Below are 58,025 nucleotides of genomic sequence, written 5' to 3' on the forward strand. Positions count from 1 at the left end.
CCTTCACCCTGAATTTGGGCATCTTCAGCTTGGGGAACTTCAGTTTGCCCTCGGGCCCTTGGACGTCCAAATCCGGGGCTTCAACCTCGACTTTGGGGCCTTTGATGTCCAGCCCGGGCGTTTTCAGCTCCCCTTCCAGTTTTGGGGTGGAAACGTCCAAATCCGCCTTGACTTTGGGCCCTTTGAGGTTCAGGTCGATGTCGGGCATGGAGATCTGGGGGGTTTTGATGCTCACCTCGGGCACCTTCACCTTGGGGACCTCGACGGCGACGCCGGGACCCGAAACGTCCACTCTGCCCTTGGGAAGGGTCACCTCGACGTCGGGGCTCTCTCCCTTCACCCCGAATTTGGGCATTTTCAGCTTGGGGAACTTCAGTTTGCCCTCAGGCCCTTGGACGTCCAAATCCGGAGCTTCCACCTCGACTTTGGGGCCTTTGATGTCCAGCCCGGGGCCCCTCAGACCCGGCACGGACACGTCCAGGTCGCCGCCAGCCTTGGCACCGTTCAGGGTCAGGCCGACGTCGGGCATGGAGACTTTGGGGGCCTTGAGGTTTATTTCGGGCCCCTGGACGTCCAAACTCGGCGCCTCAACGTCCACCTTGGGGCCGGACACGTCCAGGTCTGCCTTTGGGAGGTTCACGTCCACCTCGGGGCCTTCTCCCTTCAGCCCAAATTTGGGCATCTTGAATTTGGGCACCTTGAATTTTCCCTCAGGGCCGTGGATGTCGACGTCGGGCGCCTCAATGTCCACTTTGGGGCCCTTGATGTCCACGCTTGGGACGCTGACGTCCACCCTGGGGCCAGAGACGTCCACCCTGGGGCCGGAGACGTCCACGCCCGCTTTGGGAAGGGTCACGTCTACGCTGGGGCTCTCTCCCTTCACCCCAAATTTGGGCATTTTCAGCTTGGGGAACTTCAGTTTGCCCTCGGGCCCCTGGATCTCCATTTCTGGGCTCCCGACCTCGACTTTGGGGCCTTTGATCTCCAGTCCGGGGCTCTTCAGCTCCCCTTCCAGTTTTGGGACAGAAACATCCAGGTTTCCCTTCACCCCGGGCCCTTTGAGGTTCAGGTCGACGTCGGGCGCGGAGATCTGGGGGGTTTTGACGCTCACCTCGGGCACCTTCACCGCAGGGCCCCTGATGTCCACTCCGGGCACCTCCACCCCGGCCTGGGGCCCTTTCAGGTCCAGCTGAGGTCCCCTCAGTTCGCCCCCCACGGTCGGCACGGACACGTCCACGGCTCCTTTTGACCCTTTCACATCAATGTCCATCTCCACGCCCTTCAGGCCACCGCCTGGCCCGGCCACGTCCACCTGGAGCCCCTTGGGGCCGAGTCCTTTGAGCTCCCCTTCCACCCTGGGGCCCTTCAGGTTCAGGTTCACGTCCGACAGTGAAATTTGGGGCGTTTCCACCTTCTTGAAGGTGGGGCCTTTCCATTCTCCTTCCAGGGCCACCTCGGGCACGGCGGCGCCCTTGGGGACCTCGGCGGCGGCGAATTTGGGGAAGGTCAAGTGCGGGATTTTGATTTTCCCCTTGGCGCCATCCGGGGCCGGGGCCTCCACGCCGGGGACGTCCGGAGGAAGGGAGGGGACCTCGGTGGCACCTTTGACCTCCACGTCCACCCGCGGCTCCGGGGCTTTGCCGGACGGGGACGGAATTCCCGGTGCGGGCGAGCAGTTGACGTCCACCCCTGCGCCCACCTGCGGGGCCGGAGCTTCGCCGCCGGCCTGGAACCCGAACTTGGGGATTTTTAAACGCCGGGATCTTGATTTTCCCCACGTCCGCAGCTGGCGAGGAGCCGGCGATTTCTCCCTGTGGCCACGGAGACTCTCCGGACACGTGGAATCGCCCGTCCAGCTCTCCGAACTGTCCGTTGGCCTCGATCCGGGGTGGCCCCGGGAAGGCGCCGGAGCCCTTCCAGCCCGAGAGGGATTTTCCAGTTTCTCCACCAGGAATTTGGCTCAGCCCCTCCGGCGTCCCGGGCAGGACCCCCGGCCCCGCTCGGGCGTCGGCGCCGGACGTCACCCCCCAGCTCCGGCGTGGGGACGCAGATGCTGAAGTCGGGGCCGAGGTCGCCGTCGCGGCCGTTGACGTCCACGGTGTAGGCGGTGACCTTGCGGGTGACCGTGATGGTCCTGCTCTGCGTCCCCCCGGCCTCGGCCTCCGGCCCCTCCTCGGACCTCAGCCGCGGTTTGATTTTGGTGGTGTAGATGCGCCGGTACTCCTCATCATCGCCGCTCTGCGGGGCGGGAGACGGCACCAGTGAGCGCCGGGACGCTGCTTCCTCCCCCTCCTCATCATCACCTTCGTCCCCATCTTCACCTTCAGCCTGACCCTGATCCTCATTCTCATCCTCATCCTCATCCTCATCCTCATCCTCATCCTCATCCTCATCCTCCTCCCTCTCATCCTCATCCTCACCTTCATCCTTGTCCTCATCCTCTTCCCCCTTGTCCTCATCCTCATCCTCATCCTCATCCCCCTCATCCCCATCCTCACCTTCATCCTGATCCTGATCCTGATCCTCATCTTCATCCTCCTCCTCCTCCTCCTCAATCCTACCCTCCATCCTCATCCCCGTTCTCCCTCCCGCTCCCGGCCCCGGCCGCACTCACCAGCACGACCTCGGGGCTGCCGGGGGCCAGCGCCTGCTGCGCGCAGCTGTGCCCGGCCAGCGGCGAGCGGTCGCCGCGGCGCTGCAGCCGCAGTCCCACCGTGTGGTGCCCCATGCTCTGCAGCAGCTGCGCCACCTCCCCCGACTGCAGGTTGTCGAAGTAGACGGTGGCGCTGACGATCTGATCCCCTGGGGATGGGGACGGGGACGGGTCAGGGCTCGGGGGGGCGCCGGGAGGAACCCCCCGTCCCCACCTGAGCGACCGCGGGGTCCCCGCCCACAGGGACGGAGAAATAGAACAGCCCGAGTGCCACCGGGACCCCCAAAATCCAGTGTTAACCCCCGAACCCCTCGGGATGAGCGCCCTGTCCCCACCTGAGCTGGGCAGCACCCACCCGAGATGTCCCCAAAGCCCCCGAGTGTCCCCAAAGCCCCCTGAGTGTCCCCAAAGCCCCCGAGTGTCCCCAAAGCCCCTGAGTGTCCCCAAAACCCCGAGATGTCCCCAAAGCCCCCGAGTGTCCCCAAAGCCCCCGAGTGTCCCCAAAGCCCCCCTGAGTGTCCCCAAAGCCCCCTGGGTGTCCCCAAAGCCCCCAGGTGTCCCCAAAGCCCACTGAGTGTCCCCAAAGCCCCCCGGGTGTCCCCAAAGCCCCCAAGATGTCCCCGAAGACCCCAAGATGTCCCCAAAGCCCCTGGGTGTCCCCGAAGCCCCTGAGTGTCCCCAAAGCCCCCGAGATGTCCCCAAAGCCCCTGAGTGTCCCCAAAGCCCCCAGGTGTCCCCAAAACCCCAAGATGTCCCCGAAGCCCCCAGGGTGTCCCCAAAGCCCCCCGGGTGTCCCCAAAGCCCCTGAGTGTCCCCAAAACCCCCGAGATGTCCCTGAAGCCCCCGAGATGTCCCCAAAGCCCCCGGGGTGTCCCCAGAGTGTCCCCACCTTCCTGGACGACGCCCATGCGCGCGGCGGGCGAGTTCTGCTGCACGCGCCGCACGAAGACGCCGTGGTCGGTCTGGTCGATGGTGATGCCGTGGGAGCCGCTGCCCTGCCAGTTGGGCAGGAGGATCTCCCGCGTGTCCTCCTCGCGCTCCATCTGCGCCGGGACACGGCCGGGGTCAGGGACGGACACGGGACGGACACGGGGTGGACACGGGGTGGACAGGGATGGACACGGGAATGGACAGGGGATGGACACGGGCTGGGGTCAGGAATGGACACAGATGGACACGGGGTGGACACGGGCTGGACATGGGATGGACAGGGGATGGACAGGGGTGGACACCAGGCTGGGGTCAGGGCTGGACATGGACAGACATGGGATGGACACAGGATTTACACACGGAATGGACACGGCCATGGTCAGGGATGGACACGGGAATGGACAGGGGATGGACACGGGCTGGGGTCAGGGGATGGACGCTGGGGTCGGGGTCGGGGCGGGGGCACAGGGGCAGCCCCGGCCCCGCTGACCTTTGTGGGGTCCCGGTCCCAGGAATCCTCGGCCCTCGCTCGGGAACCTCGCGGCGGCTCTGGGGTCACCTCCCAGCCTGGGGGGACACGGGACACGGTGGGACACGGTGGGACAGGGGGACACCCCCTGGGGACAGCCCCGGGGACAGCAGCGACATCCCTGGGGACAGCGGGGACACCCGCCGGGATAGGGGGACACGGTGGGACAGCGGGGACACCCCCGGGACACGGGGACACCCCCGGGACACCGGGAAGCTCCGTCCCCCCGCTCTCCCCACCCCGGGCCCCTGGCCCCGGCTCGGGGACACTTTGGGGACACCCCCGATGTCCCCGGGGCGCCGAGGGCCGGCAGCGACCCCGCGGGTTTTGGGATTTGCGGGAATTCCGAAGCTGGGGCGGGGGGGGGTCGGGAATTCCCTGTCACCTGTCCCTGTCACCTGCGCCACCTCGAGCCCTGATTCCCAGCCCAGATCAGCTTCGGAAGCTCTGAGGGAATTTCTCCGTTTTTAGAGAAATTAGGTGTTTTTTTTTTATTCTTTCCCTGCTCCACACCCCCCCCCCCAAAAAAAACCCCAAAAAACAAACGGGGAGGGGACCCTGAGGTGACAGCGCAGAGCGGGGGGGGGGGACACGGGGGGGGTGACAGCACCGGGATTGTCACAGCCCGGGGACATCCCGGAGCCTCCGAGCGTCCCCGGGGGGGTGGTGTCACCTCGGGGGGGGGGGGGTGGTGGCACCTCGGGGGGGGTGGTGGCACCTCGGGGGGGGTGGTGGTGTCACCTCGGGGGGGTGGTGGTGGCACCCCGGGGTGTCCCCCCCCCGCCGCGGGGGTGTCCCAAGAGCGACAGTAGGGGCTCGGAAGGCTCTGGAAGGCTCCGCTCGGCGGCGGCCAAACTGGTTGGTGACTCAGAGCGGGGCGGGGGGACCGGGGGGGACCCGGGGGGGGCCGGGGGTGACTCAGAGAGGCCCCGAGCGCTGGGAGCGGCCCGGCCCCGCGGGCGCTTCCGAGAGCGAGCCAGAGAAAAAAACGCCTTTTCCAGGATTTCCCACCGCTTTTTCCGCGGTTTTCCCCCTTCCCCTCGCGGCTGGGGGTGGCGGGAGGGGGGTGACACCGGGCCCCCCTCCCCCGTGACACCGGAGACAGCTCGGGTGTCCCCGCGGCAATGTCACCCCCCCCCCCCCCCGCCGCCGCCGCGCTATTTTTGGGGTGAAAACCACGTGCGGCCCCCGCCCGGTATTTTTAGCGGCCTGGGGCCCCCCCGCCCCCAAAAAGCCGCGGAGGGACGGAGGGGACACAGGGATGGGATGTCACCCGTGTCACCCGTGTCACCCGTGTCACCCGTGTCACCCTGCCCGCCGCCGCCGCCCCCGGGGGGGGACAGAGGGGGACCCCAGCCCCGGGGCAGCTCGGGGACCCCCGGGCGCTGCTTTGGGGCCGCTCCCAGCGCCCCGGGGCCACCGAGGGACAAACGGCTGAGGCCACTTTGTCCCTTCATCAGCCAGGGGAGGGGGCGGCCGGCCACCGAGGAGGTGTCACCCCTGTCACCGGTGTCACCCCTGTCACCAGTGCCACCCCTGTCACCCGTGTCACCTCTGTCACCCCCATGTGCTCCCCCCCCCCCCCCCGGTGTCACCCGCTCCGGACCGGGGGGGGCGAGGGGAGGCTTTGACCCCCAATTTGGGGGGCCCGGGTGTTGTGACCCCCCCCCAGGCCGGGGTTCGGGCGGGACCGGTGACGCACGGCCCGGGATCCTCCCAGGAAACGCCAAAATCCCGGAAAACCATCCCAAAAATCGGGGGAAAACGGGAAAAAACAGAGGGAAAACTGGGGGGAAAATGGGAAAAAAAAGGGGGGAAAAAAAAAACCCCAAGAAAAGCAGCCGAGGACCATGAGGAGGAGGAGGAGGAGGAGGAGGAGGAGGAGGAGGAGGAGGAGGAGGAGCGGCAGCGGCGGGCGCGGCCCCGCGGCCGGTACCGGTCGGACCGGCTGGAGCGAGAGTCCCGCGGGCGGCGGGGACCGCGGGGATCCGGGAGGGTCCCGGACCGGTTCCACCGGGTCCTGCCCGGCCGCTGCCCGCGGCCACACGCGGTGGCGCCGCGACACTCCGGGGGTGTCCCCGGCCCCGCCCCGGCCCCCTCCCCGCGCCCCCCCGAGCCCCCCGGGAACGCCCCAAAGCGCTCGGACGGGGCGGGGGGGCGCACACAGGAACCGCCCCCGCCCCGGAGAGAACTGGGGGGTCCCCGGGGTGGGGCGGGGGTGTCCCCGAGGGGGGGCAGAGGGGAAGTGGCGCCCGGGAGCGGCCGCGCCCCAAAAACCGCAGGGGGGGGGCGGGGGGGGGAGGAGGGAAGGGGGGAACCCGCGCCCCCCCAATCCCCAAATCCCCCCCCAAATCGCCCCAAATCCCCCTCCCCAGGGACCCCCCCGCGTGGGGGTGAGGGTGGGGAACCCCGATATTAACGCGCCCCCCCCCAGAAGCGCCGCCCTGGCTGGAACCGGCGCTGCCGAGCGTTAATTACCGAACCTTCATTAACCGAGCGCCCACGCGCGGCCGCGCCCTCGCGGGATCCCGGGGATCCCCCCCAAAAATCGGCTCCGGGACCCCCCCCGAGGGTCCCCCCGGCCCGGGCGGGGCGCGAGCGGCGGGAGGGGCCCGGAGGGGGGGGAGGGGGGGGAACCGCGGCCCCGCCCCCACCGGGGACTCCCCGGGCGCGGCCGGAGGGGGGGGGAAGGGGGGGGCCACGCCCTGAGCGCGGCCGGGACGCCCCGGGACCCCCGGGACCCCCGGGACGGGCCCGGGACCCCCCCCGGGGCTGCCCCGAGCAGTTCGGGAGACCCCGAGACCCCCCCGAGCCCCCCCAGGGCGATCACGGGACACGCGTGGGGCCCCCCCCACACCGGGGAGTTCGCGGCGCTCCCGGAGCCCCCCCGGGACACCCCCGGAGGCACCGGAGCCCCCCGGGACAAACGAACCCCCCCCAACCCCCGGCGGTGCCGAGACGGTCACGGGACCCCCCCCCGCACCCCCACGGCCGTCCCGGGATCACCGGAACCCCCCCGGGACCCCCCCGGGACCCCCGGAACCCCCTCGGGTCGCTCTCGGGACCACGGGGACCGACTCTCGGCTCTCCCGGCGCCCCCCGGGCCCCTCCCGGGACCCCAGGGACCCCCCCCCCGCCCTCCCGGGGCTCCCGGAGCCCCCGGGACGCGCTCGGAACTTCCCGAACCCCCCTCCGGGAACTCCCGGGACCACCGGACCCCCCCCCGAAAACATCCCCGGGACGGTCCCGGGACCCCCGCCCGCCCCTCCCGGCGGTTCCCCGTCCCGGTGCCGGTCCCGGTCCCGTCCCCGCCGGTACCTGCGGGCTGCGGGCTCAGCGGCCGGGCCGGGCCATGCCCGGTGCCGGGTCCTGCGGCGCTGCCGGTGCCGGTGCCGGTGCCCGCGGTCCCGGAGCGGCCCCGGCGGGTCCGTGCGGAGTGGCCGCGCCCGGGCGGGTCCCGGCTCTTGTAGCGCGGCGGAGCCGCCCCCGCCCCGCGGGGAGGGCCCGGCCCGGGCCGGCCCCGGGACAGCGGCGGGACAGCGACAGGGAGCGGCCGGGACAGCCCCGAGCGGCAGCGGCAGCGCGCGGGGACGGAGAGCGCCCGGGCCCGGTTCGGTTCTGGCCCCGGTTCTGGTCCCGGTTCTGGCCCCGGTCCCTGTCCTGATCCCTGTCCCGGTCCCGATCCAGTCCCAGTTCCGAGCCTGGACCCTCTCCGGAGCCGGTTCCGATCCCGGGCCCGTTCCAGTCCCGGTCCCGGTTCCGAGTCGGGGCGGTTCTGATCCAGATGCAGTCCCGGCTTCACTCCCAGTCCCGGTCCCGGTCCCGGTCCTGGTCCCAATCCGTTCCCGGTTCTGATCCCGGTCCAGTTTCAGTCTCACTTCTGCTCCCGTTCCCGAGCTCATCCCGCTCCCGGTCCCGGCCCAGTCCCGGTCCAATTCCAGTCCCGGTCTTGATTGCATCCCGGTTCTGGCCCAGTCGCCGTCCCAGTCCCAGTCCCGGTCCCGGTCCCGGTCCCGGTTCCGGTCCGGGCTCCATTGAACGATTCCGGAACGGCCCCCGCTCCCCTCCCCCCCCCCCCCAGGTGAGTCCCAAGCCCCGCCCCCCCCAGGTAACCCCGAACCCCCCGGGGCAATCCCAAATCCCGGGGGGATCCCGCAGTGTCCCCCCAGTGTTCCCAGTTCCCAGTTCTGGGGGGCTTTGGGGGCCCTCAGAGGGGACAGTGGGGACACTGAGGGCACACTGAGGGGACACTGGGGGGACACTGAGGACCCTCGGCCGCTGCTCCCAGTTTGCCCCAGTCCATACTGGGAGCCACAGCCTTCCCCACCCCTGAACCCCCGAATTCCCCGAATTCCCCGAATTCCCCGAATTCCCCCGTTCCCCTTCCCGGTCGCTTTCCCCACCCGCGGTTCCGGGGCCGGTCCCGGCGGCACCGGGACCATTTTGGGGCCCTTTTGGGGCTTCTTTTGGGCCGTTTTGGAGCCGCTCCCGGTTGGGATCGGGGCCGGACCCGGGGCTGTTTTGGGGCCGATCCCGAGCGGAACCGGGGCGGTTCTGGCTCCGGTCCCGGTTCTGGCTCCGGTCCCGGTTCTGGCTCCGGTCCCGGGGCTGTTTCGGGCCGGTTCTGTCTCAGGTCCCGGTTCTGTCTCCGGTCCCGGTTCTGGCTCCGGTCCCGGGGCTGTTTCGGGCCGGTTCTGGCTCGGGTCCCGGTTCTGGCTCCGGTCCCGGTTCTGGCTCCGGTCCCGGGGCCGTTCCGGGGCCGGTCCCGGGCGCTCCCGGAGCCTCCGGTGCCAAATCCCGGCGCATTCCCGAGCGCTGCCTCATCCCGCGCCCCGCCCCGCCCGGGCCCCGCGCCAGGCGGGGGGACACCGGGGGGGACAGAGGGGGGGACAGAGGGGACAGGGGGGACACCGGGGACAGGGGGGACACCGGGGGACACGGGGGGGGACAGAGGGGACACCGCGGACAGGGGGGACACCGGGGACAGGGGGGACACCGGGGGGACAGGGGGGACAGCGGGGGGACACCGGGGACAGGGGGGGACAGGGGGGACAGCGGGGGGACACCGGGGACAGCGGGGGGACACCGGGGACAGGGGGGACACCGGGGGGACACCGGGGGACACGGGGCGGCGGGAGCGGGAGGGGATGGCTGAGATCTGTGGGATTTGGGATGTTTGGGATCTGGGATGTTTGGGATTTGGGATGTTTGGGATTTGGGATGTTTGGGATCGGGATGTTTGGGATCGGGATGTTTGGGATTTGGGATGTTTGGGATTTGGGATGTTTGGGATCGGGATGTTTGGGATTGGGATGTTTGGGATTTGGGATGTTTGGGATCGGGGATGTTTGGGATTTGGGATGTTTGGGATTCCGCGCGGGGCGGTGCCCGGGGACACGTGGGCGACAGCGGGGGGGCCGCAGGGGGGTGCGGGGGGGGCAGCCCCGGAATTCCCGAATTCCCGGAGAGCCGCGGGACAGGGAGGGGACAGGGAGGGGACGGGGAGGGGACACCGGGACACGGGGACACGGGGACACGGGGACACCGCCCCGGGGCGCCGCGGTGGCACCGGGCGCTGCCGCACCTGGGCCAGGTGTGAGCTCGTGCCCGGCAGCGACACCGGGGGGACACCGGGGGGGGACAATGGGGGGGGGACACCGGGGGACACCGGGCAGCGACACGGGGACAATGGGGGGGACAATGGGGGGCGCTGTCCCCACCCCGGGGTGAGTCAGGAGGGCGCGGCCGCGGAAAGGAGGAAACTGGGAATGAACTGGGGAAAACTGGGAATGAACTGGGGGAAATCTGGGAATGAACTGGGGGAAATCTGGGAATGAACTGGGAAAAACTGGGAATGAACTGGGGAAAAACTGGGAATGAACTGGGGAAAAACTGGGAATGAACTGGGGAAAAACTGGGAATGAACTGGGAAAAACTGGGAATGAACTGGGGGAAACTGGGAATGAACTGGGGAAAAACTGGGAAAGAACTGGGGGAAACTGGGGAAAAACTGGGAATGAACTGGGGGAAATCTGGGAATGAACTGGGGGAAACTGGGAATGAACTGGGGGAAACTGGGGGAAATCTGGAGCCAAACTGGATCCAGATGTGGTGGGGGAGGGGCGGGGCCACATCTGGCAGTCACGGGGTGGGGGAGGGGAAGCCCAGGAAGGAAGTGGGGGGGGCCCAAACTGGTTTTGATGGTGGTTACTGGTTTATACTGGGATGGTCCCCAAAAGTGGGGCGAGGGGCAGATTTTGGGGAGAATTCCCACGAAATTCCAGCCGGGATTTGGGGCTGATGGCACCCTGAATGTGGGAACGAGGCTGGGATCACCCTGGGATCCCCCAAAATTCCAGCTTTTGTTCTGATTGAAGCTTTTGAGGGATTTTAAGGGAAACTCGGGAGTCGGGGTCACGCCGGGATCTCCTGGGACCCTCTGGAATGTCCCAAATCCCCCCCAGAATTCCCCCAAATCCCCAAACCACTCCAAAGTCTCCTCCTGTCAGAAGCTTTTTTATTGGATCTGGACCGGAGAACCAGAACCGCCAGAGGGACCGAAATCCCGGGATTTCAGCCCAAAATTCCAGGACCGGAGCCCAAATTAATTTGAAGATCTTGACCTGGTTGAAGGGCTCTGAAATCCCGGGATTTCAGCTCCAAAATCCTGGGATTTCAGCTCCAAAATCCCGGGATTTCAGCCCAAATTAATTTGAAGACCTTGACCTGGTTGAAGGGCTCTGAAATCCTGGGATTTCAACTCCAAAATCCCGGGATTTCAGCTCCAAAATCCTGGGATTTCAGCTCCTAAATCCCGTGATTTCAGCTCCAAAATCCCGGGATTTCAGCCCCCAGATCCCGGGATATCCGAGCCCCGATTCACTTGAAGATCTTGCCCTGGTTGAAGGGTTTTCCCACGTGCCGGAATTCCCCCTCCCACAGGAAATATTCCGTCACCAGCGTCCGGCACTCGGCGCTGTCGGGGTCCAGCTTGCGCCAGGTGTAGGACTCGTAATCCACCTGCCAGTCCGGGCACAGCTGGGGAAAACCGGGAAAAACGGGAATTAGCGGGAAAAAACCCGGGATTCCTGGTGAAAACCCGGAGAAAATACGGGAATTCAAACGGGTTTTTGGGGAATTTTTGGGAATTTCAGGAGATGTGCAGCAGGTCTGGGTCTGCGCACAGCTGGGAAAAAAAAAATGGGAAAAAAAAGGGTAAAAAATGGGAACAAATGGGGAAAAAAAAGGAAAAAAATGAGAAAAAAAACAGGAAAAAATGGGGAAAAACCGGGAACAAATGGGGAAAAACCCGGGAAAAAATGGGTAAAAAATGGGAACAAACGGGAAAAAAAATGGGTAAAAATGGAGAAAAAAAAGGGGAAAAAAAGGGTAAAAAATTGGAACAAACGGGGGAAAAAATGGGAAAAAATGTGTAAAAATGGATAAAAAATGGGAACAAGTGGGGAAAAAAATGGGAAAAAATGGGGAAAAAAAGGGAATTAGTGAAAAAACCTCCAGGATTCGCAGTGAAAACCCCGAGAAAACATGGGATATCCCCAGGGATTTGGGGGACTGTCGGGGTTTCGCACATCCTTCCGCGCCATTTTCAGGGAATCCTGCGGGGATTTCCGGGATATTCCAGCGGGGGCTGGAGGGATCTCCCCCCGCGGGTTTTCCCGGGGTTCCCGTGTTTTTGGGGACCCCCCTCACCGTGAAGGCCAGCTCCTGCCCCCGCAGCACCCAGACCCCCGAGATGCTGCTGTCGTGGTCGCTGCCGAAGAGCGCCACCGAGGCGAAGGCGTTCTTCCGCAGCTTGTCCAGGCGCTGGAACATCCCTGGGAAAACGGGGGGAGAAATGGCAAAAACGGGAAAAAAACCGACGGGAAAAGGGAATTGTGCAGCGCCGGGATTGTCCCCGGGAGAGGGAGAAATGGGGAATGGGAGAATGGGGGGAAAAGGGGGAAAAAAGGGGGAGAAAATATGGGGGAAAAGGGTGAAAAAAGGGAAGGGAGAAATTGGAAAAACGACAGAAAAAGGGGAAAAGGGAATGGAAAATGGAGAGAAAAAGGAGAGAAAAAAAAGAAAAGGAAAGGGAAAGGGGGGAGAAAACGGGGAGAAAAGGGAAGGGAGGAATTGGGAAAAAGGAAAAAAGACAGAAAGAAAGAGGAAAAGGGAATGGAAAATGGAGAGAAAACAAGAAAAGGGAAAAGGGAGGGGAAAGGAGGAAAAAAGGGCAAAAAGGAAAGAAAAATTGAATAAAGGAGGACGGAACGAGGAGAGGGAAAGGGGAAAAGGGACGGGAAACTGAGAGAAAAAAAGAGAGAGAGAGAGGAGAAAGAGAGGAGAAAAAGGGAACAGCAAAAAGGGGAAAAGAGGAAAGGAGGAAAAAAGGGAGAGAAAGGCAGGGAAGGGGAGGAGGAGGAAGCTCACGAAGGTCTGGCTGAGCTCCTCGGGGTGAGGAAGGATGGGGATGGGGTGACACAGGGATAGGGATGAGGATGAGGAGGATGAGGATTTGGATGATGAAGATCATGAGGATGAGGATGATGAAGATCATGAGGATGAGGATGATGAGGACGAGGATCTGGATGAGGATTTGGATGATGAGGACGATGAGGATGAAGCTGACCGCACCTGTGATGAGGTTGCAGCTCATGAAGGTCTGGCTCAGCTCCTCGGGGTACCGGTACTGGCAGTACCACAGCGACCAGCCCTCGCGGTCAAAGTGCTCCCAGAAGTGCGGCAGCGCCACCGACAGCGTGTCCTCGTTGGAGTATTTGCGCTTGAACTCGTCCAGGACGAATGGGCTGGGGGCGGCGGGGACAGGGGGGACAACGGGGACAGTCAGGGCAGTGACCCCAAACCCCAGATGACCCCCAGCTATCCCCCAGGTGCCCTCAGGTGTCCCCAGGTGTCTCTCAGGTGATCCCCAGGCGTCCCCCAGCTGTCTCCAGGTGTCCCCATGTGCCCTCAGGCGTCCCTCAGGTGCCCCCCAGTTGCCCCCAGGTGCTCCCCAGATGTCCCCAGTTGCCCCCAGGTGTCCCTCAGATGTCCCCAGGTGCCCTCAGGTGCCCCCCAAGGTGTCCCCAGTTGCCCCCAGGTGTCCCCCACATGTCCCCAGGTTTTCCTCAGGTGTCTCCAGGTGCCCTCAAGTGTCCCCCAGTTGTCCCGAGGTACTCCCCAGTTTCCCCCAGGTGTCCTTCAAGTGTCCCCAGCTGTCCCCCAGGTGTCCCCAGTTGCCCCCAGGTGTCCCCACCTGTCCCCAAGGTGTCACCCAGGTGTCCCCAGGTGTCCCCAAGGTGTCCCCAGGTGTCACCCAGGTGTCCCCAGTTGCCCCCAGGTGTCCCCACCTGTCCCCAAGGTGTCACCCAGGTGTCCCCAGGTGTCCCCCAGGTGTCCCCAGCTGTCCCAGGTGTCCCCAGGTGCCACCTCTTGGCAGGTGTGCGAAGGGGTCCTTGGCCTTGGGCTCGGCTGCCAGGACCTGCTCGCACTCGTCCAGGTCCTCGTCGGGCTCCGGCCGCTTCTCCTCCTTCTTGGGGGGCTTCTCCTTCCGGGGGGGCTCCTTCTCCTTCTCCTTCTCCTTCCGGGGCGGATCCTTCTCCTTCCGCGCCTGGCTCTCCGCAAACTTCTTGGCTTTCACCCCCCCACCCCCAAAAAACGCATTTATTTGGGGTTTTTCGCCCAAAAAAACGCCTCCAAATTGGCGTTTTTTCACCCCTTTCTCGCATCAAAAAAATCCCTTTGGACTCCACTGGAATTCACCTTTGCGTGTTTTTGGGACCCCAGGTGTGTCCCAGGTGTCCCCAGATGTGTTCAGGGGTGTCCCAGGTGTATTTTTGGGACGCCAGGTGTGTCCCCGTGCCCCCCAGGTGTGTCCCAGGTGCGTTTTTGGGACCCCAGGAGTGTCCCAGGTGCGTTTTTGGGACCCCAGGAGTGTCCCAGGTGTGTTTTTGGGACCCCAGGTGTGTCCCAGGTGTACTTTTGGGACCCCAGGTGTGTCCCCGTGCCCCCCAGGTGTCCCAGGTGTCCCTCACCGTCGAACTGCGCCATCCTCTGGCACAGCTGCACCTCTCCCAGCACGGCCTTGAACTGGGGCTGGTTCAGGCAGGTGAGGAACCAACGGTTCACGTTCCCGAAGGGACCCCGGAACGCGGGGTCCAGCACCTGGGGGAGAGAGACGCGCCTCAGAAACACCCCGAAAACACACCTGGGACCCCAGAAACACCCCGAAACCATACCTGGACCCCAAAAAACACACCTGGGACCCCAAAAACACACCTGGGACCCCAGAAACACCCCAAAACCACAGCTGGGATTCCAAAAACACCCCAAACCCATACCTGGGACTCCAAAACCACCCCAAAACCACAGCTGGGATCCCGAAAAACACACCTGGGACCCAAAAACCACAGCTGGGACCCCAGAAACACCCCAAAACCACAGCTGGGATCCCGAAAAACACACCTGGGATCCCCCAGACATTCCTGGGACGCCCCTAGACACAGCTGGGATCCCAAACAACATTCCCCCAAATCCGCTCCAAGGCCCCCCACAACTGTTTGTAGGGTCAGAGCAGGGCACACACCTGGGTGACCCTCTGTAACCCCCCAGAACCCCCAAATTCACCCCAAATCCCCCCCAAATCCCCCCGTACCTGCTTGTAGAGCCAGAGCAGGGCGCACACCAGGCTGATGTCAGCCAGGCTCACCCTCTCCCCCACCAGGAAGGTTCTGGTCCTCAGGTGCCCGTCCAGGACCCCCAGCACCCTCCGGACCTCCTCCTTGGCCACCTCGGTCGCCTGGGGGCACAGATCGGGGAGGGGACCCCGAAATTGGGGAGAGGAACGCAAAAATTGGGGAGAAGAACCCCGAAATTGGGGAGAGGGACCCGAAAATGGGGAAAGGAACATGAAACTTGGGAGAGGAACCCCAAAGCCACGAAAAAAAACCCCAAATTCCCCCCCCAAAATCCTCCCCAGACCTGCAGAATGCCCGGTGTGGGGAACACCAAAATCCACCCCAAAAACCCCTCTAAAAACCCCAAAAAACTGAAAAAAAACCCCTAAAAAAAATTTTAAAAAAATTAAATTTAAATTTAAAAAAAAAAAATCAATTAAAATTAACAGAACCCCTCAAAAAAACCAAAAAAAAAACTTTCCCAAAGCCCCTAGACCCCCCCAAAAGGCTGCAGACCTGTTTGTTGTAGTGCAGGATGCCCAGCGTGGGGAACACCCAGGTGCTGGCCGGGGGCACGACGTCGCTGTCGGCGAAGTTCACCCACTGCAGCACGGCGGCGGCCGCCTCGGGCGTGCTGCCCCGCAGCTCCTCCGTGCTCACTGCGCAGAGGGGACGGCTCGTCAGCCAGCGGGGTCGCTAATTAGCCCGGGGACTCGTTAATGAGGGAAGGGGCGCGCTGAGGGGCAGAGGATGCCCACAGGAGGGACTGAAGTGAGGACGCTGGGGCTGCCCCGCAGCTCCTCCCGCGCTCAGCGCAGGCAAGAGAAGGTGAATTCATTGGCCATCGGGGTATTTAATTAGCCAGGAGGGTCGTTAATTAGGGGAGGAAGGGCCAAGGGTGATCGTAACCGAGCTCAGTGCGGGCAGGAAGGGGTTAAATCCGTAACCAGCAGGATAATTAATTAGCCGAGAGAAATAAACCCAATTAAGGGCCCCACCATAGTAGGCGATGGCGTTGCTCTCGAAGACGCAGAATCCGTCGTCCCCCTCGAACGCTGGAACCTGGCACGGGAAAGCGGGGTGAAACCCCAAAAAACCCAGAAACAACACCAAAAAATCCCAAAAACAACCCCAAAAAACCCAAAAACGACCCAAAAATCCCAAAACAACCCAAAACAACTCAAAACAACTCAAAACAACCCCAAAACCCCCAAAACCAACCCGAAACAACCCCAAACAACCCCAAAAGAACCCAAAACAACTCCCAAACAGCCCCAAAAGTTTAAATTCCCACCCCAAAGCCCCCAAACAACTTTCAATTCCCACCCCCAAACCCCAAACTCCCCCTCAAAAACCCCAAATTCACACCCCAAGAACCTCAAAATCCCACCCCCAAACTCCACAAAAACCCCATCGGAAATCCCCCACAAACCCTCGCCTAAAATTTCCCCTTTCTGGGGCAGCAGGGGTTGAACCCTCCAGCCCCAACCCGAAAATCCTCTGGAAGCACGAATCCCAAACCCCGGCGCTCTCAGGACCTCCCGAATTTTTAATTTTGGGGTCTGAACCGACCCTTCCCCAGCGGGGACCTCCAACGGCGGGGTCCCGGGACCCGGACCCACCTTTCCCAGCGGGAATTTCTGCAGGAACTGCGGGCTGCGGTTGGTGTGGCCGAAGTGGAAATGCGGCGGCGCCGAGGCCACGCGGAGCCGGGCGCCCGAGTACTGGGCAGCGATGAGCGCCTTGAAGGCTCGCCAGTTCTCGGGGTACGTGTACAGGGTCTGCGGGGAGAGCGGCCCGAGCCGCCCCAGTGTCCCAAAGTGTCCCCAAAAATTCGGGACACCGGGGCGGAACAGCGCGTCCCGGAATCGGGAATCACAGCTGGGTCCCGCAGCGATCTGAGCTTTAAACCCGCCCGGTTTCTGGGGTACCTGGGCAGGGTTTGGGGGGACAGGACACGTAGAGTGTCCCCGAGTGTCCTCAAATGTCCCCCAAAGTGTCCCCAAAAATTCGGGACACCGGGGCGGAACAGAGGGTCCCGGAATGGGAAATCACAGCTGGCTCCCGCAGCCATTTGGGCTTTAAACCCGCCCGGTTTTTGGGGTACCTGGACAGGGGTTTAGGGGAGAGCCACACCAGATGTCCCCAGGGGGATCCCCAAATGTCCCCCAAAGTGTCCCCAAGGGTTTGGGACGTGGCGGTGGCACAGGGGGTCCCGAAAGGAGCTGCCCCAAAAGCTCCCGGAGCTGAGCGCCAGAGCAATGGGGCCCTGAAAGCCGCCCGGCTCTCGGGGTTCCGGGGAAATCGGGGTCCCCAAATGTCCCCAAAGTGTCCCCAGATGTCCCCAAAGTGTCCCCAGGGGCGTGGGGGACACGGGAATCACAAAGGGTCCCAATGACGGGGACCCGAAGTTAGATCCTGCGGCGCTGAGGGCCCCGAAACCCGCCCGCTTTTTGGGGTACCCGGGCAGGGTTTGGTGTCATTCGTGGTCCGGGGGTCCCCGAAATGTCCCCGAGGCTGCGACACCACAACCCCGGGGCCCAGCTCCCCCTCCCCCGGCTCCCCTCAGGGCCCCCCGCGCCCTTCCCGCCGCCATCCGCGCCCCCCGCAGCAGCCCCGCGGCTCCGGGTGCGGCCGGGCCGCATCCCCGGTGCCCCGCGGTCGCCCCGGTGGCGGCGGGGAGGCGGCGGCGCGGCGGGAGGAGGAGGATGGCGGCGGATGGCGGCGGCGGCCGCACTCACCCCGGACACCGCCATCTTGGAGAGCGCGGAGAGAAGGCCGGGCCGCGGCCGCAAAGCGCGGAAGTGGGGAGTGGGGGGAAGCGGGGACAGCGCGACAGTGTCGCGAGGGGACGTGAAGCGCCGAAGGGGCGCGGTTGCCGTGGAAACGCGGGGGTGCATTTAAAGGGGGTGATGCCGCCTTAAAGCGGCGATCCCGGATGGGGCCCGCCCGCGGGAAAGACCCCTCCCCAGAATTCCCGGACCCCCCCAAAAAAAGAGAGAAAGGCACAAAATGGGTGAAAAAAACCCTTTTATTGGGGATGTGGTGAGGAAAGGCAGCGCCCCCCCCCCCCCCAGCTCTGGGGGTGGCCCCACCTCCAGAACCCCCCAAAATTTGGGGGGGGGACACCAAAAAAATCTGGGGAGGGGGCACCACAAAATTTGAGGGGGGCACAATTGGGGAGGGGTCCCGGCTGCTCCTGGTGCTCAGCTGACGAGGCCTGGGGGGAGAAGGAGAAGGAATGAGGGACCCCCAATTTCCCCCTCACCCCAAATTCCCCAGGGGGGTCTCCGGGGGTCCCCCAACCCCAAAAACCACCCGGGACCCCCAAAAGCCCCCCAAAACTCACCCAGGTAATCGTCCATCAAGGAGCCGATGGCAAACTGGGGGGGGGAGGGAAGGGGGGGTCAGAGGAGGGAGGGCTCACCTGGACCCCCCCCCCCAAAAACTGGGGATTTCACCCAGGTTTTTGCAGATTCCTCTCCAGATTTTAGGATTTTCCCTCCAAAACGGACACAGAACCCCCTGAATTTTGGGATTTCCTCTCCAAATTTTGCAATCCCTCTGAAATTTAGAACTTTCCCCCAAAAACCAACGAAAACCCTTCCCCAAAATCGCAAAGTTCCCCCCCCCGCCAAATTTTGGGAATCCCACCCCTCCCCCAAATTTGGGACTTCCCCCCAGAATTTCAGGATTTCCCTCCTAATTTTAGAATTTCCCTCCCCCCGATGTTGGGAATCCCCCCCAAAACCTCCGGAATTCCCCCCAGATCTCGGGGTCCCCCCACTGACGATGTCGTTCTTGTCCACGCGCGTCCCCACGATCTTCAGCCGGATCTCGTCGTCCTGCTGGATCACGATGTCCTGGGGGGGACGGGACGCTGGGGGGGGCCCTGGGGACCCCCCGGGGCGGGGAGGGGACCTTGGGGACATCAGGGACCCCCCCAGGGCCCCCCGGACTCACCTCGTCCACGGTTTTGTAGCAGGGGGGGTTGGAGTTGGGGTCGAATTCCATCTCCGAGGGGATGGACTGGGGGGGACAGGGGCAGTTAGGGGGGTCCCCAGGGGGATCAGGGGGGAGATCTGGGGTCCCCAGGGGGGATTCTGGGGTCCCCAGGGGGATCAGAGGGGAGATTTGGGGTCCCCAGGGGGGATTCTGGGGTCCCCACCCCCCGCGGTGACACTTTTGGGGTCCCCCCCTCACGTGGCGCGAGATGAAGCAGGACATGGGCCCGATCTCCGTGAACAGCCCGACCTGGGGAAACGGGGCAGAAAGGGAGAGAAATAGGCAAAAGGGGAAAGAGAGACAAAAAAGAGATTAAAAAAAGGATGAAAAGCGGGGGTCAGGGCCCTGCAGACCCTCAGGACTCCCAGAATCGTCACCTCGGTCACCCAGGTGATGTCAGCACCCCACGGGACCTCCAGCATTGTCACCGTGTGCACCTGGGTGACCCCAGACGGGCTGAGGACCCCCAGAATTGTCACCTGGGTGACCCCAGACCCCCCAGGACCCCAGAATTGTCACCTGGGTGACCCCAGACCCCCCAGGACCCCAGAATTGTCACCTGGGTGACCCCAGGACCCCCCAGGCCCCCCCCAGCCCTCACCTTGTTGACCTGGGTGACCACGGCGTCCACCACCTCGCCCTTGAAGGGCCGGAAGACGATGGCCTTGTAGCGCACGGGGTAGAGCACGAAGCCGCGGCCCGGCTGGATCACCCCGGCGCCGATGTTATCGATGGTGGTGACGGCGATGACGAACCCGTACCTGGGGGTGGTGGGCACTGGGGGACACTGGGAGGGGGCTCAGGGGGTCCTGGGGTGGGCTTGGGGGCACTGGGGGGGGGCTTAGGGGGTCCTGGAAGGGTCTCGGGGGCATTTTGAGGGTCTGAGAGGGGGTTTCAGAGAGTTTGGGATGGGTTTGAGGGTTCTGGGGGGGGGCTCAGGAGGGTTTGGGGCGTCCTGGGTGAATTTTGAGGGGGGTTCAGGTGCGGTTTGAGGGGTCCTGGGGGTGTCTCAGGACGGGATGTCGAGGGCCGGGGCTGGTTTGGGGTTCCCGGGGCTGGTTTGGGGTTCCCGGGGTTGTTTTTGGGGTCGTTTGGGGTTCCCGGGCTGAGGTTTGGGGTGCTTTGGGGTTCCCGGGGTTGTTTTTGGGGTGGTTTCGGGTTCCCGGGGCTGGGTTTTGGGGTGTTTTTGGGCCGTTCCGATGCCCCCCGGTCCCCGCGCTCACTTCCCGGTGCAGGTCCCCTCCACCTCGGTGAAGAGTTTCTGTTTGACGGTGTTGAGCAGGTTGGGCCCGAAGTAGCGCGGGTGCAGGAGGATCTCGTGCTCCAGGGAGATCTGGGGGGCGCCGGGAGTCACCGGGAGGCACCGGGAGGCACCGGGAGGGACCCCAAAGGCGGCGACACCCCCGGGACCCCCTGAGGGGACACCAGGACACCCCCCCCGGTGTGACACGTGACCCTCCCGGTGTGACACGTGACCCCCGGTGCCGCTCACGTGGTAAAACATCCTCGAGCCGCCGCCGCCGCCACCGGAAGTGACGCACCCGGCCCAGGAGCGCGGCGCTGATTGGCCGCGGGTCGCGCGCGCGGCCCCGCCCACAAGGAGTTCGCGCCGCTCCGGGCGGGGCGGGGCTAAGGCCCGGCTGAGGGCGGTGATTGGTCAGTGGGGAGCGATGGGCGGAGACAGGAGGGTGATTGACAGCGCGGAGATCGGGAGTGACCTGGGACCCCCCCAAAACACCCCGGGACCCTTCTGAGCCCCCCAGTCACCCCCGGGACCCCCCCAAAACACCCCGGGACCCTTCTGAGCCCCCCAGTCACCCCCGGGACCCCCCCAAAACACGCCGGGATCCTCCTGAGCCCCCCAGTCACCCCCGGGACCCCCCCAAAACACGCCGGGACCCTTCTGAGCCCCCCAGTCACCCCCGGGACCCCCCCAAAACACCCCGGAATCCTCCTGAGCCCCCTAGTCACCCCCGGGACCCCCCCAAGTACCCACAGGTTTCCCCCAGACCCCTCCAAGGGCACCCCAAACACTCAAGCCCTCCCTTAAAACCCCCTAAACTCCCTCTCAACCCAACCTGATCCCCCCCCCGCCAAGATACACCCCCGAGACCCCCAAAACACCCTCCAGAGCCTCCTGCAAACCCCTAAACCCCCGCCCCAATCCCCCCGGCCCTCCCCGAATCCCCCCCCCCAGTGGCGTCCCCACACTCCACGCCCTTCTCCTCCTTTCCTCTCGCTTTTATTACAAATCCGAACTTCCCCCGATCCCCGAGCGGCCCCCGCGGCCGGGGGGAGCCCCCCCGGCCCGAGCTCAGGGGTAGAAGCGGCCGGCCAGGAGGCCGAGGCGGTGAATGTTCCTGTGCAGGACGCTGTGCAGCACGGCCAGGTGCTTGCCCAGGTCCCCGTCCCGCCCGAAATCCCTGCGGAACACGCCCAGCTCGGGCTGGAAGGTGAACTTCTGCGGCAGGGGGCTGTTCTCGCGCAGGTAGCCCCAGACGCTGAGCAGCAGCAGGTGCACCTCGAAGGGCGCCAGCTCCGGGAACAGCTCGTGCATGTTCCCCAGCACGGGCGGCAGCAGCGAGCCCTCGGCCAGCAGCGCCACCAGAGCGCAGGAGGCGCGCAGGTGCCAGGGCGAGGCCAGCGTGCTGCCGGCGCGGCACGCGTCCCAGTGCGCCACCAGCCCGGCCAGCAGCCCCCGCAGCAGCACGGAGCAGTAGCAGAGCGCGGGCCGGCCGCCGGCCACCAGCCGCAGCAGCGGGAACAGCAGCGGGTGGCGGCGGAAGCGGCGCAGGATGCGCAGGTCGCGCTCCACCGTGGCGCGGGCCAGCTCCTCGGGCGGCCAGGCCAGCTCGGCGCCGGCCGCCTCCGGGCACACGGCCTCCACCAGCGCCGCCGCCACCGCCTTGGCCGCCTCGGCGCCCACGGCGGGCCCGGAGCCGCGGCAGCAGCGCAGCACCAGGCTCAGGAAGGTCAGCGTGTTGCGGCTCAGCTCCTCGGGGCCGCGCCGCCCGCCGCCCGCCGCCGGCTTGGGCCCGCGGCCGATGACGCCGGCGTGGAACACGGACCAGACGCCGCCCGAGGCGTTGGGGCCGGCCGTGAAGCGCCGGTTGGTGTCCAGCAGCGAGGCGGCGGGCGCGGCGGGCGCGGCCTCGGGCCCCGGCGGCTCGGGCGCGAAACCCCGAAGAGCTCGGCGTTGTGGCCGCCCAGGGCGCCCTCCACCAGCTGCGCCAGCACGGCCTTGGCGGCGGCGGGGCCCAGGGCGCTGAGCCGGGCCAGCAGCCGCGCCCCGGGGGCCAGCGCGGCCGCGTCGCCCAGGCGCAGCCCCGCGAAGAAGCGGCGCACGGCGGCGCGCACGGCCGGCAGCAGGTGCGCGCGGGGGGCAGCGCCCGGGGCAGCGGGCAGGCGGCCAGCAGCCGGCACGCCGCCTCCGCCACCTCGCGCCGCGGGTGCAGCAGCAGCCGCGCCAGGTCCGGGAGGTGCCGCGCCAGCGCCGCGCCCAGCGCCGCCTCGCCGCCCTCGCCGTCCTCGCGGGGCTGCAGCAGCAGCGCCAGGTTGCGCAGGAGCTGCGCCAGCTGCGCCTCGGGCAGGCGGCCGGCGTGGATCTGCGCCACGGCGGCGGCCACGGCGGCGGGCAGCGGGTCGGGCAGGACGGCGCGCAGCCCCGCGCGCAGCTGCGGCGCCAGCGCCAGCTCCTCGGGCGTGCGCGCCAGCGCCAGCAGGAAGAAGAGCGCCTCGGCCGCGCCGTGCGGCGCCGAGTGCACGGCCAGCAGCGCCAGCAGCTGGTGCTGCCACAGGCAGCGCCGCCGCTCCAGCCGCAGCGCGTCCAGGCACAGCTCGCGCACGTGCGGCCGCAGCGCCTCCAGGAAGGGCACCGGGCGCGCCGGGCCCTCGGCCGGGCCGCGGCCGTGCACCAGCTTCTGCAGGTGCAGCAGCAGCAGCTGCAGCAGGCGCTCGCAGGCCTCGCGCACGCCCTCGTGCAGCGCCGGCCCCGGCGCGGCGATGACGGAGGCGGGCGCGGCCGTGGCCAGCAGGAAGCGCAGCGTCCGCAGCGCCCCGGCCGAGGTGTGGCACAGCAGGTGCACCACCACGCCCACCACGCCCTCCAGCTCGTCGCGGGGCAGCGCCGAGAAGTGCTGGTGCAGCTGGTTCAGCACCGGCGGCTTCAGCGAGTCCACCAGCTCCGGGGACACGGCGGCCAGCAGCGCGGGCGACATCAGCGCTAGCTGCAGCAGGAAGGGCACCGTGGCCTTGTGGTGCTCGCGGGGCGAGCCCAGGCTCTCGTGGAACATGCGCAGCAGCTCCTGCTTGATGCTGCCGGCGTGGCGCGACGCCAGGTGGCCCAGGATGCCCACCACCGAGGCGATCTTGGGCGCGCGCTTGTCCCCGGGCCCGCCCGGCCCCGCCGCCGCCGCCGCCGCCTCGGCGCCGCCGCCGTGGGCGCAGAAGTCCTTGAGGCCGCAGGAGAGCACCCGGCTGATGATGGTGCCCGGGAAGGACGAGCCCACGTGCGCCACCACCCAGTCGAAGTGCGGCGAGTGCTGCACCGACGTGTCCAGCAGCGCGTCCACGCAGGCGTCCGGGCAGCTGCCGGCCATGGCGGCCAGGCACTGGCTGTAGATGTCCAGCAGCGCCCGCGTGGCCGGGCACGACATCCAGAGCTGCAGCAGCTCGTTGAGGCTGGCGGCCGGCGGCACCCCGGGCCTGCCCGCGTACTTGCTGCTCAGCTGCCCCATCAGCTCGCTGGCCCAGGCGGCCACGCCCGGCGCCCACGCCCGCGGGTTGGCGGCCACCAGCTCGGCCAGCGCCCCCCGCGCCTCCTGCAGCACCTCGGCGCCCGGGCACGCCTTGGGCGGGGGCGAGGCCGCGCCCGCCTCGCGCTGCAGCAGGTGCGAGCACACCTGCTCGTCGAAGAGGCCGCGCAGGTGCTGCAGCGCGGCGTGGCGCGCCGGGGGCAGGCAGCGCAGCAGGCGCAGCGCGCAGCGGGCGTGCGCCGCCGGCGACAGCGGCGTCCCCTGCACCGGGTCCAGCCCGCTCAGGAACGCCTTCACCTCCTGGGACAGCTCCTGGGCGCTGCGGGAGCGGGGGGAGAGAGAGGGTTACCGGGGGGTGAAGGGGTTAAAAGCGGTCTTAAAGGGGCGTGAAGAGGTTTAAAGGGGCTCTAATGGGGTTTAAAGGGGTTCAAATGGGGTTTAAAACAGGTTTAAAGGTGTTCAAATGGGGTTTAAAAGGGGTCTAAAAGGGGTTTAAAGGGGCTCAAATGGGGTTTAAAACAGGTTTAAAAGGCGTTCAAATGGGGTTTGAAGGGGTTCAAATGGGGTTTAAAACAGGTTTAAAGGGGTTTAAAAGGGGTTTAAAACGGGTTTAAAGGGGTTCAAATGGGGTTTAAAACGGGTTTAAAAGGGGCTAAAGGGTTCAAAACGGGTTCAAATGGAGTTTAAATGGAGTTTAAAGGAGTTTAAATGGGGTTTAAAATAGGTTTAAAAGGCGTTTTATAGGAGTTAAAAGGGGTTTAAAAGGAGATCAAGACGGGTTTAAAATGGGTTAATAATGGTGTTTTAAAAGGGTCAAAAGGGAGCTTAAAATGGTTAAAAGGCGCTAAAGCGAGCTTTAAAGGGTTAAAAAGGGGGCTGAAATGGTTTAAATAGAATCAAAATGGTTAAAAGGTGCTTTTAAAATATTAAATGAGGAGTTAAAAAGGGGTTGAAAAGGGTTAAAAAGGAGAAATGTGGGGATGGTGGCGCCTTTTGGGTGATGGGGAGGGGGAAATGGGGTTAAAAAGGTTTTAAAGGATTAAAAAGGGTTAAAAGGGGTGGGGGGACACCCAGAACTTCCACACACCCCCCACCCACGCTGAAGGGCCGGGCCGGGTCCCGCGGGGTCCCAGGGGCGCTGAGGGGCAGGGGCGGCACCCGGGGTCCCCACACCGGGATTGGGGGGGGTGTCTCGAACCGGGAACAACACCGGGACGGGGGCGGCCTCGGGGTCGGGCCCCGCTCCGGGCGTGGCCTCTCCCCGCGTCCCGGGGGTCCCCTCTCCCACCCCGGGCTGTCCCTGCTCCCGGAGCGTCCGCGGTACCTGAGGGGCGGCCGGGGGGGGCTGGCGGCGCCGGGGGGGTCGCACAGGGCCGACATGGCGGCGGCGGCGGCCGGGCCCGGCGGCTGCGCATGCGCGGGGAGCCCGGCCCCCGAACCCCCCCCGCCCCTTCGGCCGCGCGCGATGGTTCCGCCCCTCCCTCCCCACCCCGAAGGTGTCACCGCGAAAGGCGTCCCCGGGGCGGGGGGGCGGTGTCCCCGCCCCAGGACAGAGACGGGGACAGAGGAGAGCGAGAGGAGAGCGAGTTTATTGCTGGGGACACCGGTGAGAGGACACCGGTGACAAACAGCTTCGGGGCAGCGCTGACATTTTGGGGATACCGGGGTGGGTGAGGGGGCAGCAGGAAGAACTGGCGGCACCGGGGTCACTCCGGTGCCGCCTCTGCCATCTCCACGTCGCCGCCGCTGTCCCCGGTCCCCGCCTCCTTCTGCGGCCTCTTCTCCTCGGTCACGGCCGCCTGCAGCGCTGGGGACACCGGGGGCGGCGGGGTCAGAGCTCCGGTGCCACCCCCGGTGTCCCCTCTGTCCCCTCCCCGCTCACCCCTCTTGGCCGCCCCCCGAAGCCGCTTCAGCTCCTTCCGCCGCCGCTTCCCCCAGAGCGGGGCCGGGACCACCGGGACCGACACCGACCTGCAGCGGAGAGCCCCGGGAGCCCCTCAGTCACCGGAGACACCGAGGGGACCCCGGGGGGGACACCGGAAGGGGGGGGGGCGCTCACCGCCGCTTCTGCCGCCGCCCCCGCGCCAGCTCCCGCCGCCGCTTGAAGAGCTTCTTGCGGAGCTCCTGCGGGGCAGAAGGAGCTCAAGGGGGGATCCCGGGGTTACCGGAGCCCCCAGCCCAAGCCCCCGCCCCCTCACGGTACCGGTTACCGGGGCTCCCACCGCCCCCTGGGGCTCTCCCTCCCGCCGGGCCCCTCCCCGAGCTCCCCCCGCCCCCGGGCACCGTTCGCGGCCGGTTGATTTTGCCCCCGATCCCCATCGCGCCCCCACGCGTGGACACCGCTTCCGGTTGGGCCCAACTTCCGGTCACTCAGCACCGCCCACTCGCACCCCTGCGAAGGTGATTGGCCCCTGAGCGCGCGCGGCGGGTTCTGATTCGCTGCGCTCGCGGCAGCCCCCGCTCACGTTAAAATTTTGTTTGCGCCTGGCCCGCTTCTCCTTCAGCGAGTTCTCATTGGTTGGGTCGCGCCCGCCGGTGCTCTGATTGGACAAATTCCCCGAGACCCCCCCTCCCACCGCCCCCGTTCGCTATATAAACCGCGGCCGAGGAGCGGGTGTTCTTTTCTGCGCTGTGTGAGCGGCGGGGTCGGGTCGGTGCTTTGGGTTGCTCTGGGGATAAAACCGGGCGGGAGGCGCCGGGAGGATCCTCCCGTTCTTGGCGGGCCCCGGCGGCGCCGTGCCGGGGCCTGTGATGTCCGGAGGGAAAGCAGCGACCGGCGCGAAGTCTTCGGTGCCGGCGGTCGCGTCCGCCGGTCCCACCCTCACACGCCGGGACAAGGACAAAGCCCTGGCGCGGCCCGGGAGCTCCGGAGCGCTCCGGGCCGCGCCTTCACCGCCCTTTTCTCCTCTGTAGGCACCGCGGAGGGACGGGGATCGCCGAGGGACCGCGCCATCGCCACGAGGGCGATTTTGTATTTTAAATTGCTAATAAATGGCTCTGAACCACTTTGATCTCGTGTCTGTTTTCGGTACCGGCTCGTCCCGGGGTGAGGGCGAGATCGCCCGTCCCTTTCCCGGGGCTGGAGCCGTTCCGTGATCCCGTTCCCGACGATCGGGGGATCCGACCGCGAGTCACGAGTCCGCCGGTCCCGAGCCGCCGTCTCTATGATCTCCGTGGGGTGGGGGGATTTCCGGTCCGCCACCGGTTATCTCGATGGTTTCCGCGTGGCCGAGGGGGCTTTTCCGGTCCTCCCAGCCGCTATCTCTATTACACCGGGAGGGCGGGGGCGGTTTCTGGTCCTCTGGCCGCTCCCTCTATTCCCGCCGTGAGCCCGAGCGGCGCCGGAAGTGGCGGAGGCGGATCCGGTGATGGCGGTGGATCGGCGGTGGCCGCTGGCGCTCGTGCGCGGCGCGGTCCCGGTGGCGCTGGGGCTGCTGCTGTGGGTGGCGATGGCGGGCGGAGAGCAGGAGCGGCAGCAGACGCTGAAGGTTCGGGGACGAGGGGGCGGCGGGGACGCCTCGGGGCCCGGGCCCGGCCGTGACCGCTCCGTTTTTCCCGGTTCGGCAGGGGCTGCCCGGGGCGGACGCCGGGGGTTTCTCGCACCGGCGGCGCCACAATGAGCTTCTCATGGCGGCGCTGCGCGAGGCGGCCGAGACCGACGACAACGTGGCGCACCGGCAAGTGCCGTGGCGGAAGTGACGTCAGCACCGGGAGACCACCGGGGGACCCCGACCGCCGATTCCCGGTGGCGCGGGGAACTCATGCGCGCGGGTGCGCCCGGAGTTTTATAAACCGCGGACACTTCCACCGCCTCTTCCGGTTCCGCCTTTTCCGGTTCCGCCATGGCGGCGCGGGGCGCTGAGGCCGCGCCGGGAGCGGCGCCGGGGCCCGGTTCGGCGGAGCCGCGGCCGCTCTTCGGCGGCTGCTGGAGCTGCCGCTTGCTCAGCGGCGCGGGGCTGATGATGGCCGCGGTCTGGGTGTACCAGGGCCCGCGGAGCGCCATGAAAAAGGGGATCCCCCCCTCCATGGGCGCCATCGCCCAGATGTGCTTCGCCGCCGGTGAGGGGCGGGGAGAGCGGGGAGGGAGCGAGGGGAGAACGGGGCGGGGTCACGGAACCGGGGCGGGGGAGATTCTCGGTTTTGGCGATAAAAACTTTGGGGTTTTCCACGGCACCGAGGTGGGGACGGGGTGAGGGCGGTCCTGGGACGGCCCCGAAATCACCCCGAAATTTTCTCGGAGTCTTTTCGGATATCGCCGGGGTTCCGCCCAGCTCTCGCGGGGTTCGGGAGGGCCCGGGGTGGGTCCGGGAGGCCGCAGCTGAGCCCCGCTGTTCCCGCAGGTCTGGGAGCCTGGGGCATCGTCATCCTCGCCGACCCCGTGGGACGGCGGCAGCGCAGGGAGCCCTGAGGGGGGAGCCCCAATAAAGGCGCTGGGAGCCCCCAGAAATCCGGATTTGGGGAGGGGGACACGGGACGGGACAAAAGTCAAGTTCATTTGTTGGTGGGTTTTTTTGGAGAGTTTATTTGGGGTTTTGGGGGGGGGGAGGTGAGTCCTGGCGCCCTCAGCTCCCCTCTTTTTTGGCCACGATGACGACAGCAGACGGAACCAGGCCTGAAAGGAAAAGGGGAGAGGTTTGGACCCACAACAAATCCCCCAGAAGTCCTAAACTTCCCCCAGATTTCCCCCCTGGACGTCCAAAATCCCCTCAGAACTTCCCAGGACCCCCCAAATTCTCCGAGAATCCCTCAGATCTTAACAACCCCCAAAAAAAATCCCTCCTGGACCCAAAGAAATCCCTCAGGGACCCACTCCAAAATCCACCAGGGGATGCTCAAGCCTCTCCTGAACCCCCTGCACATCCTGGGACCCCCAAATCCTGCCGGGGAACACGCACACCCCCTCAGGGACCCCTAAATACCCTCAGAGAGCCCCCCCCAACCCACCCAGAGACCCCACAGCCATTCCCGGGACCCTTAAATCCCCCTGAGGACCCCTCCCAGGGACCCCCGGCGCCCTGACCCAGCTCCTGCAGCGGTTTCTCCATGTCCTCCTCGGTGAAGAGGCGCCGGGGAAAGGCCGTGCGGAGGCTGAAGGGCTCGGGGGGGCTCCCGGGGCCGCTCCCGGGGCCGCTCCCGGTGCCCCGGTGCAGCTCCACGAAGAGCCGCACGGCCGCCAGCGGCTCCCGCGCCTGGAAGCTCTGGGTGAGCGCCCGCCCGTCCGGCAGCCGCACCTGCACGGGCCCGGGGCGGGGTCAGGGGGCTCCGGGGATCCCCAAAAACCCCGGGGATCCCCAAAAACCCCCGGGGATCCCCGAGACCCCCCCCGGGCCCCACCTGGATCCGGCACTGCTCGTACTCCCGCGGCGCCGGCGGCTCCCGGGGCGGCACCGGCGACGGCTCCGGGGGCACCGGGGCGAACTGGGGGCCAAAGGGGGGAGCTGGGACCCCAAACCGGATCCCAGCCCCGCCCCTCGATCTCCCGGGATCCCCGGATCCCTCGGGATTTTCCCCCAGGTCCCCGGGGATCCCGCTCACCCTCTGCGCTCGCTCCGCCTTGTCCCGCTCGATCTTCTCCCGCACTCTCTGCCTGTGGGAACACAGCGGGGGGGTCCCGACATTTCAGGGCTTCCCCGAAACTTTGGGGATCCCGAAAAATTGGGAGGGGGCTGCGGGGATTTGAGGGAATGGGGTGAGGATTTGGGGAAACCCCACAAGTTTTAGGGCCGCGCTTCCAGGTTTGGGGAGGGTCCCTAAAGGTGGAAGGGTGGGGTTTGGGGGGGTCCCTGAAATTTGGGGGGGTCCTGAGGTGTTTGGGTCTCCCCAGAGTCTCCTCGTTCCCGCCATCGTGGCGGCCCCTGGCGGCTCGGAGGACTCGGCGGGGTCAGGTCCTCCAGATATTTCGGGGAGGGGGAAATTCCCGAGGGAAAATCCCGGGATTTCTCCAAAGTTTTGGGTTTTTTTTTTTTTCCCGCTGACCGCGCCGCGCGCTCCTCGGCCCGGTCCCGGCGCCGCTCCTCGGCCGCTCGGCGCCGCTCCTCGTCCCGGTGCCGCTCCCGGAGCTGTGGCCAGCTCCTGCCCCCGGCGCCGCCGCTCCCGCTCCTGCCCCGCCTCCGTCAGCAGCCTGGGGAACCCCAAATTGGGGAAAAACACCCCAAAAAACCCCTCTGGACCCCCAAACCACCGAGCCAAACCATGGACCCCAAATCCCGGGGAAATCCCCCAAATCCCGGGGGTCACCGAGCTCCTGCCCCGCCTCCGTCAGCAGCCTGGGGAACCCCGAATTGGGGAAAACGCCCAAAAAAACCACCTCAGAACACCCAAATGTTCGGCGAATCCCCCAAACCTCCCCTGGAGACCTCCCCCCGCCCGAAACCCCAAATTTCCACCCTTAGTCCCCCAAATCCCACCTTGGGAATCCCCAAACCCCCTCGTATGCCCAAAAATTCCCACTGAAGCCCCAAATTCCCCTCTTAAGCTCCGAAATTCCCCCCCAGACTCTCCCTCGGTTCCCCAAAATCCCCTCGGGAGCCCCCAAGTGCTCCCCGGGACCCTCCCAATTCCCTCCCGAGCCCCCAGATTTCCCCACAAATTCACCTCTGGGTCTCGTCCTCCTCCGGCGGCTGCCGGGGCCCCCCCAGCACCGCCCCCAAACCCGGGGGGAGTTCAGCGTCCGAGTCCGAGTCGGGGTCGTCCTCGTGAGCCACGAGCCTGGGGGACCCCGAATCAGGGAAGGGACTGGGGGGCCCCGGGGGGAGTTCGGGGTTCCCCAAAAACGGGAGAGGGGGGAAAAAACGGGAGAGGAAATTTGGGGGGGGGTCCCAAGGGGAACGGGAGGGATCCAGGGAGGAATTCGGGGGTTTTGGGGGCGGTCCTGGAGCAGTTTGGGGCCTCGGGGGATTTGGGGGTCCCGGGGGGGTTTTGGGGGTCCCCGGAGGGTTCTGGGGGGGGTCCCGCCCTCACCAGTCCATGGCCGGTTCCACCCCGCGGTTCCCGGTCAGCGCCAGCGCCTTCGCCCTGCGGGACCGGGGGGGTCACGGGGGGGGCTCCGAGGGCGTTCCCGGGAGCCCCCAAGATCCCATTCTGGGATCTCTCCGGTACCGGACAGCCCCGGCCGTGCCCCTTTCCCTCCCCCGGTCCCTCACGGCGGCACCCGCCATCTCCACCCTGAGGCGCTCCCGGTACCGGGGCCACCGGAGCCCCCCCCGGGCCAGCCCGGAACCCTCCCCCGGTGTCCCCGCCGTGTCGCCGCCCTCACGCGCGCCGGGCACCGAATCCCATCTCCAGCAGCGCCTCCAAGGCCCGGCCGGGCTCGGCTCCGCCGCCCGCCGCCATCATGGCGGCGCCCGGCGTCGCGTCACGTGGGGCGGGTCACGTGGCGACGGCGGCCGGGAAGGGACAGAGCGCGACGCGAACGCGTCCGAACCCAAAACCCGACCGAAAAATTACCCCCAAAACCCCGAAATTCCTAAATCGGGACCAGGTTTTCATTTGGTTTGATGCGGGGGGAGATTTGGGGGGGACTGGGGGTACTGAGGCAGATTTGGGGGGTTCTTGAGAGGGACTAGGGGGGGATTTTTTGGGGAAATTTGTGGAATTTGGGGTTCCCGGGGGGATCTGGGGGGTCCCGGGGGGTCCCGGCCCTCTCCCAGCCCTCAGTTCCCCTCCCCTCTCCCCAAATAAATCCGAGCCCATTTCCGGGGCGCTGTGGGAGGGGGTCGAAGCCTTTATTGAGGTTCCCCCGAATTTGGGGGGGGTTTTCAGGAGCTGGAGCAGACGTGGCGCTGGCGGGGGGAGGGGCCGTCGGGGAGGGGGGGGAGGGGCGTGGGGGTGACCCCCTCCTCCTCCTCCTGCCCCTCCCCCTCCCTCCTCCTGCCCCTGCCCCCCCCTCCTCCTCCTGCCCCTCCCCCTCCCTGGGGGGGGCGTTGGCGGCGCTGAGCAGGGGGGGCTCTGGGGGGGGAGGGGCCGTCAGCGCCCCCAGACCCAATTCGGGCCCCTCCCCCCCCCAATCGGGTCCGTCCCCCCCATGGGAGCCCCTCCCCCCTCCCAAATTTGGGGGTTTGGGGGCGCTGCCCCTCCCCCACCTGCGCTGGGCTCCGAGGTTCCCACGGTTTCGGGCTCCTCCGAAACTTTGGGGGCTGAAAGATCTGGGGGTGGGAGGAGAAATCACCTGGAAACCCCCCCAAAATCCCTCCCAACCTCCCCTCAAAATCATCCCAAATCCCCCCAAAATCCCTCCCAAAATCTCCTTAAAAATCATCCCAAAAAATCCCTCAAAATCCCCCCAAAACCCGCCCCAAAATCCCTCCCCAAAACTCAAAATCCCCCCGAAACCTCTAAAAAAATAAATCAAAATCCCCTTCCCAAAAATCCCTCCCAAAATTCCCCCTCCCCTCCCCCTGTCCCCTCCCCTCCCTCACCTGTCCCCTCCCCTTCTCACCTGTCCCCTCCCCCTCGGCTCCGCCCTGGCTGCGCCGCTCCTGTGGGGGTGGGGGAGGGGCTCAGGTGAGCGGCTCCTCTCAGGTGTGACCCCTCCCCCACCCCGCCCCTCCCCCGCGCTCACCTGTGCGGGGCGGGGCCGGCGCGAGCCCCTCCCCCACTGCAGGTACCCCCCGAGCGTCAGCAGCGCCAGGAGAGCCCAATTCCCGGCCACGCCCAGCACGGCCGAGGTCAGCGGGAAGTGGTACAGCAGGTACCTGACAGGTGTGTGACAGGTGTGACAGGTGTGACACAGGTGTGGCACAGGTGTGTGACAGGACAGGTGTGTACAGGACAGGTATGACGGGTGTGGCACAGGTGTGTGACAGGACAGGTGTGACAGGTGTGTGACAGGAATGGGCTGGGGCTGAGCTCTGGGGAATCTCTGGGGTCTCAGGTGGTCAGGGCCAGGTGTGGTCTCACCTGAGCACCCCAGGGGTGGGGCAGGGCAGGTGTGGTCTCACCTGGGCACCCCAGGACAGGTGCGCGCTCACCTGAGGCCGCTGAAGTGCGCGTGCACGCGCAGCCGCGCCCCGTAGAGCTGCAGGCGCCGGCTGCGGATCTCCACGAAGGCGCCCACGGTCGGCGTGTACTGGGGAGGGGCCGGGGTCAGGGACCAAACCCCAAAATCTCCCAAAACCACCCCAAAACCTGGCTAAATCACCCCAAAACACCCAAAACCTGGTTAAAAACACCTAAAACCACCTAAAACCCGCTAAAATCACCCCCAAAACCACCCCAAAACCACCCAAACCTGGCTAAAACACCCAAAAACAAAACCCAAAACCACCCAAAAATCACCCAAAACCACCCTAAAATCACCCAAAATCACCCCAAACCACCCCAAATCACCCAAAGCCACCTAAAACCCACCCACCCAAAACCCTACGAACCACCCCAAATCCACCCAAACCTGGCTAAACCCACCCGAAACCACCCCAAATCCACCCCCATCCATCTGGTATCAGCAAAAGCACCCCGAAATCCCCCCCAGATATCCTCGGGGTGCCCAAATCCCCCCCGAACACACCAAAGAGCCCCGGGACCCCCGAAATATCCCAAAAACCGCCCCCGGGACCCCCCAAAATCCTTCTGGGAGCCCCCAGACCCATTTTGGGCCCCCCCCATTTTGGGCCCCCCAGATCCCGTTTTGGACCCCCAAAGTCCCGTTTTGGGGCCCCCCAGACCCCATTTTGGCCCCCCAGACCCCGTTTTGGACCCCCCCAGACCCCGTTTTGGCCCCCAGACCCAGGGATCCTCCCGGTAGCGCCCCATCAGCTCCAGCTCCAGGGTCTGGCTCTGCTCGGCGAAGCCGCTGAGGAAGAGGCCGGCGAAGGCGGCGGTGTGCAGCGCGCGCAGCAGGCGCGAGCGGTAGTGGAGCATGGCCTGCGGGAAGGGCCCCGAAACGCGCGGGATTCACCCCAAAAACCCAGCCAGGACCCGCGGGATTCACCCCAATCCAGCCCAAATCCAGCCAGGACCTGCGGGATTCACCCCAAAAACCCAGCCAGGACCCGCGGGATTCACCCCAAATCCAGCCCAAATCCAGCCAGGACCCGCGGGATTCACCCCAAATCCAGCCCAAATCCAGCCAGGACCCGCGGGATCCCCAGGGCTCCGACCCACAGGCATCAAATTCCCCCCAAAATCCCCGGAATTCCGACCCGGGAAGCGCAAATGGCACTGAGTTCCAACGCAGGGACCTCGAATCCGACCCCATCCCAGACCCCGGATCCACCCCAAATCCCCTCAGATCCCTTCAGATCCCTCCGCAAATCCCCCCAAATCCCATCCCAGACCTCATTCCCTCCTCCCAGACCTTCCTGGAATTCCAGGAATCCCCTCCCATTGCCTGTCCCTGTTCCCACTCCCATTCCCGTTCCCACATTCCCCGTTTCCCCTTCTTCCCCGTTTCCCGTTTTTCCCGTTCCCGTTTTTCCCTCTTCCCGCACCGCGCGCTCCGCCGTGGCCAGCGGCCGTCCCCCGGCGCCGTAGCACGTCAGCGACACCATGAACATTCCCAGCTCCCGGTTCACCGGAGACTCCGCAGCTCCAGCTCCAGCGAGATCCGGTAGAGCTGCCCATAGAGCAGCACCTGGGGACACCTGGGACAGGTGAGACCCTGGGACACACCTGGGGACAGCTGGGGACACCTGGGACACACACCTGGGACACACCTGGGGACACCTGGGGCAGCCCCATTTCCATTTTTGCAGATATTTTTGGGTCCTCCCCAGCCCCAAATTCCCGGAATTTTTCAGGATATTTCAGCCCCCAAATCCCCAGTTTTTTCAGGATCTTTCAGGATCCTCCCCAGCCCCAAATCCCCGATAATTTACGGATATTTTAAGGATATTTTTTAGGGAATTTTGAGGCCCCTCCCGGGCTCAAATTCCCATATTTTTACCACTCTTTGGCCCCAAATTCCCCGATTTTTCTGGGATATTTCTGGCGCCTTCCCAGCCCCAGATTCCTCAGGTTTTCACGACATTTTGTCACCACATTCCCCCACTGTTTTTAGGACATTTTGGCCCCAAATTCTCAAACATTTTTCGGATGTTTCCGGGGTTCTCCCAGACCCAAATCCCCTAATTTTTAAAGACGTTTTGGCCCCACATCCCCCCAGTTTTTGGGATATTTTAACTCCACGTTCACCCATATTTTTAGGATATTTTTAGGTCGCTCCCCAGCCACAACCCCCTCCCCAAATTTGGGATTTTCGGGACCTTCTCACGGTGCTCCCCCAGCAGGGAGACGTTGGCCGAGGGGAAGGAGCAGAGCTCAGGGCCGGGGCTGTCACAGTCCGACCTGGGGGGGCCAAATTCGGGGTCAGGGGTGCGAGATCGGGGTCCAAACCCCCAGAAACCCCCAAAACCCACCCCAAAATCCCCCAAAACCACCCCAAATCCCCCCAAACCACCCCAAAATCCCCTCAGAACCTCACCTGGCCCAGGTGTGCTCAGGGAAAACAACAGGAGGGCTTTAGAATTTTTAATAAATTTTTAATTTTTTTTTTTTTCCTGAATTTTTTTTTAAAGGGTTATTTTAGGGTGACTCATCTCCTCCCTCACCCCAAATTCTCATTCTAGACACCCCCAAATATTCTTGGAGTCCCCAAAAATCCTCAGCCTCCTTTCCAGGCACGCTCGGACACACCCAGACACACCTGGGCACAGCTGGACACCCCTGGGCCCCCCAAAAAAACCCCTCCTGGACCCCCCTGGGCACAGCTGGACCCCCCTGGGCACACCTGAGCCCCCAAAAAACCTCCCCTGGGCACAGCTGAGCCCTGGCAGCCGCCCCAAGGCAGGTGCCCGGTCCCACCCCGGTTCCCCCGTTCCCTGTCCCCGCTCCTCTTCCCGTTCCCCGTTCCCATTCCCATTCCCGTTCCCTTTCCCCATTCCCATTCCCATTCCCATTCCCCATTCCCATTCCCCATTTCCCATTCCCATTCCCGTTCCCCGGTTCCCGTCCCCTGGTTTCCCCCCTCACCTGAAGGCCAGGTGCAGCAGCCGCAGTTCCCTGTTCCCATTCCCCGTTCCCCATTCCCATTCCCCATTCCCCGTTCCCATTCCCGGTTCCCGTTCCCCGCTCCCATTCCCGTTCCCGGTTCCCCCCCTCACCTGAAGGCCAGGTGCAGCGGCCGCAGTTCCCCATTCCCATTCCCATTCCCCGTTCCATTCCCCGTTCCCATTCCCCGTTCCCGTTCCCATTCCCCATTCCATTCCCCATTCCCCCGTTCCCATTCCCCGTTCCCATTCCCATTCCCGTTCCCCCGCTCCCCCTCACCTGAAGGCCAGGTTGCAGCGGCCGCAGTTCCCCGTTCCCGTTCCCATCCCCATTCCCCATTCCCATTCCATTCCCCGTTCCCATTCCCCGTTCCCATTCCCCGTTCCCATTCCCCGTTCCCATTCCCTCGTTCCCATTCCCCGTTCCCATTCCCCATTCCCATTCCCATTCCCCGTTCCCCGGCTCCCCCCTCACCTGAAGGCCAGGTGCAGCGGCCGCAGTTCCCCGTTCCCATTCCCATTCCCATTCCCCATTCCCATTTCCCATTCCCATTCCCATTCCCCGTTCCCATTCCCCGTTCCCCGTTCCCATTCCCCGTTCCCATTCCCGTTCCCGTTCCCATTCCCCATTCCCATTCCCATTCCCCGTTCCCGTTCCCCGTTCCCATTCCCCATTCCCATTCCCATTCCCGGTTCCCCGGCTCCCCCCTCACCTGAAGGCCAGGTGCAGCGGCCGCAGCACGGCAGCCGCGGGCAGGTAAGCCCAGTAGAAGGAGCCGTAGAGGAAGAGCGAGGCCCAGAGCAGCAGCAGCGCCAGGCTCAGCCCCAGCGCGCCCCGCAGCAGCGCGCGCCGCGCCCCGCGCCCCACCTGCGCCCCCCAGGTGAGCAGCGGCGGCGGCGGCGGCGGCGGGAGCGGCCCCGGAGCCATGGAGCGCGGCGGGAGGGGAGGGGATCCCCATGGGAGGGGAGGAGCTGCGGGGGAGGTCAGGGGGAGGGAGGGGAGGGGAGGGAGGGGCGAGCCCCGCCCCCCCCGCCCCCCAAAAACCCACCCGCGCTGGGATCCCCGAATTCCGACCCCAAATCTCCCGGAATCCGACCCCGATCCGAAAGTTCCGTGTCCCACCCCCCTAAAACCCGCGCTGGGATCCCGGAATTCCGACCCCAAAATCCCGAAACCCCAACCCCGATCCGAAAGTTCCGTGTCCCGCCCCCCCCCCCCGATCCGAAAGTTCCGTGTCCCGCCCCCCCCCCCCGCCAAACCCTCGGAATTCCAACCCCAAAATTCCCTCCCGGACCCCGGAATTCCGACCCCCAAAATCTCCCGGAATTCCGACCCCCAAATCCCGAAACTCCAACCCCGATCCGAAAGTTCCGTGTCCCACCCCCCCCAAACCCGCGCTGGGATCCCGGAATTCCGACCCCCCAAAATCTCCCGGAATTCCGACCCCCAAATCCCGAAACTCCCTCCGTGATCCCCGAAACTCCAACCCCGATCCGAAAGTTCCGTGTCACCCCCGCCTCGCCAAACCCTCGGAATTCCAACCCCAAAATTCCCTCCCGGACCCCGGAATTCCGACCCCCAAAATCTCCCGGAATTCCGACCCCCAAATCCCGAAACTCCAACCCCGATCCGAAAATTCCGTCCCCCCCGCCAAAACCCTCGGGATTCCAACCCCAAAATTCCCTCCCCGACCCCGGAATTCCGACCCCAAATCCCGAAATTCCAACCTCGATCCGAAAGTTCCGTGTCCCACCCCCGCCAAAACCCGCGCTGGGATCCCGGAATTCCGACCCGCAAATCTCCCTGAATTCCAACGCCAAATCTCCCGGAATTCCGACCCCCAAATCCCGAAACTCCAACCCCGATCCGAAAATTCCGTCCCCCAAAACCGTCGGAATTCCAACCCCAAAATCCCCTCCCTGACCCCGGAATTCCGGCCTCCACCCCGACTATTCCCAGCCCGAAATTCCCACCCCAAAATTCCATTCCCCGACGCCAAGAATTCCCCTCCCCGGCCCCCCCAAACCTAGGATGGGGCGGTGCCAGAATTCCCCCTCTATCTCCCAAAAATTTTTTGGGGGAGGATTCCCGAAATTTCTGGGGCGACCCCCAAAAATCCGTGGGGGAGCCCCAAAATTCCCCCTCCCGTGCCGAGGGTTTGCAGGAGATTCCCCGAACCCTCTGGAGCAGCCCCGGATTCCCTCTCCGGACCCCAAATTTGGGGGAGGATTCCCCAAAATTCCCTCCCCGGCCCGGATTTTAGGGGGCGATCCCAAATTTGTGGGGAACCCCCAAAATCCGTGGGACAAAACCCCGATTCCTCCCGCCAATCCCCAAATCCCTGAGGGACTCCCAGAATTTTTGGAGGAATTCCCGAAATTCCCCAAATTCCTCCCCAGCCCCGAAAGCCCTCGCGGGTTTGGGGTCCCGGAGAGGAATTTTGGGGCGATTTTAGGGGATTTTGGGGGTCCCGAATGGCATTTGGGGCATCCCGGAGGGGAATTTTCGGGAATTTCGGGGCGATTTTGGGAAAAACGGGAGGATTTGGGGGTCCCGAATGGGATTTTGGGGAGCTTTTTTTGCGATTTCGGGGTCCCGGATGGGGTTTAGGAGGATTTGGGGCCCAGCTGTTGAGGATTTTAGGGATCCCGGAGGGGTTTGGGGGCAATTTTGGGGGTTGCAGAGAGAATTTTCGGAGTCCGGGGGAGTTTCTGAGGAGATTTTGGTGGATTTTCGCCGTCCCGGGGGGATCTCGGGGATTTTCGGGGGTCCCGAATGCGATTCCGGGGGTTTTAGGGTGAATTTGGGGAGGTTGGGGTCAATTTTTGGGGCAATTCGGGGTTCTTTGGGGCTCGTGCACCCTTACCGACTGCCGGCGACTCCCGCTTCCCGCCACGCCCTGGCCCCGCCCCCAGACCCGCCTCTTCCGGCCGCGGGCCCCGCCCCGGCCCCGCCCCGTTGGCCAATTCCGCCCAGGCCCCGCCCCGTTGGCCAATTCCGCCCAGGCCCCGCCCATTGGTCAATCCCACTTTAGCCCCGCCCCGCCCGCCCTCATTGGCTCCGCCCACTGCGGCCCCGCCGGGCCCCGCCCCGTTCCCATGGCAACAAGGGGGGCCGGGGGGGGGAATTGGGGGGAATTTTGGGGGTCCCGGGGGGATTTTGGGGTTTCTGCGGGGGCTGGGGGGTGTCGGGGTCCCTGAGGGGCTCGGGGGGGTCCCTGAGGGGATCCGGCGTGGGCGGGGTTTGGGGGGAATTTTGGGGCGATTTTTGGGGCGATCCGGGGTTTTGGGGGGTCCCTGAGGGGGTTCGGGGGGGTCCCTGAGGGGGTTCGGGGGGGTCCCTGAGGGAATCAGGGGGAGGGGAGGAGGGGTTTTGGGGGGACAGAATTTTGGGGGGGGGGGGGTCCCTTTACCCCCTCCCCCACCCTGAGCCCTCTCCCCATTTTAAGGAGGGGGAGGGGAGGGATTTTGCGGCGCCCCCCAAAATTGGGGAGGGGGGGAAAGGGGGGGAGGGGCAAGGGCGTGGTCCCCTCCCCCCCCCGCCCCGGCCCCGCCCCCTCCGAGCATCGCCGGGAGCGGAGCGAACGCGGTCCTGCACAGGTGGGGGAGGGGCGGGGGGGATTTGGGGGGTCCCGGGGGGGGGAGGGGGGGCGGGGAGCGATTGGGGGGAGATTTGAGGGGATCGGGATTTTGGGGTGGGGGGTGGAATTTGGGGGATTTGGGATGAAAATTGGGGGGGTGGGGGCTGGAATTTGGGAATTTGGGGGGCTGGAATTTGGGAATTTGGGGGGCTGGAATTTGGGAATTTGGGGGGCTGGGGGAATTTTGGGGAGCGGGGAATTTCGGGGGTTGAAATTTGGGATTTTTTTTTGGGGGGGGATTCGGGCGGGAATTTTGGGGGGGAAGTGGGGATGGGGTTTAGGGGAAAGGATTTTGGGGGAAATTTGGGGGTCCTGGGGCGGATTTTGGGGGGGGGATGGAGGGGGAGGGGGAGCAGCTCGGAGGAAATTTGGGGAGAAAATCTGGGATTTTAGGATGGGGAAAAATCGGGATTTTAGAGGAGGATTTGGGGAGGGAAATGTCGTTTTCCTTGGGGATTTTTTAAAATTATTTTTGTGGGTGTTTTTTTTTTTTAAGGTTTTTTTGAGGGTGGGTTTTTTAGGAGGGTCCCAAATATAGGTTAAGAGGAGGAAATTTGGGGTTTTGGGAAAGGATTTTGGGGGAGAGGGTTGGGGTTTTTGTGGTTTTTTTTTTTAGGGGAGGAAACATCACATTTAGGGGGCTTTTTATTTGAATTTTTTTTTAAATTATTTGGGGGGAGTTGGGGGTTTTTTGTTGGTTTGTTTTGGCGGTTTTTTTTTTTTTTAATTTTTTGGGGGAGGGTTGGTTTTTTTGGGGGGGTTCCCAATTTGGGGGTGCCCCCGCAGCCCCCCCATGAAGGGCGAGCCCCCCCCAGCAGCACCCTGAGCGTGGGCCAGGCCCGGAAAATGGTGGAGCAGCTGAAGATCGAGGCCAGCCTCTGCCGGGTCAAGGTCTGGGGGGAAAAACGGGAATTTGGGGAGGGCTGGAAAGATATTGGGGGTTAAAAATGGACACTTGGGGCGGGAAAACGAGGATTTAAGAGGGGTTCAGGGGGGTTGAGAGGGGAAAAATGAGATTTAAATGGGATTTGGGGGGGATTGAAATGGGAAAATGAGATTTAAATGGGATTGGGGGGGATTGAAATGGGGGAAAATGAGATTTAAATGGGATTGGGGGGGGATTGAAAAGGGAAAATGAGATTTAAATGGGATTGGGGGGGATTGAAATGGGAAAATGAGATTTAAACAGGATTGGGGGGGATTTAAATGGGATTTGGGGGGTAAAAATGAGGATTTGGGAGGGGTTGGGGGCGGATTCGGGGTTCCAGGGCCGGGATTGGGAATCGAGGGGGTGTTTGGGGGGCTCCCAGGTGCATTCCTGGGGTTCCCAGCTGTGTTTTTTTGGGGGTCCCGGCCCCGTTTCCCCCCGGTGCAGGTGTCCAAGGCGGCTGCGGAGCTGCTGAGCTACTGCGAGGCTCACGCCTGCGAGGACCCGCTGCTCACCCCCGTGCCCACCTCCGAGAATCCTTTCCGCGAGAAGAAATTCTTCTGCGCCCTCCTCTGAACCCCCCCAAAATCCCGGGGGACCCCCCCCTCACCTTCCTGGGCACCCCCGTGAAATTCGGGTCGATTTCACCCCAACAAGGAGGCGGAAAATGAGGGAGGGGGGATAAATTTGGGGGTTTTGGGGTTCCCCCCCATGGCTGGGACCTCCCCCCTAAATCGGGGACCCCCCAAAAAGCCTTGGGGTGGTCCCAGCTCAGAACTAGGGGGGGTGAGGGGGTTTTGGGGGTCCCCCCAACCCCAAAGTGCTTCAAGGATGGGCTCGGGGAAGGTTCTGGAAAGAGGGGAGGGGAGGGGGAATCCCCCTAAAATCACCCCCAAACTCCCTCTCCCCCCCTCCTCCAAACGGGGACCCCAAAACTTCAGGACGCGCCCAAAACTTCACCCCTCACCTCCCCCCAGCACCGACCCCCACCCAAATTTCGGCTCCAAGGGACCCCCGGGGGTTGAAGGGGGGTTCCCCCCCCTCAAATAAACACCTGGCGGCACAGACGGGCCCGGGGCTCTTTTGGGGGTCCACAAGGAAATGGGGTGTGGGGGAAATGGGATTGGGGGGGGGTCCCCAAAATGAAGGGGGGGGAAGGTGAATTTTGGATGGGGATTTGGGGGTGGGGGAGAAAGTGGGCAAGGGGAGGGGGCAGAGAGAGGAATTTGGGTCTGGGGAGGAGGAAGAGGAAGGAGGAGGAAGGGGAAGGAGGAGAAAGGGAAGAAGAAACGAGAAAGAGGAGGAAGAAGAAGGGGGAGGGAGGAGGAGGAAGGAGAGGGGAGGAGGAGGAAGGAGAGGGGAGGAGGAGGAAGGAAAGGGGAGAAGGAGGAAGGAGAGAGGAGGAGGAGGAGGAAGGAAAGGGGAGGAGGAGGAAGGAAAGGGGACGGGAGAGAGCGCCCCGGGCCCCGCGCCCCTGGGCGCCGCCATGACGGCCCGCGCATGCGCGGAGCCGCCACCGCCCCAAGATGGCGCCTCCCAGCACCCAAAATGGCGGCGGCCAGGAGCGAGGGGCCCCCGGCGGTCTCGGGGGGCGCCCCCGGCCCACGCGGGAGCCCCTTCCCCACGCCGCGACCCCTCCCCAGCACCGGGACCCCCAAAAATCCCCGTGGGGGGCGGAGGGGGCCCCCGTTCATCCCCCCCGCACCGCTCCCGCCGCAGCAAAGATGGCGGCGCCCACGACCCCGGTTGCCGTGGCAACCGAGCCCAGGCCTCAGGCCTCGGAGGAGGCCCGGCCTGCGCAGGGAGGAATGAAGGGATTAAATCTTTAATTAAATCTTTCATTCGGGAATTAATTCATTGGTCATGAGCTGCGCTTTGTCCTAAAGACACTGCAGCTCCAGAAGCGGGTGCGGAGCCCGGCTCTGTTAAACCCGCCCAGCTTCAAACCCAACAACCAGAGCTAAAACCAGCACCAGGACTGAGCTTGAACCCCGACTTCCTCTAAACCCACTTTAACCCTCAAACTCAGCTTTATCCCCCCCTCCCAAACATCATTTTAAACTTCCCAACTCTGTTTTAAACCCTCCAACCCCATTTGAACAGAGTTTAACCCCCAAAGCCAAATTTGATCATTCAGCCCACCCCGAAATCCCATTTTAACCCAGGCTAAACCCCCAGACCTGACTTTAACCCCATGAACAACACGATTTTAACCCCATAAAGACAATTTTAACAACATAAACACAAATTTTAACAACATAAACACAATTTTAAACACCCCCCGACTCATTTTTAACCCTTCTAAACCCGAGCCGAGCCCCCCCAAAAACACCACCCGAGGCCGCCCTGGGCTCAAGCGAATTTTCTTTATTTCTAAAAAGGGACAAAAGCGCCCGACACGGCCTGGGGGAGGGGCGGGGGAGGGCGCTGGCGGAATTTTGGGGTTTTTTTGTTTTGTTTTTTTGTCATTTTTGACCCCCAAAAAACCCCGGAAGGAACGACCACGAAAAAAGAGGAGAAAGGGGGTGAAAAGCGGCGGGGGCAGGGGCTGGGAAAGGACCCCCAAAATCAGGAAAAAAAAGGATTTTTATATATTTTTTTCCATGGATTTTTGTGGCTTGGTTGTTTTTAAAGGGTTTTTTTTTGGATTGTTTTTGTTTTATTTGAAAAAGGACCCGAAAAGCTCCGAAAGCGGCGGCGGCCGCCCTCTCCCCCCCCAAAAAAATCCCGAATTTGGTTTTTTGGGGGGGTTTCTCACACTGGGGGGATGGGGAAGGGGAGGGAGAAGAGGAGGGAGGAAAAATCCCAAAACGCCAAGAGAAAACCCAGGAAAAAACCCCAAAGAACGAAACTTTCAAAGGAAAAAACCAAACCCTTAAAAATAATATAAAAAAACCCCCCAATTTCTCTCTACGGAAAATGCCCAAAATTTCCCAATTTCCCCCCCCCAAATTCCCAATTTTCCCCCCAAAAGCCCCGAAATTAAAGGAAAAAAATCCCCATTATCAGAAACTCCATTAATTAATGAAGAGCCCCATTAATTAACGATTCCCTGATAATAGAGGAGCCATTAATTAATTGAGGTGCGATTAATGAACAGATCAATGAAGAGACCCCGGTAATGAAAGGCCTGGTAATAACCAAGGCCCCCCTGTTACAATTAATCATGAGTTAATTAAACCCCCCTCATTAACCGCAATTAAGGACCCCCGAGGGGGGAGGGGAGGATTTGGGGTCCCCCCTGTGCCCAACCCCCCTTTTCCCTGGGAATTCCCCAAATTTCATCAAATTCCACGGAAATCCCCCGAAATTCTGGAATTCCGTGGAAATCCCCCAGATCCCGACATTTTCCAGGGAATTCCATCACGGGGGGAGGGGAACATTCGGGGGGGTTTTTTCCCCTTTTTTCTCCACAAAGTCCCTCCCTCACTCCCAAAAAATGGGAATTTTCCCGTTTTCCCCATTTTTCCCCCCAATTCCGCCTCTTCCCGCCCCTCCCCGCCGAAACCTGCGATTTTTTTTTTCCCTCTTTTTTTTGTTTTTGCGCTTTTTTTTTTATACAATTACAACAAAATTCTTTCAACAAACTTTAAAAAAAATTTACATTTTCCATCTTTTTTTTGTCTTTTTTTTTTCTCCTTCCCCCCCCCCCCTTTTTTTTTTTTTTTTTTGGACTTTTTTTTCCTCTTTTCCCCTCCCTCCTCCCCTCTTTTTTTTTAATTTTAATTTTTTTTTCCAGCCCTCCCCCCTCCCCATCTCCCCCCCCCCCTTTTTTTTTTCCCCTCTCCCCCCTGCCCCGCCCCCACCTCCCCAAATTTCCGGGAATTTTGTTTGGGATGTGCCGGGGGTTCACCGGTAGCCCTGGTAGCCGTAGTAGTTCCTGTAGTACCGGTCTCTGTCCTGGTAGTAGTTCTGCCACTGGGGGAGGATTGGACTGGTTAAACTGGGAGAACTGGGAGGCTGAGACACCCCCCGGGACCCCCTGGAACCCTCCAGAACCCTCCGGAACTCCTGGAACCCTCCAGAACCCCCTGGAATGTCCCAGAAACCCACCCGGAACCCCCCTGGAGCCCTCCCCAGAACCCTCCAGAACCTCCTGGAACCCTCCAGAATGTCCCAGAAACCCACCCAGAACCCCCCAGGGAACCCCCAAGAACCTCCCGGAACCCTCCAGAACCTCCCAGAACCTCCCAGAATTTCCCTGCTGGATTGGATCCGAAAATCCCCAAATCCCGAAATTTCCCACCAGAATCATTCCTGGGGTCGACAACCCGGAGTAACCCCGGTGGGAATCCCGGTTTAACACTGACACAGATCCCGGGTTAACCCTGGTTTCACCCCAGTTTAGCCCTGACATAGATCCCAGTATAACCCCAGTTTAACCCCAGTTTCACCCGTTTAACCCCAATTTAACCAGTTTAACCCAATTTAACCCCAGTTTAACTCCGATTTAACCCCAGTCTAGCCCTAATGTAGATCCCAGTATAACCCGAGTTTAACCCCAGTTTAAGGCCTGGTTTAACCCCAATTTAACCCCAGTTTAACCCCAGTTTAAACCCCGGTTTCAGCCCGGTTCAAGCCCGGTTTCAGCCCGGTTTCAGCCCGGTTCCAGCCCGGTTCCAGCCCGGTTCCAGCCGCACCTCGCGGTTGTACTGCCGGTAGTAGTCGCGGTATCTGTTGTAGTCGTAGTCGCGCCCGTAGAACCGATCGTCGTAGCCCCGGTAGCGCTCGTAGAAGTTCCGGTAGCCCTGGGGGAGGAAGGGCGGTCAGGGCCAGTACAGACCAGTTCAGACCAGTATAAAACCAGTTCAGACCAGTAGAAACCAGGAAAAGACGGCAAAAACCATTAAAAACCAGCACAAGAACCAGACAGAACGGCCAAAGCCCAGTGACAACCCCTTCAACCAGCTTCAACCCATGTAACACCAGTCCAAACTGGGAAAGAACAGCTCAAACATCAAACCGGGACCCAGAAGTGCCGAGAAGAGAAACAACCGGGAAGGCGCCTGGAAATGGTCAGGGAGCGGGAAATGTCCCGGGAATGTCCCGGGGAATGTCCCAAAGGTGCCCTCGGTGACCCCAGAAGAAACCATCAGGGAGCGCTGTAAATGCCCCCAGGAGCGCCCCAGAGTGCCCAAAATCTGCTCTGGAAGTGCCTGGGAATGCCCAAAACCGCCCTGGAATTGCCCTGAGAGTGCCCAAAAACCGCCCTGGATGTGCCTGGAATGCTCAAATTACCTGAGAATGCCCCAAACCGCCCTGGAAGTGCCCCCTGAGTGCCCCAGAGCCCGGAGCCCCGGCACTCACCCGCGGTTCCCCGGCTGCCCCCAGTACTGCGGCTGCTGCTGCCCCCGTAGATGCGGCTGTCGTAGCCCCGGCGCTGCCCCCCGACTGCGGGCACCCAACGGCAACGGTCAGAGCCACAAATCCGGCCCAGAATACATCCAAATCCATCCCAATCCAGCCCAAAAAACCATCCAAAACAGCCCCAAACCCATCCCAAAATCCATCCAAATCCATCCCAAACCCCAGCCCAAATCCCATCCTGAATCCAGCCCCAAACCCAGCCCAAATCCCACAAACTCCACCCCAAATCCCCCCCATCTCCACCCACATCCCTAAATCCCATCCCCAGTCCGTGTCCCAGCCGGATCCCGCTTTTCCCTCCCCAAATCCCACCTTTTCTTTCCCCGTTTTCCCACTCCCGCCCCGACCGTAGCCCTGGCCGTGGTTCTGCCGGTTGCGTCTGTTCCCGGTTTATCCCGTTTTTTATCCCATTTTATCCCGTTTTTTCCCCCATTTTTCCCCATTTTATCCCGTTTTTCCCCGTTTTATCCCGTTTTTTCCCCGTTTTTTCCCCATTTTATCCCGTTTTTCCCCATTTTATCCCGTTTTTTCCCCGTTTTATCCCGTTTTTTCCCCGTTTTTCCCCGTTTTCATCCCGTTTTCCGGCCCCTGACCGTAGCCCTGGCCGCGGTTGCGGTTCTGCCGGTTGCGCTTGTTGCGGTTGTTGCGCCGGTTCCCGCGTTTCTCCGACGGCGGCAGCAGCTTCCGCGCCTCCTCCTTCCAGCGCAGCACCAGCGGCGCCGCCTCGTCCCGGCCCAGCTCCCCGAACACAACCTCGTCCACGTACTCGCTCTTCTCCGGGAGCGAGTAATTGGCTGCAAAAAACGGGGAAAGTCGGCACCGGAACGGGGGGAAGTAACGGGATTTATTGGGGGGAAAACAATGGAATTTATTGGGGGAAAATAATGGAATTTATTGGGGGAAAATACCGGATTTATTGGGGGAAAATACGGAATTTACTGGGGGAAAACAGGGAATTTACTGGAGGGAATAGGGAATATACTGGGGGAAATACAGATATTATTGGGGGGAAAATAGGGAATTTACTGGGGGAAAATAATGGAATTTATTGGTGGAAAAACAGGGAAATTACTGGGGGGAAATAATGGGATTTATTGGGGAAAAATAATGGAATTATCGGGGGGAAAATACGGAATTTCCATTTCCAATTTCCCATGGGATTTTTTCCAGGCTTTTTCCCATTTTTTATTTTCCAGCTGGGAAAAAAAATCCCCTCGGGAGCCCCAGAACCCGGGAGAGCGCCGCGATTCCCCGCGCCGTTTCCTCCGCTCTCTTCCCAGTTTTCCCTGGGTCTTTTTCCCATTTTTCCCCCTCCTTCTCCCGGGGCTTTTTTTTTTTTTTTTCCCATTTTTTTTTTCCCTATTTTTTCCCCCTTTTCCCCAGGTTTTTCCCCGGGGTTTTTCCCCGTTTTTCCCCGGGTTTTTTCCCATTTTTCCCCCGTTTTCCCCCACCTTTCATCTCCAGCATGACCGACTCGGGCACGTCGTCGCCCTCGGCCTGGCGCCGCTGCTCCAGGCGCTGCTCCCAGTCCGGCTCCGGCGGAACGATCACCACCACTTTGCGGGAAAAGCCCTTGAAGGCCGAGAGCTTCCGGCGCTTTTTGCCCCGAGTTGTACACGTTGCACTGGGGGGAAAAAAAAAAACGGGAATGTGGGGGAAAAAATACCAGGATTTGGGGGAAAAAAATGGGATTTGGGGAAAAAAAACCTGGGATTTGGGTCAGGAACTGGGGGGTTTGGGATGTAGAACGGGGATCTTTGGGATGAGCTCTTGAAGGGTTTTTGTGGGTGGGTTTTCCTGGGATTTTTTTTTGAGGGTTTTTTCCCCTGGATTTCCTGGGCTCGTTTCCCCAGACTTCTCGGGCCGGTTTCCCGGCGTTCCCTGGCCCGTTTCCCCGGATTTCCCGGCGTTCCCTGGCCCGTTTCCCTGGATTTGCCGGCGTTCCCGGGCCCGTTTCCCTGGATTCCCGGGCCAGTTTCCCTGGATTTCCGGGCCCGTTTCCCTGGATTTCCCGGGCCCGTTTCCCTGGATTTCCCGGGCCCGTTTCCCCGGATTCCCGGCATTCCCGGGGTACCTGGTCCAGGATGAAGTTGCGGCGGGCGCGCGGCGCGATCTGCACCAGCTTGCTAAGGCACTGCGCCGCCTGCTGAGTCAGCAGCTCCCGGCTCTTGGCGTCCAACTCCTCCGGCTCCGGCCCCCGCGTCTGCCGCAACGGGAATTCGGGAATTCAGGGATTCGGGAGCACGGGAAAGGGCCGGAGGAGATCCAGGCCGGGGGAGCCTGGCTCTTGTCTGGGCCACAGATCCCAGCCCAGCATTCCCACAGACCCCAGCATTCCCACAGACCCCAGCATTCCCACAGACCCCAGCATTCCCACAGACCCCCGGGATGCTGACCCTGAGCTGGTGCAGGACGCGCTCCGTTCCCAGGATGTTGTAGCGCTTGTCCCGGTTTTCCTGGGAATGTTTCTGTGCCCACTGCGTCTTCCCGGAGCCCGGGAGCCCCACCATGAGCAGCACCTGCGGGAGAGGAGGGAGGAATTCCCGGATGGAACATCGGCATTCCCAGGGCATCCAGGGGCACTCGGCGCCGGGATCCCCGACGGAGCAGGGCTCAATTCCCAGGGGCACAAACACCGGGATTTCTCATGGATCCAGAGGGACAAACCCCAGGATTCCTGTGGGATCAGTGCTGGATTCCCAATGGATCCAGAGGGACAAACCCCAGGATTCCCGCGGGATCAGTGCTGGATTCCCAGCAAACCCTGAGCCATCATCACTGCAAACCTCCCACAATCCCCAGGGCATCCCCAGGGAACCCCCCCTGGAATCCCCATGGAAACCCCAGGAAATCCCCAGGGAATCCCCAGGGAATCCCCAGGGAATCTGCAGGGAATCACCAGAGAATCCCCAGGGAATCCCCGGGGAACCCTCCCCAGGAAATCCCCCAGGAATCCCCCAGGAATCCCCCTGGAATCCAAAGAGAATACTCAGAGAATCCGCAGGGAAACCCCAGGAAATCCCCCAGGAAATCCCCCTGGAATCCCCATGGAATCCCCCTGGAATCCCCCCCCAGAATCCCGCGCCCACCTCGCACTCCTGGGTGCTGCGGGGCCCCGGCGGTGTCCGGACCCTGTCGGGCGCGGGGATCTCGTGGATGAAGACGAAGCCCTCGGGGACGGGCGCCAGCGGCTGCGGGCGCTGCCCGAAGTTGAGCTCCACGGCGCAGCCCTTGCACAGGACGTGGGGCAGCAGCGCCCGCGGCCCCAGCGCCGCCTTGGGCACGCGGAACGCGGCGCCCAGCTCCTGCCCGTTCTTGGAGAACGACAGCTCCACCAGCTCCGCGCCCTCGAAATCCTGCAACCGCCGTTTTGCCCATGGTTTTCTTCTATTTTTCCCAGTTTTTTTCTTTATTTTTCCCTTTTTTTTCCGTTTTTCCCAGTTTTCCCCTTTTTTGTGTGTTTTTCCTGGTTTTTTTCCTTTTTTTTCCATTCTTTTCTGGTTTTTCCCAGTTTTTTTACTGATTTTCCCCTGGGGTTTTTTTTTCTGTTTTCCCAGTTGTTTCTCCTCTCTTTTCCCTTTTTTCCCCATTTTTTCCCCGTTTTTCCCAGTTTTTTTCCTTTTCTTTCCCTTTTTCTTTCCCGTTTTTTAAAATCCATCACCTTTCCCAATCCCAGCAACGTCCCTCTGTGCTTTATCCCGCTTTGCCTTGACTTCTTTCAGCTCTTTTCCTCATTTTTCCAAGTTTCCCCCCATTTTCCCAAACATTTTCAGATTTCCCTGGTCTCTCCCCAACTATCTCCTGATTTTTCCAGCTTTTCCCTTAATTTCAAGGATTTTTCAGTGTTTTCCCCCAGAATTTCCCCATTTTTCCCCAGAATTTCCCCAATTTTCCCCTTTCTCACCGCAAAGCAGCCGATGACGTCGTTCTCCCCGAAGCTTTCCCCGAATTCCTCGAATTTCCCATTTTCCACCTTCAGCCCCCGCCCGTCAAAACCGTAGGAAAATTCGTCCTCCCTGGAACGGGGCAAAAAAACGGGATTTGGGGCTGGATTTGATGAATTCCGATGGGTTTGGGGATTTTTCAGTGGGTTTGGGGCTGGATTTGGGAATTCCGAAGGGTTTGGGGGACGGAGGAAGGGATTTTGGGGATGGGAAAATGTGAATTCCGGGATCCCGAAGGGGATTTGAGGAGGAATTTGGGATGGATTTGGGGATTCTGGATGGGAAGGGGGAATTTTGGCATGCCAAATGGATGTTGGGGCTGAATTTCCCAATTTTGGGGCTGGATTTGGGGATTTTCCAGTGGATTTGGGGCAGGATTTTGGGATTTTTCAGTGGATTTGGGGATGTTCAGTGGATTTGGGATTTTTCAGAGGATTTGGGGCCGGATTGGGGATTTTTCAGTGGGTTTTGGGATTTTTCCGTGGATTGGGGCTGGATTTGGGGTCTCACCCAGCTGGGAGTGGGAGAAGTCCACGGACCAGCCCACCCTGAGCAGCGGCACCTCGGAGCTCCCTCCTTCCCCGGGAGGTTCTGAGACACCTGCGCGGAGGAAATTCCGGATTTGGGATCCAAAAACCTCAGGGAAAGGGAACGGCGGCAGCAAAAAATCCCCAAAAATCCCCAGAGCCCGCTAAAGCCGGAACCAAAACCCCCAAATCTCCCCGGAACTCCTAAAACTCTCCCTGAAAAACCCTGAATGCTCCCAAAGACCTGCCCAAAACCTCCCGAAATCCCAGAAATCCCCTCCAAAACATCCCGGAACCACCCCAGGAACGCCCCCAAAACCCTCCCAAATCCCTCGGACCCTCCCGAAAAAGCTCGGGTTGTATCCGGAACACCCCGAGCCCACCCAAAACCAAACTCAAACCCCCCCAGATCCCCTTTTTTCCCTTTCTTTCCCCGGGCAGAGCGGCCCCCGCGGCCCCATCCGGGATTCCCCGGGGATTTTCCCGGATTCCCACCTTGGCCTGGAAGCAGACGCGGCCGCGGGTGACGCCGTGGGTGCTGCGGGCGCCGGCCCAGAGCCCCGGGAAGCGCTCGGAGAAGAGCGGCTGCCCCCCGTAACGATCCCGGCTCGCCCGGAACTGCAGGTCCGACGTGTCTGCCGAGGCAAAATTCCCAAATTCCGGCCCCGGGTCCCGCCGGGATCCCCGAGAAGCGGCGCCGGAACCCGCGGGGGAGCGGCAAAAACCCGCCCCGGGCCGAATCAAACCCGGCTCGAATCGAGAGAGAGATGGGGTGATCCCGAAAAATCCTCACGGAATTCCTCATTCCCACCCCAAATCCCTGAAACCGGGGAAAAAAAAAAACAACAACCTCCCTGAAGCGATCCCAAAATTCCACCTGGAACTGAGGCAAAGTCAGCTCAAATCCCAAAATTCCTGGATTTCTAGACAAAACCCGCTTTGGATTGAGTGAAATCCACCTGAAACCATCCCAGAAACTCCCAAATCGTCCCAAAAAAAATTCAAAAATCATCCAAAGAATTCAAAAATCATCCAAGGAATTCAAGAATCATCCAAGGAATTCAAGAATCATCCAAGGAATTCCAAAACCATCCCCAAAATTCCCAAATCCTACAAAACAAAATTATGGACGATCTCAAAATTCCCCCCACAAATTCAATGGAATCTCCCCCGGAAACGCCCCAAATTCCGTAAATCCTTGAGAAACGCCTCAAATCCTCAAGGACGGCTCTGAGCTGATCCCAGAAATCCCCGGAATTCCCGAATTCCCGTACAGGTGTCGAGGATCACCAGCGTCTCGTCCTCCTCCCCCTCCGGCGGCTCCTCCTCCGGCGGCGGCGGCGACTTGGATCTGCGGGATTGGGAAGATCCCAACGTTTGGGGGAAATCCCCGATTCTGGCAGGGAAAATCCCAAACCCAGAGCCGAGGAGGAACTTCCAGAAAATCCCAAATTCTTCGGGAATTCTGGGGTCCCCAAAACTCCCGGGCTCTCGCACCCTTTGGGGACCCAGAATTCCAGAAATTGGCAATTCCCTGATTTCGGGACCTCTCCAGAACTTTAAGGATAATCCCAACCCCCAACCCTTTGGGAATCCCCATTTCTGAGACCCCAAAATTCCCAAAACTCCCAGAAAATCCCCAAAACTCCCAGAAAATCCCCACTGTGAGCTCCCTCATTTTGGGACCTCCCCAGAGGCTCTGGGACCATCCCAAACCCCCCCCAAAAAACCCCGAAAAAAATTTAAAAAAAAATCTAGGAAAATCCCTTCTTGTCCCGAAACCCCAGAAATTCCCAGAAAATACCAGAAATTCCCAGAAATTCCCAGAAAATCCCCGAAACTCCCAGAAAATCCCCGCTGCGAGCTCCCTCTTTTCGGAACCATCATAATCCCCCCTGAAAACACCCTGAAAAAACCTGAAAAAAAAATCCAGGAAAATTCCTTCTCATCCTGAAACCCCAGAAACTCCCAGAAAATACCAGAAATTTCCCGAAACTCCCAGAAAAATCCCCACTGCGAGCTCCCTCATTTCGGGACCATCCCAAACCCCCCCCCCCTGAAAAAAACACCCAGGAAAAAAAAAAATCTGGAAAAAAAAAAAAAAATCCAGGAAAATTCCTTCTCGTCCCGAAAGCCCAGAACATTCCGGAAACGCGCCGGGGTCCCCACCGGCTGTTGTAGGCCTCCTCGCGGAACTCGTGGTAGGCGCGGCCGTGCTCGTCCTTCTCGTCCCGCAGCCGCTTCACCCCGCGCCGCTCGCCCTCGGCGCCCGCCGCCTCCTTCTCCTCCTCCCCTGCGCGACACCCCGGCCTTCCTCGGGATTCGCCCCCAAAATTCCCGGCGTTTCCCCACGGAGAACGAACCCCGAGGCCGCCAAAGCCAAATTCCCGCCTTTTTTTTTTTTTTTTTTTTTTTTTTCCGGGTGGAAAAGGGTTAAAATTGAGGGTTTTTTGGGATTTTTTTTTAAATTATTATTATTTTTTGGAGGGTAAAAATTTGAATTTTCGACAGAATATTCCGTGGGAATTCCAAAGTTTTAACAGACTGATTGGCTTGGAGAGCTCCAAAGCCAAAATCCCAAGTTTTTTCCTTCGCAATTAAGTCAAAGAGTCCCTGAGGAGTTCTGGAGTTTTAAAGGAGTTTTGGCATTTTAAAGGAATTTTGGAGTTTTAAAGGAATTTTGGAGTTTTAAAGGAATTTTGGAGTTTTAAAAGGAATTTCGGAGTTTTAAAGGAATTTTGGAGTTTTAAAAGGAATTTCCAGCTCTTAAGAGTGAAAAAAACTGGTTGAAATTCAACTCATTCTTCTTAAAAAGCGAACTCAAGTGAAGCGTTCCATGAAAATCTTGGAGTCTTAATGGATTTTTTCAGGTTTTAAAGGTCAGAATGTGGTTAAAGCTTGCTCAGATCTTTTCTTAAGTGCCAATTAAATCAAGCACTCCATGAAAACCTTGGAGTTTTAATGGATTTCCTGGGGTTTAGAGTAGCAAAAAAGGCCAAAATTTCAAATTTTTTTTCCTTAAAACTTAATTAAATAAAGACGTCCCATTGAAATTTGGGGTTTTCCCGGCTTTTGGAGTTGTGAAGTGGCAAAAATTCCAACTTTTTCCTTAAAAACGATTAAAATAAAAATATTCCACTAAAATATTGGAGTTTTAATGGATCACCCAGGTCTCAGAGTGGCAAAATTAAACCTCAGGAAGCAGAAATTCCCACCTGGAATGGGTAAAAAAAAAGCCACAAAACCACTTAAAAGCCTTTAAAATGTAAAATTCCCCTGGGGTTTTCATGGAAAAGGAAAAATTCCAGATCAAGACCCCATTGGTTCATTAAAAACCGGAAAATCCAAATTAAAAAAAATTCAATAAATCCAACAAGAAAATCCAAGAAAACATACACACACACAAAAAATCCCAATTTTTTCCCCTTGGTTGGCCAAAAAAGTCCTGAAAGTCCAACAAATGTGGAAATCGTCCCATAAAATCCAACTTTTGCATTTTAGCAGAGTCCCACAATGGAGATTTTCCACCTCTTATCCCATAAACATCAAAGTTTGGGATAAAAACAGGAATAATTTCATTTCATCCTCAGCAAGATTCTGTTCCATGGTGATCTGTGCTCATCAAAGCCCCCCAAAATCAGGATTTTCCCTCAAAAAGCAGCATTTTCCCCCTCAAATCCCAGGATTTTTCACTAAAAAAATCAGTATTTTCCAACAAAACCCAAGATTTTCCCTCAGAAAACATAATTTTTTCCTCACAAATCATTATTTTCCCTTCAGCAATAAAGACTCTCCCTCAAAAGTCAGGGGTTTTCCCTCAAAAAATCACAACTTTCCTTTAAAAATCCAGATCTTCCCCTCAAAAATGTGGATTTCCCCCTCCAAATCTGAAAACTTTCCCCAAACCCAGAGACTTCTCCTTAAAAAAAACAAAAATTCCCCAATTTTCCCAACACTTTCATTCCGATTATTTCTCCAAATTCAAAACTTTTCCTTTCAAAAACCGGGAATTTTCCCTCCAAAATTCCTAAAAACCAGGAGCTTTCCGTTCCAAATGTGCATCTTCCCCACATCCCCAGATTTTTTCTCTAAAAACCAGGAATTTTTTCCCCCGACTTTTCCCTCACAATCCGGGCTCTTTTCCCAAAATCCAACTTGGAATTCGTTAATTCCCGGAATTCCGTTGATTTTCCCCTCAAGCCGCGGCTGCAGAAAACCAAACCCAACTTTTTCCCGCTTTCTTTCTTTCCCTCCCAAATCCCGATTTTCCCTCTCGGCACCGGGATTTTATCCCCAATTCCTGGGCTTTCCAAAACGGAACAAACCCTTCGTCCCAAAAATAACCCTCGGGATCCTTCCCCTCGGAAATTGGGAATGAGGCCGAAATTGGGATTTTTCGGGGGGAAATGGGAATTTTGTGAGGGGGAAGGAAGCGAGCGGCTCCCTCCCGAGGGTCCCGGGCTCCTTTTCCCCGTTTTGGGAATTTTTTTCCCCCGGTTTTTGGAATCCCTCCCGAAGATCCCGAGGATCTTTCCCCGTTCTTTTCCCGATTTGGGGGATTTTTTCCCCCTTTTTCCCCCCCGGTTTTGGGGACCTTTCCTGAGCATCTCGAGGTTCTTTCCCGGTTTTTTTGCACGATTCGGGAGATTCATTCCCCGTTTGTTGTTTTGTTTGTTTGTTTGGGGTTTTTTTTTCCCCCCTCCCCCCGGTTTTTGGGACGCCTCCCGAAGTTCCCTTCCCAATTCCGGGAATCCATCCCGAGGATCTGTCCCGGTTCCGGGCGTTCTTTCCCGGTTCCGGGGGTCGCTCCCGAGGATCCCGGGGTTCATTCCCGGTCCCGGGGGTTCCTGTCCCGGTTCATTCCCGGTCCCGGGGGTTCCTGTCCCGGTTCATTCCGGTCCCGGGGGTTCCTGTCCCGGTTCATTCCCGTCCCGGGGGTTCCTGTCCCGGTTCTTTCCCCATTTTCGGGATCCCTCCCGAGGATCCCGGGGTTCATTCCGGTCCCGAGGGTCTCTCCCGGCTCTCCCCCATCGCTCACCCGCCGGCGCCTCCTCCTCCTTGGCCTCGGCCGCGGCCGCTTCGTCCCCGCTGGGCGCCTCCTCCGGCGGCCGCTCGGCCCCGTTCACGCCTTCTCCTCCTCCTCCTCCTCCTCCTCCTCCACCCTCGGCCGCTTCGGCCTCGGCCTCGGCCGCGGCCGCCGCTCCCTCCTCCTCCTGAGGCGGCTGCAGCGGCTCCGACGCCGCGGGCTCGGCCGGGGCCGCCTCCTCTTCCTCCTCCTCCTCCTCCTCCTCCCCGGGGGGGCCGGGCTGGGCCGGGGCCGCCTCGGGGGCCGCGGCGGCCGCTTCGTCCTCATCGGCCAGCAGCGCTTCCTCGTCCTCTTCCTCCTCCTCCTCCTCCTCCTCTTCCTCCTCCTCCTCCTCCTCCTCGTCCCCGCCGTGGGGCCGCCCGCCCGGGCCTCCCGCCGGCCCCGCTTCCCCTGCGCAGCTCGAGGCCGCCGCGGCCGGGCCTCCCCCGCCGCCGCCGCCGCCGCCTTCCTCGGGCCCCGCCGCTAACATCTCGGCGTCCAGGGCCTCCTGCAGCCGCTGCGCCAGCTCCACCTTCAGCCCGCGGGCGTCCAGGCCGCGCCGGCCCAGCTCGGCCCGCAGCTCGGTCACCTTCAGCCGCTTCACGTCCATGGCGGGGCCGGTGTGCGGGAAGGGGGGGAAAGGGGCCGCGGGGCGGGGGGGGAAGGGAAGCGGAAGCGCGGGCGCGCTGAGGCGGCGGCGCCGAGGCCGGAGCGCGAGGCCGGGCCGGGCCCTGAGGCCGCGGGGCGGGGACTGAGGGAGGGAAGGGGCGGAAGGAAGGGGGCGGAGAAGGGACGGGTCGGGGTTGGCGGGGTGGGGGAGAAGGGGAGAAGAGAGCGAGAGCGCGAGGCGGGGGCCGCCGCCGCTGGCGCGGGGAGGGGGCGGCCGGAGCGCGGAGCGATCGCCGGGCCCGTCCCGCTCCCGCCGCCGCCGCCGCCTCAGCCGCGCCTGCGCCGCCGCCGCCCCTCAGCCGCGCCCCCCCGCGCGCCGCGCGCCGCCCTTCCCGCGCCTGCGCCGCGCCTGCGCGCCCGCGCAAACCCCCGCCCGCGCCGTCTCGGCGCGCAGGCGCGGCGCAGGCGCGGGGAGAAGCCCCCGCACGGCGCGCAGGCGCCGCGGCCGCTCTCCCCCCCCCCCCCCCCCCAGCCCCACCTACGTGCGCAACGGCCGCCGCGAGTGTGGCGGCGGCTCCGCCGCTTCCCCTCCCGTCCTCCCCGCGCGCGGCCCGCGCCCGCCGCTCGGATTTTCTGATTGGCGCCGGCCGCGCCGTTCTGCCCGGCGACGGCGAAAAGCCGCGCTCCTATTGGTGGAGGGGGCGCTCGCCTCACGCGCGGTTTCCCGCCCGCCGCGGCGCCGCCATTTTGTTTCGGTGGATGAAGGGGTGGGGGGGGGGCTCAGCGCGCTGCCGCTGGTGGGAAAAGGGTTAAAAATGTGTAAAAATACAGACAATAAACAAGATTCGTTTAAGTTTGAAATTGGGAGCGGAAGAAGCGCGGAGGCGGAGATTGGCCCGCGCTTCATTCAAGAAACCCGCTGTTCCCAGCTCCCCTCGGGGATTTATTCAATAAAACCCTTCAAACCCCTCACACGCTCCTTTTAACACTATCAGTATTTATTATTACCCACATCAAGCTCCAGTTTCACCCGGAAAGCGCCGTGATGACGGAGTTTAACCCCGAAAGGAGGCGCGGGGGAGGCGCCGCCATCTTGAGGCGCGCTGTGAGGGAAAACCCGGAGCCGCCGGAGTCGGGCGCGCACAGAGCCGCGGGGCCACTTAAATAAAAACCGCGCAATTCACCGACTAAACCAATTTCCAAGACACCAAAAAGTTGAATCTGTTTTTTCACACAGGAAATTCCCCCGAGGGGGGTGCACCGTTCCCGGAGGCACTGCAATACCGGGACGATGCGCGGAGCGGATGGAGCAAGCTCCGGGTCCAACTCCCGAGCCCAAAAATCCGTTTAATATGAAGTCCTCTCATCGAGGACGTATCAGATATTAAACTGATAAGAACAGATACTACACTTGATCTTAGCCAAAAGGCCGAGAAGCGATACCCGGCGGCTGCCGCGCTGTGAGCCCGGCCCCACCCGCCCCGCTCGCACCTCACGGGCACCCCCACGCCGCAGCCCCGGCCGCTCCCAGCCGGTCCCGGGCTCCTCCCGCATCTCCTCCCGCACCTCCCGCCCGCTTCCCGCATGCAGCGACCCCGCCGAACCCCGAAATGCCCCCCAAAACCACTCCCAGCATGCCCTTCGCGCTAACCGAGCTAATATGCATAACCCCGCCCGATATGCAAATGACCAGCCGGGCTTTTTGCGTGGCCCGGCGCGCCTCTTTCCCGCCTCGCTACGTGATTGGCCGGCTGCCCCCCTTAATTTGCATCGCCCCGCCCCCGCCGCGGCGCCCGTTGGGGTCCCACCTTGCCCCCCCCACCGGGGAGGGACAGCGGAACGCAGGACGGCCCCAAAACCCCAAATCATCCCCAAAACCCTTTCCCCGCCCCAGAACTGACCAAAACTGCTCAAAGTGCCCCAAAACCTTTCCCGGGGGTGAGTGGGTGGGGATCTCGGGACCCCAAATCGCAACCCCAGAGCAGGTGGGGAGGTCGGGATTCACTGAGAGGGTGACAAGAGGTGACACCCCAGGGACCCCTCAATCCCCGTGGGTGTCTCACAGCTCATGGAGGGGTAACACAAAGGGAGAGACCCCCCCAAAATTCCTGTCCAAAGGGAGCCGGGTGTGCGTTTCACTCTTTATTTGTGGGGGTGACAAAATGACAACGCCAGTGTCCCCCTCAGAGCTGGGTGGACGTTCCACGCTTATTCTGCGGTGACAAGTGACGGTCCCACTGTCCCCCCATGTCCATGCTCCGCTGGGTGTCCCACACTCCATCCGCAGGTGATCCCAGGTGTCCCCAGGGGCACTCAGGTGAGCTCAGGTGTCCCCAGGTGTCATCACATGAGCTCAGGTGATCCCAGGTGCTCTCAGGTGTCCCCAGGTGACCCCACCGCCGTGTCCCCGGCC

The 58,025-nt window shown here is 62.1% G+C and overlaps 11 protein-coding genes and 2 non-coding genes across 13 annotated transcripts; 4 read left to right on the forward strand and 9 right to left on the reverse strand.

Moving 5' to 3' along the window:
* Positions 1–6: 6 nt before the first annotated feature.
* AHNAK (AHNAK nucleoprotein) lies at positions 7–3,696 on the reverse strand (the record flags this gene model as incomplete). Its single annotated transcript, XM_040054504.1, has 4 exons — positions 3,543–3,696; positions 2,615–2,802; positions 2,025–2,238; positions 7–1,959 (listed from the first exon to the last, which is right to left on the reverse strand). Coding segments are annotated over exons 1-4 (2,509 nt in total), but the record flags the coding sequence as incomplete, so codon positions are not given.
* A 6,916-nt stretch (positions 3,697–10,612) lies between these two features.
* EEF1G (eukaryotic translation elongation factor 1 gamma) lies at positions 10,613–17,597 on the reverse strand. The gene is made up of 10 exons (XM_040054515.1): positions 17,530–17,597; positions 16,411–16,569; positions 15,787–15,850; positions 15,305–15,447; positions 14,767–14,910; positions 14,147–14,276; positions 13,543–13,745; positions 12,747–12,921; positions 11,823–11,947; positions 10,613–11,150 (listed from the first exon to the last, which is right to left on the reverse strand). The coding sequence occupies exons 1-10, from the start codon at positions 17,542–17,544 to the stop codon at positions 10,992–10,994; spliced, it is 1,317 nt and encodes a 438-aa protein (XP_039910449.1). The 5' UTR covers positions 17,545–17,597; the 3' UTR covers positions 10,613–10,991.
* Positions 17,598–17,801: 204 nt separating this feature from the next.
* Positions 17,802–20,368, reverse strand: POLR2G (RNA polymerase II subunit G). The gene is made up of 8 exons (XM_040054508.1): positions 20,286–20,368; positions 20,017–20,126; positions 19,395–19,554; positions 18,992–19,042; positions 18,752–18,817; positions 18,580–18,651; positions 18,138–18,171; positions 17,802–18,008 (listed from the first exon to the last, which is right to left on the reverse strand). The coding sequence occupies exons 1-8, from the start codon at positions 20,295–20,297 to the stop codon at positions 17,995–17,997; spliced, it is 519 nt and encodes a 172-aa protein (XP_039910442.1). The 5' UTR covers positions 20,298–20,368; the 3' UTR covers positions 17,802–17,994.
* A 651-nt stretch (positions 20,369–21,019) lies between these two features.
* On the reverse strand, positions 21,020–24,946 carry INTS5 (integrator complex subunit 5). The gene is given in 4 exon segments (XM_040054509.2): positions 21,020–21,952; positions 21,955–22,162; positions 22,165–23,866; positions 24,872–24,946. Coding segments are annotated over 4 exon segments (2,811 nt in total). The 5' UTR covers positions 24,928–24,946; the 3' UTR covers positions 21,020–21,107.
* A 172-nt stretch (positions 24,947–25,118) lies between these two features.
* On the reverse strand, positions 25,119–26,963 carry C38H11orf98 (chromosome 38 C11orf98 homolog). Its single transcript, XM_040054511.2, has 4 exons — positions 25,831–26,963; positions 25,607–25,671; positions 25,430–25,518; positions 25,119–25,354 (listed from the first exon to the last, which is right to left on the reverse strand). The coding sequence occupies exons 1-4, from the start codon at positions 25,864–25,866 to the stop codon at positions 25,254–25,256; spliced, it is 291 nt and encodes a 96-aa protein (XP_039910445.1). The 5' UTR covers positions 25,867–26,963; the 3' UTR covers positions 25,119–25,253.
* Positions 26,253–26,386, forward strand: LOC120748379 (small nucleolar RNA SNORA57). The gene has a single exon (XR_005699346.1). It is a non-coding gene; the product is annotated as a small nucleolar RNA SNORA57 (small nucleolar RNA).
* On the forward strand, positions 26,773–27,359 carry LOC120748375 (ubiquinol-cytochrome-c reductase complex assembly factor 3-like). Its single transcript, XM_040054514.1, has 2 exons — positions 26,773–27,035; positions 27,115–27,359. The coding sequence occupies exons 1-2, from the start codon at positions 26,916–26,918 to the stop codon at positions 27,244–27,246; spliced, it is 252 nt and encodes an 83-aa protein (XP_039910448.1). The 5' UTR covers positions 26,773–26,915; the 3' UTR covers positions 27,247–27,359.
* Positions 27,360–27,389: 30 nt separating this feature from the next.
* DMAC1 (distal membrane arm assembly component 1) lies at positions 27,390–28,048 on the forward strand. Its single transcript, XM_040054512.1, has 2 exons — positions 27,390–27,606; positions 27,888–28,048. Exons 1-2 carry the CDS (start codon positions 27,390–27,392, stop codon positions 27,953–27,955), a joined length of 285 nt encoding a protein of 94 aa, XP_039910446.1. The 3' UTR covers positions 27,956–28,048.
* UBXN1 (UBX domain protein 1) lies at positions 28,042–30,898 on the reverse strand. The gene is given in 8 exon segments (XM_058424301.1): positions 28,042–28,159; positions 28,568–28,778; positions 28,882–29,134; positions 29,524–29,603; positions 29,605–29,668; positions 30,142–30,255; positions 30,508–30,561; positions 30,803–30,898. Coding segments are annotated over 8 exon segments (906 nt in total). The 5' UTR covers positions 30,883–30,898; the 3' UTR covers positions 28,042–28,109.
* Positions 30,899–31,031: 133 nt separating this feature from the next.
* On the reverse strand, positions 31,032–38,436 carry BSCL2 (BSCL2 lipid droplet biogenesis associated, seipin). Its single transcript, XM_058424299.1, is given in 13 exon segments — positions 31,032–31,108; positions 31,432–31,494; positions 31,629–31,691; positions 31,985–32,024; positions 32,108–32,240; positions 32,517–32,613; positions 33,273–33,408; positions 33,975–34,069; positions 34,072–34,117; positions 34,749–34,830; positions 36,245–36,503; positions 37,260–37,335; positions 38,399–38,436. Coding segments are annotated over 11 exon segments (1,047 nt in total). The 5' UTR covers positions 36,460–36,503; positions 37,260–37,335; positions 38,399–38,436.
* Positions 38,437–39,044: 608 nt separating this feature from the next.
* On the forward strand, positions 39,045–41,167 carry GNG3 (G protein subunit gamma 3; the record flags this gene model as incomplete). Its single annotated transcript, XM_040054507.1, has 3 exons — positions 39,045–39,131; positions 39,959–40,063; positions 40,548–41,167. Coding segments are annotated over 3 exons (321 nt in total), but the record flags the coding sequence as incomplete, so codon positions are not given.
* A 2,741-nt stretch (positions 41,168–43,908) lies between these two features.
* Positions 43,909–55,633, reverse strand: HNRNPUL2 (heterogeneous nuclear ribonucleoprotein U like 2). The gene is given in 17 exon segments (XM_058424300.1): positions 43,909–44,018; positions 44,741–44,848; positions 45,404–45,442; positions 45,445–45,491; positions 46,061–46,261; positions 46,919–47,063; positions 47,065–47,091; positions 47,542–47,670; positions 47,864–47,986; positions 48,557–48,823; positions 49,372–49,483; positions 49,921–49,981; positions 49,984–50,011; positions 50,434–50,573; positions 51,213–51,289; positions 52,108–52,231; positions 54,977–55,633. Coding segments are annotated over 17 exon segments (2,334 nt in total). The 5' UTR covers positions 55,614–55,633; the 3' UTR covers positions 43,909–43,949.
* Positions 55,634–56,862: 1,229 nt separating this feature from the next.
* On the reverse strand, positions 56,863–57,053 carry LOC120748378 (U2 spliceosomal RNA). The gene has a single exon (XR_005699345.1). It is a non-coding gene; the product is annotated as a U2 spliceosomal RNA (small nuclear RNA).
* Positions 57,054–58,025: the final 972 nt, after the last annotated feature.

The sequence above is a fragment of the Hirundo rustica genome, assembly GCF_015227805.2.
Source record: "Hirundo rustica isolate bHirRus1 chromosome 38 unlocalized genomic scaffold, bHirRus1.pri.v3 SUPER_38_unloc_3, whole genome shotgun sequence".
In the NCBI taxonomy this organism is placed as follows: Eukaryota; Metazoa; Chordata; class Aves; order Passeriformes; family Hirundinidae; genus Hirundo; species Hirundo rustica.

What these genes read in the sequence shown, in the direction of transcription:
- EEF1G (XM_040054515.1), bottom strand. An exon ending in CAACGCCATCGCCTACTATG is followed by an intron (nt 15,448 to 15,786) that starts GTGGGGCCCTTA and finishes CCCTCTGCGCAG; the next exon opens with TGAGCACGGAGGAGCTGCGG. An exon ending in CCTTCGCACACCTGCCAAGA is followed by an intron (nt 12,922 to 13,542) that starts GGTGGCACCTGG and finishes CCCGCCGCCCCC; the next exon opens with AGCCCATTCGTCCTGGACGA.
- POLR2G (XM_040054508.1), bottom strand. An exon ending in TGGTCACCCAGGTCAACAAG is followed by an intron (nt 19,043 to 19,394) that starts GTGAGGGCTGGG and finishes CCGTTTCCCCAG; the next exon opens with GTCGGGCTGTTCACGGAGAT. An exon ending in GCGTGGACAAGAACGACATC is followed by an intron (nt 18,172 to 18,579) that starts GTCAGTGGGGGG and finishes TCCCCCCCCCAG; the next exon opens with TTTGCCATCGGCTCCTTGAT.
- C38H11orf98 (XM_040054511.2), bottom strand. Translation starts at nt 25,866, where the DNA reads ATGGGGATCGGGGGCAAAATCAACCGGCCGCGAACG. An exon ending in GGGCGGCGGCAGAAGCGGCG is followed by an intron (nt 25,519 to 25,606) that starts GTGAGCGCCCCC and finishes TCTCCGCTGCAG; the next exon opens with GTCGGTGTCGGTCCCGGTGG. An exon ending in TCGGGGGGCGGCCAAGAGGG is followed by an intron (nt 25,355 to 25,429) that starts GTGAGCGGGGAG and finishes CGGTGTCCCCAG; the next exon opens with CGCTGCAGGCGGCCGTGACC.
- LOC120748375 (XM_040054514.1), top strand. Translation starts at nt 26,916, where the DNA reads ATGGCGGTGGATCGGCGGTGGCCGCTGGCGCTCGTGCGCGGCGCGGTC. An exon ending in AGCGGCAGCAGACGCTGAAG is followed by an intron (nt 27,036 to 27,114) that starts GTTCGGGGACGA and finishes CCGGTTCGGCAG; the next exon opens with GGGCTGCCCGGGGCGGACGC.
- DMAC1 (XM_040054512.1), top strand. Translation starts at nt 27,390, where the DNA reads ATGGCGGCGCGGGGCGCTGAGGCCGCGCCGGGAGCGGCGCCGGGGCCC. An exon ending in CCAGATGTGCTTCGCCGCCG is followed by an intron (nt 27,607 to 27,887) that starts GTGAGGGGCGGG and finishes CTGTTCCCGCAG; the next exon opens with GTCTGGGAGCCTGGGGCATC.